At 42.3% G+C, this 72,089-nt stretch overlaps 1 long non-coding RNA gene across 1 annotated transcript; it reads left to right on the forward strand.

Annotated features, from left to right (window-relative positions):
- The first annotated feature begins 25,837 nt into the window (after positions 1 to 25,837).
- On the forward strand, positions 25,838 to 59,455 carry LOC140847033 (uncharacterized). Its single transcript, XR_012126628.1, has 3 exons — positions 25,838 to 26,003; positions 54,674 to 54,935; positions 55,185 to 59,455. It is a non-coding gene; the product is annotated as an uncharacterized lncRNA (long non-coding RNA).
- Positions 59,456 to 72,089: the final 12,634 nt, after the last annotated feature.

The following is a 72,089-nucleotide window of genomic DNA, read 5'->3' on the forward strand; positions in this document are numbered from 1 at the left end:
TGTCTTCTCCCGCATGTAGAAATCTGGCTCCTGTACTACCTTAGGATGGACACTCTCCACCCAGCTGGGGCTCTTTAGAATCAGCTCAAATGCTGAATCTTTCATGCAGCCTTGCTTGATTTCTCTGCCTCACTCCTAGGACTCATTTTTTACCCCAATGGCCTCTTTTTCACACTGTGGCCCTTCTTGCATTGTGTAGGGTACCTGTGCATTGAGCTTTGTCTTAATGGCCCTCTACGACCTCCTGACACAGTATAACCTCTCCATCTTAGGGTCAGGCACTCAGGATAGATTTGGGAAGTTGAGGGATAAGGTATCTTGTGAGTGGTTATTCTCATTTGGGGATGACAGTGAGTGTGAGTTATAAAATTAAATTATTCATTTAATAATTAAATAGTACTCCTATGTGTCTTCAGGAAGAGAAGCAGAGAAGCAAGACACAAAAGATATAGGAACATTTTTTAACCTGATAAATTTTTTTTAAAATTTTGGTATCATTAATCTACAATTACATGAAGAACATTATGTTTACTAGGCTCCCCCCTTCACCAAGTCCCTCCCACATACCCCTTCACAGTCACTGTCCATCTGCGTAGTAAGATGCTGTAAAATCACTACTTGTCTTCTCTGTGTTGCAGAGCCCTCCCCATGCCCCCCACGCACTATACATGCTAATCGTAAGGCCCTCTTTTTTTTCCCCTGCCCTTATCCCTCCCTTCCCACCCATCCTCCCCAGTCCCTTTCCCTTTGGTAACTATTAGTCCATTCTTGCGTTCTGTGATTCTGCTGCTGTTTTAACCTGATAAAATTTTGAGTTCTCTCATTTCATCTTCTGGATTTCATCGTATCTCAGCTGAGACCTACCCCTGGCTTCCCAGTATTATAATTGGTTTGCTCTCTCTAAGTGAAGCATTGCTTTTACTTGACAATTTTCCTTCAGATGAAACTTTGCTGTATCATGTCCTATTCTCTCACAGTTGAACTGAAAACTACAGTAGTCAGAAAGCTCTCTGAAGTAGAGCCCCAGTCAAAGTGCTAATAACTCTGGCGTGATGACCATGCTTGGTAGTAAAAGGGTCTATAGACTGGAATGTTTGTGCTCCCCTCCCAATTCATGTTAGATCTTAATGCTCAATAAGATGTTAGGAGGTGGGGCCTTTGGGAGGTGATTAGGTCATGAGGGCAGAGCCCTCATTAATGGTATTAGTGCCCTTATAGAAGAAAAACCACAGATTCCTTTGCCCCTTCCACCAGGTGAGGACACAGTGAGAAGGCACCCTGTGTGAACAAGGAAGCAGGATTTCGCCAGACACTAAACCTGCTGGTGCCTTGATTCTGGACTTCCCAGCCTCCAAAACTGTGAGGACATAGTTTCTGTTGTTTATAAGCTCCTGAGTCTATGGGATTTTGTCATAGTAGTCCTAATAGACTAAGACAAAGGGGCTGTGGCCTTTCTTCCTTGGTGGGACCTGATGGAAATGGCCTTAAAAGCAGAAACCTCGTGCATACACATAGTGAAAATAACTTGGTTGTGTTTGTAGGGAATTTACAGAGAGACTCAGAGTGAAGTAAGGAATGGTTGCTATAGGAGAGAGGTCACAGGCCTGCTGGCTCTTTGTAAGGGTCCTGCAGGGTACAGGTTGCAGTGTCATTCATCAGACAGCATTTGGAACCCTCCATCTTGACCTTCTGCTTTTCCTATCACTTGGTCTCCAGAGCTCTTGGAAGGGTGCCTTTTATGGGCAAAGCCAGATGAAAATGTTCATAGAACACATTCTGCTGCTCAATACTGAAATGTCTTGCTTCATGAACCTTTCAGAAGGACTGAGCAAAGATTCATTTTGACATGGAATTTAGTAAGCCTTGTGTATAGGGACTATCCTTCTCTCATCCTGGAGGCAGGACGTGGGGTGGGGGCAGCTAGGCAAGTCATCATCTATGATAGATTCAATAACCAGATTGGAAAGAGGACAAAGTTGCTTTTAGCATAATACAGCCAAGGTTGTGTTATCCCAAAGAACTGTCTAGAACCATGAAGGTTCTGAGATTGTTAACTACTTGCAAGCTAACAAGTTTGTTCACCTACCCCAGTTCCATGGATATTGGCAGAGAACCAAAGATATCTGGGTCAGAGACAAAGATACTGTTACTCACAGTTGCTGCTGCTCAAGTATCAGCATTTTCTTGCGCCATTTTCCAGTTTTCCTGAGCCCCAATTCTAATGGAGTGATGTAAAGAAATTTGGGCGACCTCTGCACACTTGGTAGATGTATTATGGGGGAGGAATCATGAGCTTAGAGAATCTGGATCTTCTATAATGGACAGTAGGCAAACCTACTCTTTGCTCCAGAGGGAGATATGCTCTCTGTCTTTCAAAGCTGCTCACTATACAGTCATTCTTTTTAAGATGATTCAGCTCAAAGGCAGTTAGTGACTCTACTTGCAAGATGTGCAGAAGCATGGGAGAGCTAATAAAGATAAGACTCTCTTATGTTGACCCAGTGACGGCTTTTGTAGACTGTCTTTGCCATATAAGATGTGACTCATTTATTTTACTTTATATATAGAGATGACTGCAACACAGACTAGAAGGTCATCCTATGCCTTCTCTACTCAGCAGTGGAAAATGGCAGGGAAAATAAGCCATAAATGGGGCTGAGAACATTCCAAACAGGAAGAAACACAAGTCTGGAATAAAGGGTAGAGGGCCTAGGAAAGGATTAAGGTGGAGAATTCACATGGAGAAAAGTTGAAGGACAATGACCTTGGGTCAGGCAGGAGTGAAAGGAGATGCAGTGTTTGACCAATACCAGATTTTTCACTTAACTCTGCTCATTTTGAATTTTATCACTGGTAGCTTGGTGAGTTGCTGAGTATTCACCAGGATTCTGAGGATGAGGGATCATATGGGGAGGGAAGAGATCACCTCTCCTCACACTCCATCAAAGATTAGCCACAGACACTGTCCATGTGGGCAGTGAGGTGGTGAATCCATTGGGGAGACAATGGTGGTGATCCTCTTAGCATTTATTCCTCTTTTCCTCCAAAAGGAAAACTAAAAAAGTACCTACAAAGAGAAGGGACAGATAAAGTAGCACCTAGATTGAAGGTGACTTTTGTGACTATCATATATGAGACAGCTTGTAAGGACAGGAGCATCTTAGTTGAACAAAAGAGTAGCATTTAGCAAAGCATGAGAGTGGATATGAATGTTACAAAAAAACTTCTCGATGTGATAATTCTGAGGTCATCATAACCAAAACTTCCTCTTCTTTGGGAGTCATTAAGTCCAGAACTGAGCCTGTTGGGAAGGAAGAGGAATGCTCGGAGTTGCTACCCCAAATTCCAGCCTGCATAGCCTCTGCAGCTCCTATTTCTTAGAAAGCATTACTGAGCCCACCTCTGTGACCCAGGCTGGCCCCTTACCATCCTTGTTCTTAGGAGCTGGGCACATTCTTCCATGTGAAACATTAGATAACACTTACCAAAGGCCACTGACTCCAGCTCAAAAGGATGGGAAGGAAACAGTGCACCCCAAGTGGCATCAGAAAAGTAAGGGGAGCCTCTTGTCACACTCAGTCTAGAGCAGGATGGAGAGCGCCCCTTCGCAGCATGTATTCCCATTCTGCCACAAGCAGCGTAGCATGCGCAGCTGAGCTACATGGTGTGTCAAACTGCTTTACAATAATCTTTAATAACAAATGCCAGGGCATTTCAAGTAGTGCCAAAGGGGCTCTGAAGTGGAAACAGGGCGGCTGCTTCTGAGCATGGCAGCTTTGCCACCAGGGCATCGAGGGGATGGTGAACAGATGAACACCATGAATTGCCTTGTCTGTGTGTCAAATGTTGTTAGGGAAAAATAACATTTTTCTAATTGGCACTTTAGACCTGGACTTTGCTTTCAATTGTGATGCAGATGGAAGAAGCACAGAGATGGATAGTAGGGCAAGGCTGGTAGAAGCACAGGCACAGGGCATGTCCTTGGCTGCCAGCTGGATGTAGGGAAAGCCCTGCAGCCAGACAGTGTGTGGAGGCGGGAGGATGAGTCTGTTGACCTTGGTAGTCAGTCTTTTCAGCTTGAGGAATATCTGTTTGTGTACAAAGAACCTTTTACTTACTGTCACAGTGTCTGAGGTGAATGGGTTTTCAAGGTTATTGTGTCTTACCTCCCTCTTTTGGGGATGGAGAAACTGAGGTCCAGATCAATGATTTAATAAAAATAAAAATTCAACTCAGAACCACCTTCCTTTGAGACAATACCTTCTAAATGGATGGGGAATAGAATTTGCTCCAAACAAGCTGCCAAGTTTAGGGACAGAACTGGGACTCAACCATTAATACATGGAAAGTTGATGTCTGCCCAGTTCCTAGGATCAGGGCCTCTCAAGATTAATATGAACATATTTAGGCACCTGCTTTGGGCATGAAGGATATAGTGGGAAATGTGAGTGACACATCCTTGTTCTCACAATTTCTCCAGAAATTACAGGATGGTTTGGTCTGGATGCCAAGGTTCAGCACTGTGAGGCTAGACATCAAGGTGCCTTCTGTGGATGATTCTGCAATGATTCCCTTGAGCACTAAAATATACAGAGACCCCAAACAGCACAAATGTGAGGGGAAGTTTCCCTAGACAAAAGAAATGGGACAGGCAATGAGGAGAATATCCCACCCAGGGACCACATTTGGATATTAGGAAGCAATTTTTCCCACATTATTGATATTAGAAGGTTAATGCTCCTTTTTGTTCTTTCCCGCTTCCTATCAAGATTGCTCTTCTCATCAAGGGTGTATCTCCCTCTTCATCAAGGCAGGAGAAATATATTCAGAAAGATATTTAATTTTATAGTGCAAGGAAACAAATACTATTTATTTATTAGTATAATTAGGACAGGAGACAAAACATTTCTAGGACATGTTTGTACATTTTATTGCTGTAGATATTATCTTTCAAAACATCTTAAAATTAAACCATGAAGCAACATTTACAATCCACCAATTACCACCAGGATGAGTTTCCCTGGGAAGGTGAAGGCTGCTGCTACAACTGGAGCATATGCACTTTATTCATCAGGCTGTAATAAGAATTTTACCGTTTTCCATAAAGGTGCCATTTCAGATTCCACCAACAAATGAGCCAAGGTTCCAACAGGTATGAAATTCTTCATCAACATATGCATGAGGGAACAGAAGCACACCTCAAATATTTAAGATAAAACTCTGTAATAACAACATGAAAGCAAAGCAGGTGTTAAATTACTGCAGAATTTGTGTTATCATCCAGACCCAAATGTGAATGCTCCTGAATAAATGTGACATCCCTGCCACAGAGAACTGGTTGACCTGATCCGGCCAAATCCAGCTGGGTAGCCTCTGAGGCTAAAGTGGTTGAGGAGAAGTAGGCAAGTAGGCAAGAAGGACTGCTTCCAGAGAAATGGAAACTGATACTCAGAGCCCTGGCCTCTGCCTGCATCATCTCGTTATACCAAGAACAGAAGACCATGAACTTCTTCAAAGGTCAAGGATGGTTTCTATCAGACTTGCCTTGATAATCTTTATGGTATCCATGTCCTCTTCTCCTGACCAAAACATTCCTTTTGCCCTCTGGGAAATACTTCTATTCTAGTGTTAAGGCTCACTGGGATCGTCAATCAAAGCATCCTACCACCTTCACCCCATTAGATAAGGGATGGGCATGTGACTAAAGCTAGCCTGTTAGTTTCTCTCTTGGGACTTTGACTTTTGAGTGGCATGAAGCAAGGATGGCTGGAATGGTTAGAATTGATAAACTGTCAATTACCTCTGACTGCCTAGTCCCTGGAGTGGCCATTGTTCTTGTCTCTTTTGTACCTGTTTGTCCAGATGGTCCTTTGATTTGGTGAGCTCTCTAAGATATTCCCTTCAAGTTTGCCTTTTGTTTAAGTTAACCAGAGTTGATTTCTATTGCTTGCAACTAAAGAACCTTGACTGATATGAAAAGAACAACAGCAAGAACAGATGCAGATGTTGTTTATTGAGCATTAAAGGCTTTGCAGATATTACCCCATCTAATGCTCACTATGCCACTCTAAAATAGATATTATTGTTCCTGTCTTATACCATTGGGTAATCAGAGTCATAAGCAGTGTAGGCCAAATGACTTTTCAAGGCCACATTTGTGATTTCAATGAAGCTCTCTTTTGGGGGCTTCTGATTTGTCTTGTATTGTTTTGTTTAGAGGGATTACTGCATGGCTCAAGTCCCCACACTCAGGGTGAAAACTTGAAAATTGTCTCCACTAATGGCAAGTGATAGTCCTAGAAACTTGGGAAGAAGAACTGCCTCATTCAAAACCCCCTTAAGAGAGAAGTATTTGTCTTCCTTCTGAATCAGTTGTTTATGTGAATCAAGAAATCTCCAATGGGGAGAAATGAATTTTCAAAGGAGCAGCCAGAGATTTGGCTTCAGAGGGCCATAGACCTGCCATTGGAGAATGAGCAGAAACAGAGCCCAAGATGGGAGGAAACACAGAGGTGGGATGCCTCTGGACTGAAGAACTTGTGAAACAGGTCTATGCAGTGATGGAACTGTGGTCCCCCAGAATGTTCTTCAGGGCTGGCTGCAGACCTCATGTGCATGAAACCACTTAGATTCCCAAAGCACATTGTGGGGTTGGCCAAGTTCAGAGGTTGCAACTCAAATATCAATAGGGTCCAAGTATAAGAGGCAACATGCAGAGTGAAGTGGATCAGATGCAACACAAACGGGACGGTGAGTTCTATGGCTTAGTGGGGAGTGATTATCAATCTCATGGGTGGTATGCTGGACCAACTGCTGGAATTTTAACACCTTGAATTGTTGGGGATAGAATTTATTTGGAAGCAAGGAACCATTCCAGTAAAATTAACATTTTATTTACCAGATTTTCTATGAAACATTTGGAAGAATGTCTTTGACACATGCTTGTTAGGAGAACTGTCCCATCTTTCTTCTATCCTTCTAACTAATTGCATTGGTAGCTTGAAGTTACAAATTGGAATTTCTTCTAAAAGTCTGGATTCTTGACTTCTCTAAAATTCTGGGGTTCTTCTTTTTTTTGCATATATCATCATGTTAGTTCTATTTAGCCATTAGGCAGATGAGAGCCAGGCCCCATGAGGCTTGTACCAGTAGTTTTGGGGCACTTGAGGAGGAATGAGCACACACGCAAGCAATGACTTCATTATTTTGTTGTGCACTTGCACGTCACACAGCAAGTCCCTGGCTTAGGATGGAATGTCATGGGCAGTGATCAATTAAGGGACACCAGTAATTCTGGCTCCTCAGGTGAGCCTTGGTGGGGTGTGTTTCTCTCAATGGGCAAGACACATTGGAAGCAAAAGCTTGCCAGATTACCTTGTTTGTAATCTCAGAGCTGGCTTGTACCCTCAAAAGATGACATTCACTTTTTTAACTTCATAGGCATCAATGGTGTGTCATCATCCTTGCCCAAAAGATCCAAATAGTGCCAATTATTCTGGGCAGGCTGTATTAAACAAGAGATTCTGATCTAATAGTTGGTTTATGTAAATTGCTCTAGGAGTCATTTCATTTGAATAATATTTACATTCAAATTTAATTTCTTGACTATCTCAAGGAGAAATAATAAAAGACACAGACTGGGCTCTCCTTATACTCCTTGCAGCTATCACTTCCTCCCACTCAGGCTGTGTGACCTAAGGAAGGGCAGTGAATGAGATTTTCATGGTGGTAGTAGATTGGGTGGTTGGCGTGTCCCTTCCTATACCTGACTGCTCAGTAATGGGCAGGCAAGCACATGCTTCTGGAAGCCTATCCTTTGAAACTTCCACCATGTTGCTAAGGCTCCGGTGGAGAAGAGAAAAGGGAAGAAAAAGCAATTTTTCTTCCTTGTTTCCTCACTTGGGTGTGTGCAGGGCGTGGGGAAGGGAACTATTGCAATGTTTCCCAAAGCCAGATGACATCAACTGGGCCTGACACACACCAGAGCAGGTGGAGGTAAATGGGGAGCACACACTTTGTTTAAAAGAGACAGCAGATGATAACAAGCCCAATGTCAAATCCTCTTAATATTTTCAAGCACACTTGCACCTTGATTTTTCTATGGAATTTCCAAGTTTTTAAAATATTGATAAAAACTCAACTTTTAAACACACTCTAGTGACACTGCTGGCTGGATTTTTAACTTGGACTATGCATGTCTAATCTGGGCCAGCTCATAGGGCTCAGGGGCTGTTCTTTGTACCATCTTCATTGCCAGCAGAATGGAATCTGTGGTGTGGGTCCAAGATGGATGAGCTTTGAAAAGATGGTTTGAAGGCAAACAAGAATTTCATTGTGTTTATGCTAAATACCATCCATTCCAATTCCAGAGATACTTTACTGGTGGTGATGATGGGGTCCACCAGAGTCTTTGAAGTTTAGGAAACTTCTGTTTAGATCCTGGGACCATTAAGTCATGGAATACTTTGATCAATTTCTGAGATATAATTTGATGCTTTTGGCATTCAGAAATAGTCCTGTTTCTCACAAGAAAATCATCCTGAATGACTGTGCCTGGCCTGCTCCTGAGTGTTGTGCCAAAGAAGTATTGCTTCCTGAAGCTCTTGGGACTCCTAGGAAGGAAAAGTAGCCCATTAGTTAACATGCACTTTAGGAAGCTATATATGGAAGAGTTTGTCATATACTGTTGGGCACATTTTATAGCTCTGCAAATGGCAAGACTTTCTTGAACTTTTATGGAGGCTATGGGCAGACCATAACTTTGAGTTCCTAAAGCAGAGTTGCAAATGATAAGGGCTGTAAACAGAGAGAAGAAACCAGCACATATTTGCCCTACTAATGGCTGCGACCTAATGCTGTGGAGCCGTGTTTATGCAGAGTGCTGAGGGTGAAATTGACAGTGTAATGTAAGGGCAGGGAGCTTCCCTATGGAATTTCTGTGGAGGCCCATTTACCCACGGTAAAGACAAGGCAGGTGATGTTTCAATGATCTTGTGATGTCTCCAGTGAACCAAAAGGGAGGCTTTAAACAGAACATTTTTTTCTCCAATTACAAAAGCAATTCAATGTACAGAAAATTATAGGAAAGAACAAAATGGGAGCAACAAACAAGTCATCTTTAATTTCATGACCTAAAGATCATCATTTTTCACTGTCAACAAAGTTAGTCAAAGTGGCAAGAATAGATTTTAATCTGCAATATACTATTACAATATGGAAAAAGTCCAGCATGAACTGAATTTATGTTTAATTTGCAGAGGTACATAGGTATTTTAAAGGGAGTATAAGGGAATGGCGAGAGGGTGAATAGGGCTTGATAGAGTCAGGGAAGTGAAAAATTACAAAATGCAGCAATGGGAACTGGTCAATGTGATTAGCCCACCTGGATTTGCTAACTGGTGCTTATGGAAGTCAGTCTCCTACCTGCCCCCTGAGACTGGGAAAGAGGTGTTGGTAATTCTTTCAGCAGCCTTGAAAGGAAGGCTAGGGTTAACCAAGAAAGGCAGATTTGAACTGTTAGAAAGTATACTGGTGTTTGTTCAAGTCTTTAGAGTTCAACATTAAGGATTAGTTGAGAAGAGAGCTCAGAGAGGCTGGCAATGTTTGATCAAGGAGGTTCCTTGTCAAAACATTTCAGAGTGGGACCTTCTATTGTGTTTAGATGTGAGCACGCCTATAAAACTGATATTCTTCTGAACATTTCTGCAGCTGGCTTATTCCTGTCAGCGATTTAGCATGGACATCTGTGTACATCAGTCATTCCATGCCATTACTATATTCATGGAATCATTGTAGAGTGTTCCATGCTTTAGAACAAAACTGGACTTTAACCTTGTTGGACACTTTGGCTCTTTTTCATAACCATAACTAACTCTGCCATGATTATCCTTAAGCATACTTTGCATATTTCTGCTTTCTTTGGAATAAATTTCTAGATGTGGAATTGCTTGGGCAAAAGGCATGCAGCTCTGTTTAATACCAGTTACTGCTCTGCCCACTTTCTGCAGACTGTCTCCTCCATTCTCACTGCCTCAAATGTCCTTGCTGTGCTGACAACATCCAAGTGACCTGTAGCTTCAGGCCCAGGAGCCAACAGTCCCCATCAGACATCATGTGTCAGCCACTTTAGAGTGGAGATGCTGAAAACAGGACTCACAGTCTCCTTGCCAACCCCATCCTGGATAATTCCTCTTTGCAGAATGTGGGCTCACCATCTGCCAGACGGTCAAGACTGAAATCCAGGAGTCCCACGTCTTCCCCCTGCTCATCCTGACATCCAGCAAATCACCAAGTTCTGGGAATTCTTCCCACTAAAGGTCTCTAAAGGTCTTGAATCTGTCCAGATGCTTTCATTTCGTCTGATACTACCCAAGCCCAATCCATTAGCTTGTGTTAACACATTCCCTCAAGAGATTCCTGAAGCTTGAACACTCTTGTCAGAGATAATCAACCTGATAAACACATTCAAACCAATGTGACAGGGGCATAAAGACTGTGTATCCTGGGGAGACAGACCTTAAAAGAGGATTCAGAATAGGCCTAACCTGAAGAACAGTGAGCTATTGGACATTAGGTCTTTAGAGATTTTTGAAATAAGGAGCCTCTTGTTTTCCTCAGATTGGATCACTGCTTCCTTTACATTCCAGGCTGGCTTTGTGCCTCATTTCCCTCTTTAAGATAGCACCCAGATCTGAGTGATCTACATGGGGTCCTTGGCAGCAGCAAGGCCAGGCTGTGCCCCTGTGCCTGATGCCTACCACCCATGAGCTACTCTTCTGCCAGCCAGGAGCCTCCCAGACACAGGCTACATTCCACTCCTTCCATGTCCCCAGGCCTGGCTGAAGCCCTGGACAAACTGAGTGCTCAGGAGGTATTTGAAGGAATTAAGGACACATTTGTACCCACACTGTGCTAGAGACCTGGCCAAGGTGAGAAGTGGGACCAGAATCTCTGGCCTCCAGACTTGAGTAACATGAGCAACTGCTCATGTAAGGAAGCCTGGGCTACAGACAGAGAGACAGCTGTAGCTTCAGGCAAATGCTGCCAGCACAGCCACCTGTATGATTTCTCCCATCTCTATTACCTTCTGAGCACCATTCAGCCGTCAGCTAGGGACTCAACATGTGTATTCAAGCCATATGCTGCTTGGTGAATGTGTTTATAAATGACTTGCTGTTCCCAAACCAGGGGACATAAATCCAGGTATGTATTAGTTATCTACTGCTACACAACAGATTGCTACAAACTTGGCAGCTTAAAACAAAACACATTTATTATCTCCCAGTTTTGTGGGTCAGGAGTCTAGGGAAGCCCTACCTGGATCCTCTACTGCAGCGTCTCTAACAAAGCTACAGTTAAGGTGTCAGCTGGAGTCTCATTTGAAGGCTTGACTGGAGATTGGCAGAACTCAGCTCCCCAAGAGTCCTTGACCTGAAGGTCTCAGTTCCTGACTGGCTGTTGGTGAGAGGTCACACTCATTTCCTTGTGGCATGGACCTCTCCGTCAAAGCATGTGAGCCAAGAAGGAAATAGGGAGAGTCTAACAGCAAGACAGAAGTGACATCCCTCCATCTTTACCTTTGCTGTGTTCTCTGGGTTGGAAGCAGATCCCAGGTCCCACCCAGCCCCAAAGCAAGATAATTACACACTAAGGTGTGACCACTAGTAGGAGGGGATCACTGTTGGACCCCTCAGAGACTATCTGCCACAGTCTCATGGGCTCCAGTGGAGCAGCTCTACCCCTGGAGTTTGATGCTCCACCACAGGCCCTTGCACTTCTCAGCTAGTTCATGAGTCCTCTGAGGGCAAGATCTATGCCTATCATGCTCTGTGATTATCCCTAGGATAAAGTCTACTGACTCTTGGGTACTAACTACACACTGATGTATGAACTGAGATCAAAACAGAGCCATGGCCCCTGCGTGCCTACATGGCCCACTCAGCTGGAACAGGAGCTGATGGCGCTGGGGACAGACCAGGCTGGGCTGTACTGTTTTTTTAGATGTTTCTGCAAAGCCCATATCCTCCAGGAAACCTGGCTCTATTAGCCTAACTCTCATTTCTAATCTTTTCTAAACCACTTCCCATTTCCCCCTCCTAAGGTTGACAATATTTTCAGACTTTGATTTCCAACTTGGGACCAGCATCAGGGAGGTCCCCTCTCCTTTCATGCCTGTCCCTGCTGCCTTCCTCATACACACACAGTTGCCCACAGAAGAATGCCTCAGTGCCTCAGTCCCTGACAATGCCATCATGCAGTTGTCCCACTGTTCAGTGTTTCAATTTTTCAAGGAAACTTGGAAATATGGATTTTTATGTGCAGTTTCCCCATTTAAAAAATGTGTGCAGGTGAAACAAATGCATCTGCAGGCTGGAGTTAGCCTGCAGGGCACCAATGTGTAACTCTCAGTTATACTGTGTGTTCACACAATGACAGCACTTTACTCTTTGAAATTGGACCAGGTACCTGCCACAGCATGTGTTCCCTAAGTACCTATACACAGTGGGTATTGATCTAATGGCCACCATGTTTGTGTGCTCTTTGGACAGACACCCTCTGAACTCTGCCAGGAAAATTGGTGTTGCTTTGATTGCTGCTATTTGGGATAGGCCTGCGTGGAAGTGCCCCTCTGCTAGCAAGGTATGGTTGGGTGGTCCTCAGCCCCATCGTGGTAACTTCTGGACCTGCTCAGCTTTCAGTAAAGTGAATGAAGCAATAGTGCCAGGGAACAACACAGCCAGCATAGAAAGTCCATTAGCAGCAGATCCACATTAATGACGTCTAGTGAGTTTGGTTGCTGACAGGGGACATTGGAGGTTGGGGTCCGCCAGATGCCATCATCATACGGTCTCTCCACACTAGCTTGGCCTCAGAACCATGGACAGATGTCTATGTCTCAGCCATTTCTGAGGTTACACAGCACTCACTTTCAACCCAAGTTAGGAGGTTTCTCTTAGCATGTCTGAGCTTATGTGGGGCTAGAGAAGTTTGGAACTAGAGAGGTGGGGACCATTCTGCTTTGCTTACTAGCCTCAGGTGAAATGAAAGACTTTTTCAGTATAAAGAGAAAACAATGAATGAAAACCAAACTCTGGGATGAGGAAGAGCTTGGTTTTAGAAATAGAAGCTGATAGGGGTATCCCATGACCATTTCTTCCCAACCCAGTAGCAGCAAAAGACCAGGTTTTTATTTCCCATTAGTCAAGGACCAATATTTTTTCAAAATGTAATAAAAATTGAGTTATGAGAAAAATGAAAATTAAAAAGCCATACAAAATACAGGCCCCAATTTTATTATTATTAGATTGAACAGTCATATTTTGTTAGTCCTTCAAATTGCTGTTGAGCTTTCTGAACACTCCCAATTTCAGTATTTCATCACAGTCACACTCAGGCAGGAAAGAAGTCTCCCCTCATCTGGGCTGGCCCACTCTGTGTCCTTGCTTGACTGATCCCCCTGCTGGAAACTATCCTTCTTAATCCTGTCTCTCACCATGTAGAGTAAGTGTTCATGACCTCTCAGCCCAGAACTGTGCCCCCGAGTGTCTACACTGGCAGCACTCTGCTCACTTGCAAGGCTTCTACAGATGGGACCTGGACCCACCTTGCTTCTCCTGTCTCCCTTGGTTTCAAGTTCCTGTCATACCCTCCTAGCTTCCCTCCACAAGGCTGCCAAAGAGTTCAACATCTTAAAATCCACATCTGATTGCGTCACTTGCTGGCTAAAATCCTTTAACAGCTTGCAGGCAACTACAGGGTGAACCCCAAGTGCCCAGTTGATGGCCAAGGTCTTCATACCCAACCATCTATTTCCTGGCCCCACCCCAGCAGCCCCCAGTGGACCTCAGCAGCCCCAGCATGCCTGTGCAGCTCCTGTACCTCTTGCTATGCCTAAGAAGGTTCTGTCGCCTCCCATCTTGAGCCCACCTTCTCCTCTTTCTCCTCTTTCTCTGTATGATTTCAGAACTAGGCCAGGTGCCCTCCTCTCTGAAGGGCCTCTTCTGCTTCCTCAATCCCCAGATCCTGGTGATCCCACGGAACATTCCTCACACCTTCTTTAAAGTCTATCCATGATTCAGGATATGTGTGCTTCTTGAAGAAAAATCTCTTGAGTGTGGCATCTGCCTCTCCAGCCCACATGCTGAATCTGCCCTCAGATGCTTCTCTATAGCGGTGAGTGTCAGCAAGACCGTCAAAGGCAGAGGTCAGGGATGTCAACAATGACACAATAACATCAAGCCCTGGAGATCTTCAGGGAACAGTTGGGGTGGGGTTCAGGTGATGTCACCTTCACCTGCAATGGAGAGACAGGTGACCCACCAGCACAGACATCAGAGGTGGAGGTAGATAAAGACTGGCTTCCTAGCTTCTCAAGAGGGACAGCTCCAAGGCATGTCCAGAGCATCTCTTGGAGATGCAGCTCCAGGCCATGGCAGTAACCTGTTCATCCTTCCCTGCTTTGAGTCCCCACTTCTCTTCATCTATGCATCACCTCCCTCATGAACAACCTGCTGTCAAGCTTTTGTCTCCTGCTGTTGCTGGAGATCCAGACCTAAGACAGAGAACTGCAGGGTTGCTGTCCTTCAGCCACAGTCTAGCTCCAGAGGTGGGAAAGTGAATCATTGCAAGTTCTAACAGAGATTCAGGAAAACAGATGAGGGCCGGATAAAGTCCTGCACTGTGCAGGTCAGAGAAGACCTGTTGTACCAAGTGACATTTACAAAGTCTCAATTCCTTGCAACAAAATGTCAGAGAGGCAGTGTGTGTGGCTCAGAGGAGAGGAGCCAATCTTATTTGGGGGTCAGGAAAAGTTTACAAGAGGTGGAGATTGAGCTCAGTTAGTGCCAGTGTGCATGGCTAAAAAAAACAGAAAATGCCTGCGTTGGTGGGCTGACACGTGGGCACAGTGGAGCATGCCTGTGTGCCAGGCCTTGGGCTACATGTGTTACATGCATCACCTCACCAAAGTCCCCATCCCCAGTTTACAGAAGAGGAAACTGAGGCTCAATGCCTAACCAAGGTGGGGGTAGGGTGTGAAACCACAGCAGAGAGACATGGGATGGATCACAGTGATTGCTCTTAGTGATTGATTTTAGATTTCCTGCCCCTGAAAGTTCTTAGTGAGCCTAACCTTCCCCCAGACCTGTGTTGGGCTGTTCATCCCTGGTGTTGTATCCCAGCTGGTTCCTTGTAGATTAACCATTAATATTAATATTTGTCTTATGCAAATATAATTTTGTTGGGCAAAATGTGAATAATTAATGTGGCTATGAAGTTGCCATCCCGGGTGTTGGGGTCAGAGAGCTGCTCAACCCCTTGCCCTTCGAGTCTGTGCCACTGTGGCCAGAGAGCCCCCAACACATTCTGAGCTGGAAAAGGCTGCCACCTGCTGTCAAGGGGCAAAGATGAATGAGAGGCAGGAGGGTGGGTGGAAGGCACAAGGAGTGAGTGCTGGGGGGCTTGAGCCTCACACAAGCAGAACTAGCACCTCCACCCTGCAGTGAACTGTCCCCAGTCCCATCTCTTCTCTCCTGAGAGGCCAGCCTTCTTCTCCAGGGTCACACACCTTCCCAGTCCTCTGGGAAGCTCCTGGACCTCAGCTTACACTGATGGTTCTCTGCCTTTCTGTCTCTATGTTTCTGTCGTTCTTTGTTTCCATCTCTTTCTCTGTCTCTGTTTTTCTATGTCTCTCTTTTTGTCTAATTCTGTCTCTTTTTTTTCCTGTCTGTCTTTGTCTCTCTGTGGCCCCTAACCATGTCCCCATTCAGTTGCCTACACACTACTCTCACAGGCAGCCAGATTCACTGTTATTGGTTCAAGTCTAACAGAACCTCCTTTCTTCAGATGTGTCCCAGATTCCTGTCTCAGTGTGGGTTTCCCTGAAAGCAGGCTAAAGACAAGGCTTTGGGAGGTACAGCCAGGAAGCAGGAACAGGGAGCAGGCCAGTGGGACAGGGAAGAGAGAAAATGCAACCAAGAGTGCATTCTGGGGCTTGGTCACACTGTGAACAATGGGCACTCAATCCCATGGAGGCTTCCCGGAAAGCCCTTAGGCTATATGCCTTTGTGAAGGACAGGGGCCTGGGCATATGTGCCTCCTAGAACTGGGAACTTTACTGTACTCTGAGGGAACACTGCAGATTTGGGGAAAGGCCAGGGACAGAAAAGTTCAGAAATTCAGCAGGTACTTGAGGTAGTGTGGCCGTGTGCAGGAAAGCTGCTCCCTGTAGATGCAGCTGAACTATGATCTGGGCTCAGGCAAGGATAACACCTGGTACAACTCCTGGCTGCCAGCAAAATGACATCCAACCATTTGTGGCATTCAAGGCCCTCATGGCTTTGCTGTAGTTAACCAGTTGATTCTTAACTACTACTCTTTCCCTGGCTATAGCCAAAGTGGCCTACTCCCTTGGCCATGATAGCTGCTCACACTCACCATCTCACAGCCTGTGCTTCACCATTTCCACTTGCTGGGGTATCCCCATGCTCTGTTCCCTTCCTTCTGCCTCCATCCAATGCCCATAGAACTTTCAAGCCCCACCTCCACCAAGACACCTTTGGGAGCCTCTCTAACCCAATGTGAGCTCTTGGCTCTGCCCTCAGTGTCTAAACTGCCAATTTGTTATTCATTAAATCTACCTTTGATATTTTTCTTTCATTTACTCTTCTTCAATTAAATTTTTTTATATTACTAACCATCAACTTGCTAGGCATGGTGCCAGGGACCAAGGTGAGAGAGATGCATGCCTGACTTGGCAGTACACCATGGCATCTGTGCACAGGCAGAGGGTGAGCTCTTTAAGGTGAGAATTGTCTTGCTTGTCTTGTCATGCCCATGATATTCTAGAACTCGGGAAGGTGCTGGCCTACTGAAGGTGCCATTGTTTTAACTCTGAATGTATAGTTTCTCCTCTTCCCCATTTAGTCTAAATTCCTCAGATGAAATGGCACCTGCTTTGCCAAACCTTCCTCAGCCTTGTAGCCTTAAGGACTGATGGAGTTTCCAGGTCCTCCTGCAAAAATCCTCCAGCAGCCTGGGTGCCTAAGTGGCCTTCTAGAAGAGATCACAGTGGAGGCAAAGTGACCTGCCGGAGGGAGAGAACCAATTACTCAGGGCCAGCAGCTCTGTCCAACCTGCCCTGAGGGATAACGGCATTCTCTTCACCAATGGCAAACACTTTCTCCTCCGGTGCTGAGAATCCTCCCATGCTGACTCCTTTAGAGCCCTGACATTGGACAGACCCATCGGGAGGCTGTAGGGACACTGAACCTCATTCCAACATAAACATCGTTGTCCCCTGGCCAGATAAGCCAAGACAGGTGCTGGCCTTGGCCACTACAGAGAGTGTGTACTGACCCCAGAGAAGACCTGGCATTTTTGTCTTTCTGGCAATCCCCAAGGGCAAGCCAAAGTGAACTTCAAAAAAAGTTCAATAGACTGAAAGTTTGAGCCCATTATTTGGGAGGTTCTGATTTGTTAAAGTTTTAAAATTGTAAGATACATTCTATCTTGAAGTGTATATAAACTATATTACAATATAAAATAATACAATGAAGAGTCTTGTGTCCATTATACAGTTTAAGAAATAGAACAACACTTCTGTGGTGCCCCCCAACTGCATGCATCCCCTCCCACCTCACCCCAGAGGTAATGACTGCCCTGAAGTCTGTGTCTACTATTCCTTACTTTTCTCTATAGCTTTATTATATAACATGCATTCCTAAATAAAATTTTAGTTTTGCCCATTTTCAAATTTAAATGTTTCTACCATATCTGTGTATTTTGCAATTTTCTGTTTTTGTTCCATATTTTTTAAAAATTCACCCACACTGATGGATATAGCTGTAGTTCCTTTATTTCTACCATTTTATAGTATCCCACAACATGCATTTATCTAGTTTGCTGTTAAGGGAGATTTTGGTTGTTTTCCATTTTTTGCTTTTATGAGTCATGTTTCCATGAACCCTTTTGTCCATGGCTTTTGTCATTGACATGCAAGTGTCTTTTTTAAGGTGGTGGTTCTCAATACCAGTGATTCCTTTTAAGACAGATATTTTGTGGTGTTCTTTTTACTATCTTGGGATGAATTTCTCAGATTCTATACTACAACATACTTACCCATAGAATCTCAAGAAATAAATTTAATGCTCTAATCATAATATAAAAGAGAAATAAAACAAAACTTAAAATAAATGATGGTTGTACCAATATGTGAAACATTACACCAGGAGTGACAATAACAATGTCAGATGGCTGCACCTATATGCTGAAACACTATGATTTTCCAGGTACAAATGTAAACAGATATAGGTGTTTTGAATTGGTGGCTCAAACATCATGTGCAAGATTCACAATAGTTATGATTTTCTTACATTTTGACCGATCTTGGCCAAGTTCCAAACAATGACCACAGAAACCACGTCTTCCTTTATTTTAGAAGGTTGTTAGTTGCATTCGTAGGAAATTCAGTATGTTGAAAGTCATGAACAACTAGTTTTTTATATGTTAAACTAAGAGTAAGATTTCAGGATCAGATAAGTATGAACAGAGGCTCACCTGCATAAATTATGTAGCCTTGTGGGGTACAGGCTGATTAATCTTTGGGACTGCCCCAGAAATGTGAGACACCTTGTATTGATTGTCCCACCTACTCAATGCCAGTGCTCCCTACTCTTTTTGACATCCACAGCTTTCCAAAACTCCTCCTAGAGTGTGGTAATGACCCCTTTGGCTACTACTTTACTAGTGTATTTACTTAAGAGTAAAAATGCTAGGTTGAGAGTAAATGCATATTTCATTGATTAGGTGATAACAAATGGTTTTCCCAGATGGTTAAATCAGTGCAGTGTTCCACCATCCATATGTGAGAATTTCTGTTGCTCTGCTTCCTTACCTGTACTTGAGATTGTCAAACTCCTACATTTTTGCCTGACTGGTAGGATTAAAATTGTCTTTTATTGTATTTTCTTAGCTTCACATATGGCCAAACACTTTTTATATGTTTATGGACCATTCATGCTTTTCTTTTATGAATATGACTTTTCATGTCATTTGCTTTTCTTCCTTGTTTTTAACAGTTCTTTATTTTTATTGGATACTAATCCTTCGTCAATTATATGTTGCAAATACCTTCTAGTTGGTGACTATGTATTTTTGCCTGTTTTATGGTCTTTGATGAGAAGTTTGTAATTTGAATTTTATACATAAACATCTATGAAATTATCTAGTCTTATAACTTTCCTTTGGGAAAGGATCATCCAGTGGGCTCACTGCATTGACTATTAGTCCATAATTTTCTTAGTAAAACATTTACCACCTCATCCGCACATACGCGGTTTGCACTTTTTAGCTCTATGAGGCAGATGTCCATGACATCCTTTAAAATAACTGTTGGTGTGGCAGGATCCTGCTGTCTTTACCATCCTGAGCATTGATTCACCCTTGGTGAATACACAATAGAAGTGCTTAAAAGCAGAGCTGCTTATGATTCCCGACACCCTGTGGGAGGATTCCAGGATTAACTGAACCCTCCAAATTTTTTTTTGAGGGTTTTGAGGGAAGCTATCTATTTCCCACTGTCTCCAGATGTACAAATAGGAAAGATAACAGATTGAGAAAGACTTTGCCTCTTGGCCCCACCTTCTAGTCCCAGTGGCCCCATCTCCACAATGACATTACCCCCTGACAGAAACTGGGTGGATTGATCAACTCTGGTGGGAGTAGAGAACCTCAGAAAGCCAACCCAGTAAAGCTGGTGTAAAGGCAGGTCAAGCCCATTTTTTCCCTCTAAAACTTTATTACCTTCTGGTAGTTAAAAATGTGAAGAAAATTAACCAATCAGGAGATAGACCTGATTCCCATGTGAGCAGTTAGTTCTAGTCTCTTCCAGAGGTCGTGGAACGCTTCACAAGGTGACTTTTCTCAAGCTTACCTGGCCACCCTCCAGAGCTGGCTACAGCAGGTTTTATTGTCAGAACCCTCTGACCCCAGCCCTCTTGGTGAGAGGTCTGACCAAGCCTTTAGACCAGAGATAATTAGATGGATTTGTGCTTAATGCATTTTCCAATCAACGCAACACTTGAAAGCTAATTTATGAAAATTGAATATGGTGACAAAATGCTACTTTAAAACCCTATTTATCTTTATGGATTAAAAATTAGTGTTGGGGGTAGCTTTACAGCTGGCTTGGGGATCCCACAAGACAATAGAGGGTTCTCCTCTTTCCTCTTCTTGATGGACTGATAATGGGCGGGAGGGGCTGGGAAACTGAAGCTTCTTTGTCAGGAAGCATTTGCACCCACGTCCTATATCAGGTTAGTAGGGTGTGGGGGTGGTATAGCTCTTCCAGCTTGTTCCAACACATTGCTGCTGCTTTTCTACTCCACTGACATAACTTAGACTCGTTGGTTGACTAAATCCCAACCCCCTGTCCAGTAATGAGATTTGAGAACATGTTTTAATATCAGAGCTAAATTCCAAGTGAACCAATTCTCTAAAGCAGGCCCACTTTCAAGTGACCAGTGGTTTCCACATTCTCATGTTTCTTCCTTGCATCTGAGCACCTACCCCTGCACTCTGATGGGGGGAAGATGGGTCCAGGAGATCTGTGTTACTGCTCTCTAAAATGCTTTAAATACAAGCTAACAACCTCCCACTCCAGAAAAACAAAACAAAACAAAAAACACAGAAAACCTCAAAGCCCTTTGGAGAGCTGCTTATCAAAGTAAAGGGGGAGGAGAGAAGCGCTTGTCTCATTGCATTTTGTTACTGCAGGGACAGAGAGATCGTAAAGGAAGAAAGCCCAAGAGTCTTTGTCGTTGGTATGAAAGGCAGCATCTGGCAGAGGAAGTGCTCCCTGATAGGACATGGGTGCAAATGTTTCTTGACAATTCTAATCAAGGAGTGTTCTCGTTAGCATTCAAGATGGCTGAGATGATAAATTATATGAATAATTTTGGTTCTTTGTCAGGACTTGGATAATATCTTTCCACAACACATCTGTAGCTATGCATACTTAATTACTAACTAAGGAGCAGACAGGAGACATGAAGCGCAGGCACATCGTTATGCTACAGAACTGACACATGCATCCGAGGGGCTGTGCATTAGAGAAACAAATGAGACGGCAAGCTTCTCAGCCAGAGCCCCTGGGACCCTTGGATGAACAGAGGATCTGGCCTGTCACTTTTAATCTGGAAATAAGAAGCAGGCTTTGATCTGAGCAGGGTTAATTTTGGGGCTGGGGCTGGGCCACTGCAGTAGCTGAAATCCTATACCATGCTTCCTTCATATTAATTTTGCATTCCTGAACTCAGACAAATAATACATGAGGACTATGCCAAGTTTAAACACTTAAAATATGCCAAGCATTATGTGAGTCCTTCATAAATGTCACTAGTAAGGGCAGCTTCATCAACTTCACATACAAATATAAAAGCAGCGTTAGAGTATGTAGATAGCTAGGCATAAACAGGGAGAGGGAAGGTGACTGGTTGGACAGCTGCTTACATTCTACATATTCTGTGCAAGTTGTTACAGCTTGTAGAGTGAGAACACAGATAACAGGCCAAAACTGGCTTATAGTTACCAGCATAAAGGAGAAGTTAACCCAAACTTCACCCCTAAATACATTAACAAAGTAAAAATCATGCCCCTTTGTCATTACATAGTAAAAATCACGCTTCCCTGAGCCATGACAGTTTCAATGGGGAGCAAATATAATCAAAAGTCCCTCCACCTGATGTGAGGGTGGAGCCAACCAAATTCCAAAAAACTCCACCTGTTGCCTTTGAAACTTAGGCACATGTAGTGAATATTCATCTCCTTTTATATAAAAAAAGTTCTTTATTGTTTCCTTGGTGCGAATCCCTCTAGGTGTGTACTCGACTTTTTCTATAATCTTGTTTTCCACAGCTTGGGGAAGTTGAGGTTCCTAGGGCCAGGATCCTCACTGAACTTAACCCCTTGATGATGTAATTGGCCTGTTGCTAGGCCACTGCTTCCACACCCGGAGGCACTAAGCTATTACTGCACCATATAGAGAGTCAGCCCAGTTGCTCTGGACGGAGGTAGAGGCGCTAGCGCTGGATCTACCGTCGGGAGAACGAGCCGGGTAAAAAACCCTTTCACCCCAAAGAAACGTTTCACTGTCATTTCTTTGGTCACACTGAATCCATAGTAAATTTGCCAGGGACTGAAACCCATTGGCAAAACACACATAAACCCTGACCCTTACAAAATTATTCACCACTGAACATTTTCTTTTTCTGACACTAATCTACCTTCATCTTGTCTGTGTGTCAGTGTTTTTCTCCACTTGGTTTCCTTTTTCTTGTTGGCTGCTGTAAACCTCTGACCACGAAATGCAACAGTTCAAAGGAAAATAACAGATCTTTGGAATGGAGCAAAATTTCATAAAGTTAATGAAATGATGTGGAAGAACTGTCCATCCCATGCAAATCCATTGTCAGCGAGGATCTGACTGAGGTAGACTAATCATGGAAGAGAAAACTAACAGGACGATAATAGAAAGGCACTTTAAAAAGGAATATTTTGAAAATCAAAGAATAAGAGGAATTTAGAAAAATTGAATGAAATTTTTCCAAAAGTCATCTTTTTATAACAGTGCTTAGAAAATAAAACAAAGAATAATATGTTTCACCGTCACACTTCTTACTAGCTTAGTGGTTCCTTAAGTACAGCCACTGGTGGAGGGATGGGATCTGGAGGGGCTTTCAGCATCCACTTGCAAGCTATGCTGATCTCTATCTCCTCCTGCAAGCCCCCTCCCGCTACATAATTTATTTTCAAGAGCCCTTTGGAGAAAGTGACGGTTCCTATGGCCAGGATTCTCACCTGGCCCTGGCTGGCTTGCTCACTGCACATGTGTGGGCAATACGTTGTTATTGACTCTATATAAAGAGCTCTGCCCAGTGCTCTGGGCTGCTGCACAGCTGTAGGGTTGCAGGAGGGCAGAGACTGGAGTGATCACAGCACTAAGAGAGACTGAAGTCTGTGGGGGCGAAGAGGCCCAGAGACAGAGACTGGCATGCTCTCTGAGTGGATGGGATGCTAGTGATTAACCTGCCACTGTGGGAATAGAGTTGGGTATAACCCTTTCACCCCAAGAACATTCCACAGCCCCATTTTCAGTCCCACTGAATCCATAGTGAACTTGTCCAGGGCTGAAACCTATTGGCAAGGCAGGCCCTATCGCCCTTCCTCAACCTGAGCCTTGGATGTGCTTGCTTGGCCTCCAGCCACGTTTGAACCTTGGAGAATGGGGCGGTCAGATGGAGCATGTAACTTGCCTAGGTCAGTGAAACGTGAGTTGAAAGGACACGTGCCACTTCCAGGAAGAAACTTCACGAGTCCCTGTGTGAGTTGCACCATTGCTTTTCCCACGTTGTAATATTCATGGGAACATGTCTCAGAAAACTGAACAAAGATATTTTTCCCCAAGGATGGGGATGGGCACTGCTCTTCTATTCTTATATACTGACTGCATTTCTGTGTGTGAAAATTTTCAGCTGTTATGGGTCTCCATTACTGAAATATTTCATTAATACTATTTTAAAGTAACATTATGAGAAAGCTTAATATTTTATTATCTGATTATATTATCTAATCTCTACAATAAGTGATGGGACAGCTTTTTTTAGCTCCATACTTATTAAAGATGAGGAAACTGAAGCTTACAGAAATTGATCATCTCGTCAGTGGTCACACAGCAAAGCCGGGCTTTAATCACCAGTTTCTCTAACATCAACGCATGCATGTTCATTGAGCCTTCATGACTTACCAAGTTTCTGACAAGGCCCACCCCATTGCCTCACGTGCAGAAAGCCACCTTTCCTTACACGCACTTGAGTCTCTTCCTGGCAAGCTGTGCATGGCCAAGTGCCCTTAGCTGTTCACCTGATAGGTTGCTGAGAGTGTGCAGGTTTGAAAATACCTAGGGTGTGTGTCCGTGACCACCCACTTGTCTCCTCGAATATTCTGGGCATTGATGATACATCATCTACATGCATCAGCATGGCAGGAGGCAGCCCATGGCATGCAAGGGCAGGTACGTGGGTGTGGGTGTGGGTGTGGGGTCATGTGGTTTTATACTGTGCCAGGCAGAAGCATTGGCTTGGGGGCCCCAGCAGAGCAGCTGAGTATGTTGCTTGATTGATGACTTCTATGCCTGTTTCTCCAGAAAAGGGAAAGGACCAGGCCTTTACGTACTACCCCACTGGGTGAGAGAAACCTGAACCTATGTATCCTGACAAGGGCTGACATTCTGGAGGCCATTGGTGTCAGCACCTTTCCACAAGCTCTGACTGTGAGTAAGGCCCTCCTGCACTGTGTGTGTGTGTGTGTGTGTGTGTGTATGAGGGATTGTGGGGAGAAGAACATCAAGGAATGCCCCTCCCATGCAGTTCACTCTGTAATGCTTGAAAATAGCTCAGTATGGGTCAATAGGGATTGACATGGAAAACTTTCTAATAGATACTATGTGGAAATTAAAACTGCAGAACTGAATGTGGAGTGTATGTTCATTTCTGGAAAAAACTGATTTAAGTAAAATTTGATTCAAGCACTATCCCATGAACAGTAGGTCCTATGGAATGGCGGGGGGGAGTTGACCTGCGTTTTTCCCACTTGCCTCTGGATCTGGGTGCTGGGTTCTGGTGGAATTGTGGAGTGCACATACCCCTCACTTCCTGTGACTTCTCTCCTCCCAACCTTTCACCCTCCCTGAAAGGAACTCAGACATTTCCTTAATTCCCCACACTTGCCAGTGCAAGACAGAGGCTGGCAAAGCCTTCAGAGGGGTAGATGCTTCCCATGGTCTCAAAGGTGTGAGGACCCTGCTCCAGGGAGACTGCCTCAGCTGCAAAAACCAGCCCAGGTGGTGAGACACTGAGTTATGCAAGGTAACCTGTTCTAGAGAAACCAGTAGGCAGGCAGAGGCTCTGTGTGAGCAGGAGCTGAGAGGTGGGGGTTTGAACATGGTATGAAACAGCCCCATTTTGGAGTGCTTTCCAGGACAAGGGGCAGACAGGCTGCTAAGGCACCAGGACTAAGATCCTGCCCAGTCCTCAGATGTCCAGCTTGGCAGATTGTACCACTGAAGAGTCACTGACAGCTCCGGAGCTGATGGTCCATGTGACCAGCCCAGAGCATTGCTGAGACCAGGCTCTCTGGAAGAGCGTGCAGAAAAGGGGACTGGTCAGGAACCCATTTCCATAGTCAGGTGGGAGAAGAGGGCATGAACTAAAGTTGTGGAAGAGAGGGTGGAAGAGGGGGTGCAGGCTGGAGAGTCTGCTGCAAGTGTAGGCAAGGGACCGGGTGGAGAAAGGCACAGAGCATAGGACCCTGGGTATTTCAGATTGAGAGAATAGTTGGATGGGTGGGATGAGATCCAGGAAAGGTTCAAGGTTGTCTGCTGCTGGGAGAGGCTGAGGTCAGACCCTTGGGGTGCGCTGTTGATGCTGGGTGCAGGCAGTAGCACACACAGAAAGAATTCCAGCCTCGAGAGGAGAGAAAACCATCACCAGAGCTGGACAGTGGTCATTGCTGGGTAGGACACACATCTAAGGAGGACTAGGGGCCCAGAGGGGAAGCCATCTGTCAGAGAAGGAGATGGTGTGCACTGAGGAGAGGGAGTTGCAGCTGGTTCCTGGGATTAAGGAGTTTTACTGGCTAGGGAGAGGTGGGGTCACAGGGGCAGGGGGCATTGTGAGCAGAGGGGACCACTGAGGGAGCAGATGCACCCAGGCTTCTCTCAGGGGTTACAGCTCTGTTTCAAATGCTCACTATGTTGTGGCTGGTTTTCTTCTAGATAGTGAGGGGAACTAAATCAGACCTCTTGTGTCCTTCCCCCAGAACCACAGCTTTCTATCAGACATATGGGCTCCTGTCTATGAATTTCTCTTTTGCAACCCAGGTCAAGCAGGGGCAAGTTCTGTCTTGCAAGGATGGCTGAGAGAAGGACATAATACAGTGTGACATGCACAGTAAGTTTGTTTCTATTGTCATAATTATTATTTCATCAACAGCTCTCCAAAAGAAAAATAAAACAGAGAAAAGAGTGTTCTGTGCATGTAACTCCTTAAATGTCCTGGGAGTTCATGGAAACCATGACACATGAACCCTGAAGGCGTGTGGTGGAGGGATCACAGTGTTCTGAACACAGTTTCTTAGCTTCTCTCTAATTGTTCCTGACTTATCAAGGACACGGATGCATGTGAATGCCTTGGGTCAACTAAGGGGGGCGTGTGAATGCTGCTGTCCCCTGCTTGTGGACAGAAAGGTTATCTGTTGATTTAATAAGGTTCAAGGAACTCTTAATTCTTGTGCAGTGTGTTGGAAGGAGGAGGTAATATCACAAAGCACTGCAGTAAAGCATAAGATTTGGAGTTGGGCTATTTGAGTTAAAAAGCCAGCACTGCTAAGATTTTGCCCATCTGCCTGTGTGATCTCAGACAGGTTGCTTTACCTTTCTGAGCCTCAGTTTCTCTCATTTGTAAAATGGTTCCTTATGTGGATTAAAATAGGTAACGTGCATTTGTAAAGTGGTTGGCACAAAAAGTCTGTTAATTAAATGTTACATATTTAGTACACACATAAGTAGATAGTTTGCTTCCACAAGGTCATATATTTAGTCTTTTTTCCATCTTATATTAATATAAATTGAAATTTAGCAACAAATGGGACCAGCTTAAAATATAAAGATTGCCTGGTGAGCCAACTCTATAATATAGTATTTGAAGGAAGAATCTGCCTTCTGAGACTGCCTCTGGCTTATCCACAAATATTCCCCTGATGTTTTCATCCAGAGTTTTTGCATGTTTCTCAAACCTTTTCTTCTATTTCACTTGCAACCTGAATGTAAATGGACAAATTCAGGGAAATTCAAGTGGGTGCTCAACAGGATCTTAATGATATGATACTGTACATAAAAAACCCAAAAGACTCCACTCCAAAACTACTAGAACTAATATCTGAATTCAGCAAAGTTGCAGGATATAAAATTAATACACAGAAATCTGTTGCACTCCTTTGCACTAACAATGAACTAGCATAAAGAGAAATCAGGAAACAATTCCATTCACAATGGCATCAAAAAGAATAAAATACCTAGGAATAAACCTAACCAAGGAAGTGAAAGACCTATACCCTGAAAACTACAAGACACTCTTAAGAGAAATTAAAGAGAACACTAACAAATGGAAACTCATCCCATGCTCTCGGCTAGGAAGAATTAATATCATCAAAATGGCTATCCTGCCTAAAGCAATCTATAGATTCAATGCAATCCCTATCAATATACCAACAGCATTCTTCAATGAACTGGAACAAATAGTTCTAAAATTTATATGGAAACACCAAAGACCCCGAATAGCCAAAGCAATCCTGGGAAGGAAAAATAAAGTAGGGGGAATCTCATTTTCCAACTTCAAGCTCTACTACAAAGCCACAGTAATCAAGACAATTAGGTACTGGCACAAGAACAGATCCACAGACCAGTGGAACAGAATAGAGAGTACAGATATTAACCCAAACATATTAATATACGATAAAGGCGCCATGGACATACAATGGGGAAATGACAGCCTCTTCAACAGCTGGTGTTGGCAAAACTGGACAGCTACATGTGAGAGAATGAAACTGGATCACTGTCTAACCCCATACACAAGACTAAATTCGAAATGCATCAAAGACCTGAATGTAAGTCATGAAACCATAAAACTCTTAGAAAAAAACATAGGCAAAAATCTCTTGGACATAAACATGAGCAACTTCTTCATGAACATATCTCTCCGGGCAAGGGAAACAAAAGCAAAAATGAACAAGTGGGACTATATCAAGCTGAAAAGCTTCTGTACAGCAAAGGACACCACCAATAGAACAAAAAGGCATCCTACAGTATGGGAGAATATATTCATAAATGACATATCTGATAAAGGGTTGACATCCAAAATATATAAAGAGCTTATGCACTTCAGCAAACAAAAAGCAAATAATCCAGTTAAAAAATGGGCAGAGGAGCTGAACACACAGTTCTCCAAAGAAGAAATTCAGATGACCAACAGACACATGAAAAGATGCTCCACATTGCTAGTCATCAGAGAAATGCAAATTAAAACCACAATGAGATATCACCTCACACGGATAAGGATCACCACCATCCAAAAGACAAGCAACAACAAATGTTGGCAAGGTTGTGGAGAAAGGGGAACCTTCCTACACTGCTGGTGGGAATGTAAAATAATTTAACCATTGTGGAAAGCAATATGGAGGTTCCTCAAAAAACTCAAAATGGAAATACCATTTGATCCAGGAATTTCACTCCTAGGAACCCTAAGAATGCAGGAGCCCAGTTTGAAGAAGACAAATGCACCCCTATGTTTATCACAGCACTGTTTACAATAGCCAAGAAATGGAAGCAACCTAAGTGTCCATCAGTAGATGAATGCGTAAAGAAGATGTGGTATATATCCACAATGGAATATTACTCAGCCATAAGAAGAAAACAAATATTACTATTTGCAACAACATGGATGGAGCTAGAGGGTATTATGCTCAGCGAAATAAGCCAGGCAGAGAAAGTTAAGTATCAAATGATTTCACTCATCTGTGGAGTATAAGAACAAAGAAAAAAACTGAACTTACAAAATGGCAGCAGATTCACAGAACCCAAGAATGGACAACAGTTACCAAAGGGAAAGGGACTGGGGAGGATGGGTGGAAAGGGAGGGCTATGGGGGTGGGGAAGAAAGGGGGCATTATGATTAGCATGTATAATGTGCGGGGGGGAGTGGGGAGGGCTGTACAACACAGAAGACAAGTAGTGATTCTACAGCATCTTACTACGCTGATGGAGAGGGATTGCAATGGGGTATGTGGGGGAACTTGGTGATGGTGGGAAGTCTGGCAAACATAATGTTCCTCATGAATTGTAGATTAATGATACCAAAAAAAATTGTCATTGCCATAACTAAAATCATCTATTTTCTCCCATGTTATTTTAAATTTAGATCTATGGCCCAGTTTTTTGAAGGGTGTAATTCTGTTTCTAGATTGATTTTTTTACATGTGGATGTCTGGTCATTCCGCCACCATTTGTTGAAAAGACTATCATTGTTCCACTATTTTGCCTTTACTCTTTTGTCAAAGATCAATTGACTATATTTATGTGGGCCTATTTCTGGGTTATCTATTCTGTTACATTGATCTATTAGTCTATACTTTTGCCAATTCCATGCTGTCTTGATTACTGTAACTTTACAGGAAGTCTTGGGTCTGGGTAATATCAATCCTTCAACTTTGTGTTTCTCCTGCAATATTGCACTCTCCCTTTTGGTCTTTGCTTCTCCATATGAACTTAAGAGTCAGTTTGTTGACATCTACAAAATAATTTTCTGGTTTTAATTGGAATTATTTTGAGTAACCAATATTTTGACAATATTGAGTTTTCCTATCCATGAACATGGGATACCTCTCCATTTAATTAATTCTTCTTTTATTTTTTAATCAGAGTTTTGTGGTTTTCCTCATGTAGATCTTATACATATTTTGTTAGATTTATACCTGTGCTTCTTTTGGGAGAATGATAATGTAATGTTATTATGTTTTTAACTTTAAATTTCACTTATTCAGTGATAGTATGTAGGGAAGCAAATGACTTTTGTATATATTAACTTATATCTTGCAACTGTGATATAATTATTAGTTCTATATTTTTCATTGATTCTTTCAGATTTTCTACATAATCATGTCATCTGCAAAAAAGACAGTTTTATTTGTTCCTTAGCAGTCTCTATATATTTTATTTTATTTTCTTGTCTTATTGCAGTAACTAGGTTTCCAGTTTGATGCTGGAAAACAGGGTGAGAGAGTACATTTTTGCCTTATTCTTGATCTTAGCAGGAAAGCTTCTAATTTCTCACAATTAAGTATAATAGCTATAAGGTTTTTGCAAATGCTCTTTTTCAAATTGAAAACATTCCTCTCTATAGTTTGCTGAAAGGTTTTTGTTTTTATTATGAATGGGTATTGGATTTTGTCAAATGCTTTTTCTTCATCTATTAACATGCTCATGTAATTTTCTTCTTTGCTGTTGATGTGATGGATTATATTAATTGATTTTCAAATATTGAACTATCTGCATTCCTGGGACAAACCCACTTGGTTGGGGCATATAATTCTTTTTATATATTGTTGGAGTCAATTTGCTAATATTTTCCTAAGAATTTTTGCATTTTTGTTTATGAGACATATAAATCTGCAGTTTTCTTTTGATGTCTTTGTCTGGCTTTAGTATTAGGGTAATGCTGACTTCATAGAAGGAGATAGGAAGTATTCTTCTGTTTCATATTCTAGAAGAGATTGTAGAGAATTGGTATAATTTCTTTCTTTAATGTTTGGTAGAATCCACCAGTGAACCCATCTGGAACTAGTACTTTCTCTTTGCGGAAGATCATTATTTTTGGATTTAATTTCTTTAATAAATACAGAGCTTTTTAAATTGTCTATTTCTTTTTGTATAAATCTTGGGAAATTTTTCTTTCAAGTAATTGGTCTACTACATTTAGGTTACCATATTTGTGCATACAGATTGTTCATAACATTCATTATTATCCATTTAATATCCATTGGGTCTGTAATGATATTCCTTCTTTTATTTCTGAATTAGTTATTTGTTTCTACTATGTTTTACTTTGTTAGGCCAGCTAGAGACTTATTGGTTTTATTGATCTTTCAAAGTTCTGACTTTTGGTTTTGTTGATTTTCTATTGATTTCATCTTTCCAATTTCACTGATTTCTATCCTAATGTCTAGTATTTCTTTTGGTCTGCTTACTTGGATTTAACTTGTTCTTTGTTTTCTAGTTTCCAAAGATGTAATCTTACATGATTGATATAAGGTAATTCTCCTTTTCTAACATACGCATTCATTGTTACTTATTTTTTTTGTGTGTAGCACTGTTATCATTGCATCTCACACATTTTATAAGTAGTTTTTATCTTAATTTCATTCAAAATATTTTAAAATTGAGATTTTTTGTCTTTGACCCATGTGTCAGAAATGTGTTAATTTTTCATATATTTTGGGATTTTCCAGCTATATTTCTATTAGTCATTTCTAGTTTAATTCTACTGTGTTTAAGAACAGACATTTATGATTTTTATTCTTTTAACTGTGTTGGGGTATGTTTTACATCTAGAATATAGTCCATCTTGGTAAATGTAGGTGTGAGATGCAAGTGTGAGAATAATGTGTATTTTGTAGCTGTTGAATGAAGTTGTCTATAGATGTAAATTATATCCAGTTGATTGATGATGTTCTTGATTTCAACTATGTCCTTACAGATTTTCTACCTGTAGGATCTGTCCATTTCTGATAGAAGGGTGTTGAAACTTCCAAGTGTGATTGTGAACGCATCTATTTCCCCTTATAGTTCTATCAGTTTATGTCTCACATATTTTGATGCTCTATTATTAGGCAAATACACTGAAGGATTATTAAGTCTTTTCAATGAATTGGCCCCTTTATCATTAAATAATGCTTATATTTATGCCTGGTAACTTTCCTTAATCTGAGTGTGCTCTATCTGAAATTAATATGGCTATTCTCACTTTCTTTTGATTAGTGTTACAATGGTATATCTTTATCCATCCATTTACTTTTTTTTTGTTCTAATAAATTTTCTTTTATTGGTCAACACTATATAGTTTGACATACTTTATTGAAAGAAGATTATATCCTCATAAGAAACTCCTAAATCAATTTTAGTGCATAAATTGATAAATTATAATTTGATTTTAAATAAGTGCAAGATATGACAGTGTATCTGTAAATGAATGATCATGTTCTTTTTATCTGTAGCCATTCTAGCAAATTTTCCAGAGAAATCACATCTTTCTCCACACATCAAACCTGAACTTATTTACTTTCCTTGGCATCATCATTTTTTCCTGTAGATCAGGGTTTCCAACTGGTACAGTTCCCCTTGAATCTGAAAAATTTCTTCCACATTTTTGTATGGATTTATTCTCTTGGCTTTGTATATCTGAAAAAGTCTATCTGTGTTTATTTTTGAAGGACAATTTTGGATATAGAATTCTTGGTCAACATTTAATGTATTTTTCCTTCAAAATTTAAGGATGTATTCTTACTTTCATTTTTTATTACTTTAATTACTTCTGAGCCATAATTATTATCATTACCCCTCATAGGTAACATGACTATTTTCAGTAAATAATTTATATTTGGTTGTCAGCAATTTGAAAACGATAAGCTTAGGTGGGATCCTCTTTGCCTTTACCTTTCTTGGGTTTCATGGAGCTTCTTGAGTATGTGGAGCTTCTTGAGTATGAGGTATTTCATCAAATTTGGGGGGAAATGGCCATTATTTTTTCAAGTACTTTTTATTCCCCACTCTATCTCTAATCCTTCTAGAACCCTCCTTGCATGTATTTTATGTCATTTGATATTTTTGTACTGGTTACAGATGCTTTACTTAGCTTCTTTCTTCTTTGAGTATTTTTCTCTCTGTGCCACTATTTATTTGGATTATTTGGGTTTATCTGCTTTAAGTTCAACAATCCTGTCTCCTTGCTATGTCTCATGTGCTTTTAAATCTGCTGAGTAAATTTGTTTAACTCTTAAGACAACATTATTGTGCTATAATTTACATACAATAAAATGCTTCAGTTTTAAAGATCTAATTTGATGAGATCTTTTAGATATGTATCCCTGTATAACTACTACTTAAGTCAAAAGATATCTTTCTCATCAGTCCAGAAAACTCCTTTGGTCCTTTACAAAGTCAACCCTTTGACCAACACAACCATTTTATTGATTAATGTAAGTCTTGGAGTCAGGTAGTAAAAATCTTCCAACTTTGTTTTTATGTTTTTTTCCAAAATAGTTTTTGTATTTCCAGAGTCTTTTGCATCTCCATATAAATATTAAAATAAAATCCTTAATTTCTGATAAAAATTTATAATGGTATTTTCATTAGGATTAGGTTGCATCTATTTCTTTTTGTACAAAAGCTGACATCTTAGCAATATTGGTTCTTGTTTTCTATGAGTGTGGTATATCAGTATATATCTCTAGGACTTCTTTAATTTTTGAAATCCTGTTTTGTAGTTTTTGAAAATAAATTTTCCATACATTCAATACATTTAACCCTAAATATTTCATGTTTTTAAATGCTATTGAAATTTTTACATATCTTATTATATCTTAAGACCAGCTTTATTGAGATATCATACAATTTAACTAAAGTGTACAATTCAATGATTTTTTAGTATATTCTTAGTTATAAAACCATCACCACAATCAATTTTAGAACATTTCATGACTCCCCAAAGAAAACCTGTATCATTTGCTTTCCCCATTTTCTGCTTTCCCTTTCCCCCTATCCCTAGGCAACTACTTGCCTATTCTGGAAATTCCATATTAAATGAATCATACAACATGTGGTCTTTTCTGCTTGCTTTCATGTAGCATAATGTTTTCAGGGTTTTCCATGTTCTAGCATACATCAGTGCTCCATCTCTTTTTATTGCTGAATTATATTCTATTGTATGACTATATCATATTTTGTTTATACATTCAACATCTGATTGACATTTGGGTTGTATCAATGAATAATGCTGCTATGAACTTTATGTGTATTTTTTGTGAACATATGTTTTTATTTCTGTTACATTCTTAGGTGTGGATTGCTGGGTCATGTGGTAACTCTATGTTTAACTTTTTAAGAACTGCCAGATTGGTTTCCAAATTTACATTCACATCAGTTGAGTATGGAAGTTCCAATTTTTTATATCTTCATCAACACTTGTCCTTATATGACCTCTTGTTATTATAGCTATTCTAGTGTATGTAAAGTGGTATCTCATTGTGTTTTATTTCTCACCTCTTATTGTTTTTCATTTCCTTAATGGCTAATGATATTAAGCTCCTTCTCATGTTTATTGGCCATTTGTGTATCTTCTTTGGAGAAATGTGTATTCAGATTCTTTACTAATTTTTAAATCAAGTTATTTGTATTTTTTGTTATTGAATATTAAGTTATTTATATGTTCTAGATACAAGCCATTTGTTAGATATATAATTTGCAAATACTTTCTCCCATTCTATGGGTTGTCTTTTCACTTTCTTGATGGTGTCTTTTGAGATGGTGACTTTCTGATGAAGTCAAATTTCTTGGTTCTCTTTTGTTGTTTTTGCTTTTCATGTCATATCAAGGAAACCATTGTTTAATTCAAGGTCATGGAGATTTATGAGTATATTTTCTCCTAAAAGTTTTATAGTTTTAGCTCTTATGTTTAGGTTTTTTATCCATTTTAAGTAAATGTATGTGGTATTAGGTAGGAGTATAACTTCTTTATTTTATATCTAGATAACCAGTTGTCCCAGCATCATTTGTTTAAGAAACTATTTTTTCACCAATAAGTTGCCTCAACACCTTTGTGAAATATCAATTGACAGTAACTATGAGGTACTGTTGCTTTCCAAATTTCCACAATTTAATTTCCAAATACTTGTTGCTAGGATATATAAATTCTCTTTTAAATATGGATTTTATATTCTTTGACTTGCAAAACTCACTTATTAATTCTGGTGACTTTTTTGTGAGTATTCAGATTTCTTAGGATTTTTACTTTAGATGATCCTGCCGTCTCCTAATAATGTTAGTTTTACTTCTATCTTTCCAAACATAATGCTTTCAATTTCTTTGTCTTATTTTATTCCATTGGCAGATATTTCCAGTATAATGTTGACCAAAAGTTTATTTTTTATTCAAGTTTAGTTAATATACAATATTATATCACTCTCAGATGTGCAACACAACGATTTGATAATTATATACATTACCAAATGCTCACCATGATAGGTGCAGTTACCATCTATCACCATGCAAAGTTTTTATGATGATATTAACTATATAATGTATGCTGTACTTTTTGTCCTATAACTTAATTTTTTTTATCCCCACTGGGTTTTAGAGGGACTGTGAAGGTTACAAATTCCAGATGCTGGAGGCAGAACTGAGACTGTGATAACGTTGATTATTTGTTCCTTATGCAAAACCTGCAGGGTCTCTATCAGATTATTTTTTTTTCAAAGCCAATAAAACAGAGTAATTTATATTGAAGGCCTTTGAATGATCTTATTTTTCAGATTCATGGGTAGTTCACATCTTGGGTTGTGATAGTTGGTTGCCTAATCAGTTGGCTTTTGTTTTCAGTTTACTATGTGTGTATTTGGATTCCCTACAAGAATTCTGGTACAGCCAGTGGGGGAACTGTCTCTTCTGAGCATTTGGATACTCTGATTCTGCTGCGTACTGACTGTATAACTTCTGTCAAGGCACTTAACCTTTTTTAGTTGTTGTTATCATTAATCTACAATTACATGAAGAACATTATGTTTACTAGGCTCTCCCCTTCACCAAGTCTCCCCCACAAACCCCATTACAGTCACTGTCCATCAGCATAGTAAGATGCTATAGAATCACTACTTGTCTTCTCTGTGTTGCACAGCCCTTCCCGTGCTCCCTTCCCATTATACATGCTAATCATAAAGCCCCCCTTTTTTTACCCCTTATCACTTCCTTCCTCCCCACCCTCCCCAGTACCTTTCCCTTTGGTAATTGTTAGTCCATTCTTGGGTTCTGTGAGTCTGCTGCTGTTTTGTTCCTTCAGTTTTTGCTTTGTTCTTATACTCCACAGATGAGTGAAATCATTTGATACTTGTCTTCTCCACCTGGCTTATTTCACTGAGCATAATTCCCTCTAGTTTCATCCATGTTGTTGCAAATGGCAGGATTGTTTTTTTCTTATAGCTGAATAACATTCCATTGTGTATATGTACCACCTATTCTTTATCCATTCATCTACTGATGGACATTTAGGTTACTTCCATTTCTTGGCTAGTGTAAATAGTCCTGCAACAAACATGGGGGTGCATCTGTCTTTTTCAAACTGGGCTGGTACATTCTTAGGATAAATTCCCAGAAGTAGAATTCCTGGGTCAAATGGTATTTTTATTTTGAGCTTTTGGAGGAACCTCCATACTGCTTTCCACAATGGTTGAACTAATTTACATTCCCACCAGTAGTATAGGAGGGTTCCCCTTTCTCCACAACGTCACCAACATTTGTTGTTGCTTGTCTTTTGGATAGTGGTGATCCTTATTGGTGTGAGGTGATATCTCATTGTGGTTTTAATTTGCATTTCTCTGATGACTAGCAATGTGGAGCATCTTTTCATGTGTCTGTTGGTCATCTGAATTTTTTCTTTGGAGAACTGTGTGTTCAGCTCCTCTGCCCATTTTTTAACTGGATTATTTGCTTTTTGTTTGCTGAGGTGCATAAGCTCTTTATATATTTTGGATGTCAACCCTTTATCAGATATGTCATTTATGAATATATTCTCCCATACTGTAGGATGCCTTTTTGTTCTATTGGTGGTGTCCTTTGCTGTACAGAAGCTTTTCAGCTTGATATAGTCCCACTTGTTCATTTTTGCTTTTGTTTCCCTTGCCCGGAGAGATATGTTCATGAAGAAGTTGCTCATGTTTATGTCCAAGAGATTTTTGCCTATGTTTTTTTCTAAGAGTTTTATGGTTTCATGACTTACATTCAGGTCTTTGATCCATTTCAAATTTAGTCTTGTGTATGGGGTTAGACAGTGATCCAGTTTCATTCTCTTACATGTAGCTGTCCAGTTTTGCCAGCACCATCTGTTGAAGTGACTGTCATTTCCCCATTGTATGTCCATGGCTCCTTTATTGTATATTAATTGACCATGTATGTTTGGGTTAATGTCTGGAGTCTATATTCGGTTCCACCGGTCTGTGGCTCTGCTCTTGTGCCAGTACCAAATTGTCTTGATTACTGTGGATTTGTAGTAGAGCTTGAAGTTGGGGAGTGAGATTCCCCCCTACTTTACTTTTCTTCTGAGGATTGCTTTGGCTATTTGGAGTCTTTGGTGTTTCCATATGAACTTTTGAACTATTTGTTCAAGTTCATTGAAGAATGTTGTTGGTAATTTGATAGGGATTCCATCAAATCTGTATATTGCTTTGGGCAGGATGGCCATTTTGACGATATTAATTCTTCCTAGCCGAGAGCATGAGATGAGTTTCCATTTCCTAGTGTCCTCTTTAATTTCTCCTAAGAGTGTCTTGTAGTTTTCAGGGTATAGGTCTTTCACTTCCTTGGTTAGGTTTATTCCTAGGTATTTTATTCTTTTTGATTCAGTTGTGAATGGAATTGTTTTCCTGATTTCTCTATTAGTTCAGTGTTATTGTATAGGAAAGCCATAGATTTCTGCATGTTAGTTTTGTATCATGCAACTTTACTCTATTCTGATATTAGTTCTAGTAGTTTTTGGAGTGGAGTCTTTAGGGTTTTTTATGTACAATATCATGTCATGTGCAAATAGTGACAGTTTGACTTCTTCTTTACCAATTCAAATTCCTTGTAGTTCTTTGTTTTGTCTAATTGCCTTGGCTAGGACCTCCAGTACTAAGTTGAATATCAGTGGGGAGAGTGGGCATCCCTGTCTTGTTCCCAATCTCAGAGGAAAAGCTTTCAGCTTCTCGCTGTTCAGTATGATGTTGGGGTTATCATATATGGCCTTTATTATGTTGAGGTACTTGCCCTCTATACCCATTTTGTTGAGTTTTTATCATGAATGGATATTGAATTTTGTTGAATGCTTTTTCAGCATCTGTGGAGATGTTCAGGTGGTTTTTGTCTTTCTTTTTGCTTATGTGGTGAGTGATGTTGATGGATTTTCAAATGTACCATCCTTGCATCCCTGGGATGAACCCACTTGGTCATGGTGTATGATCCTTTTGATGTATTTTTTAATTCAGTTTGCTAATATTTTGTTGAGTATTTTTACATCTACATTCATCAGGGATATTGGTTTGTAATTTTATTTTTTGGTGGGGTCTTTGCCTGGTTTTGGTATTAGGGTGATGTTGGCTTCATAGAATGAGTTTGGGAGTATTCCCTCCTCTTCTAGTTTTTGGAAAACTTTAAGGAGAATGGGTATTATGTCTTCTCTGTATGTTTGATAAAATTCTGAGGTAAATCCATCTGGCCCAGGGGTTTTGTTCCTGTGTAGTTTTTTGATTACAACTTTGATTTCTTTGCTGGTAATTGGTTTGTTTAGATTTTGTGTTTCTTCCTTGGTCAGTCTTGGAAGGCTGTATTTTTTTTTAGGAATTTGTCCATTTCTTCTAGGTTTTCCAGTTTCTTAGCATATAGGTTTTCATACTAGTCTCTAATAATTCTTTGTATTTCTGTTGTCTCCGTCGTGATGTTTCCTTTTTCATTTCTGATTCTGCTGATGTGTGTTGATTCTCTTTTTTTCTTAATAAGTCTGGCTAGAGGCTTATCAATTTTGTTTATTTTCTCGAAGAACCAGCTCTCTGTTTCATTGATTTTTTTTCTATTGTTTTATTCTTCTCAATTTTATTTATTTCTTCTCTGATCTTTATTATATACATCCTTCTGCCAACCTTAGGCCTCATTTGTTCTTTTTCCAATTTTGATAATTGTGACATTAGACTATTCATTTGGGATTGTTCTTCCTTCTTTAAATATGCCTGGATTGCTATATACTATCCTTGTAAGACTGCTTTCGCTGCGTCCCACAGAAGTTGGGGCTTCGTGTTGTTATTGTCATTTGTTTCCATATGTCACTTATTTTAATTTGTTCATTGATCCATTAATTATTTAGGAGCATGTTGTTAAGCCTCCATGTGTTTGTGAGCCTTTTTGCTTTCTTTGTACAATTTATTTCTAGTTTTATTCCTTTGTGGTCTGAAAATTTGGTTGGTAGGATTTCAATCTTTTTGGATTTACTGAGGCTCTTTTTGTGGCCTAGTATGTGGTCTATTCTGGAGAATGTTCCATGTGCACTTGAGAAGAATGTGTATCCTGTTGCTTTTGGATGTAGAGTTCTATAGATGTCTATTAGGTCCATCTGTTCTAGTATGTTGTTCAGTGCCTCTGTGACCTTAATTATTTTCTGTCTGGTGGATCTATCCTTTGGAGTGAGTGGTGTGTTGAAGTCTCCTAAAATGAATGCATTGCATTCTATTTCGTCCTTTAGTTCTGTTAGTATTTGTTTCACATATGCTGGTGCTCCTGTGTTGCGTGCATATATATTTATAATGGTTATATCCTCTTGTTGGACTGGCCCCTTTATCATTATATGTCTCTTGTTACTTTCATTGTTTTGAAGTCTATTTTGTTTGACACTAGTACTGCAACACCTGATTTTTTCTCCCTGTTGTTTGCATGGAATATCTTTTTCCATCCCTTAACTTTTAGTCTGTGCGTCTCTTTGGGTTTGAGGTGTTTCTCTTGTAAGCAGCATATAGATGTCTCTTACTTTTTTATCCATTCTATTACTCTGTGTCTTTTTATTGGTGCATTCAGTCCATTTAAGTTTAGGGTGATTATTGAAAGAACTGTATTTATTGCCATTGCAGACTTTAGATTTGTGATTACCAAAGGTTCAAGGTTAGCTTCTTTAGTAACTTACTGCCTAACTTAACTGCTTATTGAGCTATTATAGACACTGTCTGGTATAATTTCTCTCCCTTCTTATTCCTCCTCCTCCATTCTTTACATGTTAGGTGTTTTATTCTGTGCTCTTTTGTGTTTCCTTTAACTGCTTTTGTGGGTAGTTGATTTTATTTTTTGCCTTTAGTTGTATTTGGATGGTCTGCTTTCTTTGCTGTGATTTTGTTTTTTCTGGTGACATCTGTTTAGCCTTAGGAGTGCTCCCATCTAGAGCAGTTCCTCTAAATTACCCTGTAGAGGTGGTTTGTGGGAGTCAAATTCCCTCAACTTTTACTTGTCTGGGAATTGTTTAATCTCTCCTTCATATTTAAAGGATAATCGTGCTGGATACAGTATCCTTGGTTCAAGGCCCTTCTGTTTCATCTCATTAAATATATCATGCCATTCTCTTCTTGCCTGTAAGGTTTCTGTTGAGAAGTCTGATGACAGCCTGATGGGTTTTCCTTTGTAGGTGACCTTTTTCCTCTCTCTAGCTGCCTTTAAAACTCTGTCCTTGTCTTTGATCTTTGCCATTTTAATTATTATGTGTCTTGGTGTTGTCCTCCTTGGGTCCCTTCTGTTGGGAATTTCTGTGTACTTCTGTGGTCTGAGTGATTATTTCCTCTCCCAGTTTGGGGAAGTTTTAAGCAATTATTTCTTCAAATACACTTTCTATCCCTTTTTCTCTCTCTTCTTCTGGTACCCCTTTAATGAGGACATTGTTCCTGTTGGATTGGTCACACATTTCTCTTAATATTGTTTCATTCCTTAAGAGACTTTTATCTCTGTGTCAGCTTCTATGTGTTCCTGTTCTCTGGTGTCTATTCCATCAATGGCCTCTTGCATCTCATCCATTCTGTTTATAAATCCTTTCATAGATTCTTTTATTTCTGTAGTCTCCCTCTTTATTTTGTCCATAGCTCTTGTATTTTTCTCTGCAGTTCCATCAGCATGGTTATGTCCTTTATTTTGAATTCTTTTTTAGGAAGATTGGTTAGGTCTATCTCTCCATGTTCCTTCTCAGAGGTTGTCTCTGTTATTTTGGTCTGGATCAAATTCTTCTGCTGTTTTGATATGGTAGTTATGGCGATAGAGGTAGTTGTGGGGAGGTGGCATGTGTGTCCGCTGGGAGAACATCCTTTCTTGCTGGTTTGTGGCCTTCCTCTCCTGGAAGAATGGCGATCCCAACAGCTTGTGCTGGGCAGCTATGTGTAGACGGGGTCTCTGATTCTTGCCCGGCCACTGTGAAAGAACTTTGCCCTGCTGCTGTGGTTGTGGCCCAGCCTCAGGCTGCTGCTCCATGATGGGATAGCCATGAGGGGCCTCTGAGCTGCACTGCCACCCAGTGGGTTAGGGCTTCCAGAGTTCCCCAGGATTCCCAGAAGCTGGGCAGTGTCCCGGGATGCTTCCCTCCAGCTTTGGGGTCCCTGTCCCTTTAAGACTTTTAAAAAGCACTCGCTTTTCTTTGTCCCAGGGGCACCGGCTGTGGGGACCCACTCACAGGTTTTATGGTCCCATTTCCCTAGTATCCAGCACCCCATGCACTGTGTGTCTGTGCTCCCAGTGCAGATGGCTAGGGCTGGGTATTTAGCAGTCCTGGGCTTCCTCTCCCTCCTGACTCCGACTCCTCTCCTCCCACTGGGGAGCTGGGGTGAGGGATGCTCGGGTCCCGCTGAGCCACGGCTTGTATCTTACCCGCTTCATGAGGTGCTGGGTTCTTGCAAGTGTAGATGTAGCCTGGATTTTGTCCTGTATCTTCTGGTCTCTCTTTTAGGGATAATTGTATTTGTTTTATTTTCAAAAATATATATGGTTTTGGGAGGAGGTTTCCACAGCTCTACTCACGCCGCCATCTTGGCTCCTCCTCTCTATCAGATTCTTATATGAACAACTGATGATATCAGGTTTGGTGTTTATATTTTAATTAAAAGATATAAAATTTGAAAGCACTAAGTTGATCCTAAAGTCCTATCTGAGCTAGTCAGAGGGCCTCTGTTCTTCCTGCCAAGGTTGCTGGCGTCCCAGGCAGGAGCCTTAACTGCAGGGAGGCGCCAGAGAGCAGCTCCTTCCCTCCCGTCATTGGTGGGTGGGTGGGAGGGGACCTTAATTTTTTATAATTGGAATTTTGTGCCTCACTATCCCCTTCACCCATTTTGCCCATCCCCCCTTGAAAACCACCAGCTGTCTGTATTTATGAGTTTATTTCTGTTTTTTTTAATTTTTTTTGTAGTTTCCACATATAAATGAAATCATATGGTATTTGCCTTTCCCTGTCTTACTTATTTCACTTAGCATAATGCCCTCTAGCTCCATCTATGTTGTTGCAAATGCAAGATTTCATTTTTTTTAAGTTTTATTGATATCTTTTAAATGGCTGAATAATACTCCATTATATGTATATACATCACATCTTCTTTATCTGTTCATCTATTGATGAACACTTAGGTTATTTCCATATCACAGCTATTGTAAATAATGCTGCAATAAGTATAGGGTTCATGTATCTTTTTGAATTGGCTTTTTTTTTCTTCAGGTAAATGTTCAGAAGTAGAATTACTGGATAGTTTGGTATTTCCATTTTTAATTTTCTGAGGAACTGCCATACTGTTTTCCATAATGGCTGTACCAGTTTACATTTCCACCAACAATGCACAAGGGTTCCCTTTTCTCCATAGTCTCACCAGTCCACACTTTTAATTTCTTGTATTTTAATATTAGATATTCTGACTGATGTGAGAATTTGTTTTTGTTTTGATTTGCATTTCCCTGATAATTAATGATGTTGAACATATTTGATGTGTCTATTAGACATCTGTATGTCTTCTTTGAAAAACATCTCTTCATGTCCTCTACCCATTTTTTAATTGAATTATTTGTATTTTTGGTGTTGAATTGTATGAATTTTTTATGTATTTCAAATATTCATTCCTTGTCAGATATATTATTTTCAAATATTTCTCCCACATGGTTGGTTGCCTTTTCATTTTGTTGATGGTTTTCTCTGCTGTGCAGAAGCTTTTTAGTTTAATGTAGTCTCACTTGTTTATTTTTACTTTTGTTTTCCTTGCCTGGGAAGGCATACCCAGAAAAAAGTTGCTTATGTCAATGTCCAAGAGTTTATTGTCTATGTTTTGTTTTAAGAGTTTTATGGTTTCAGGTCTTACATTTAAGTTGTTGATTAATTTTTGTGTATGTTAGACAGTGGTCCAGTTTCATCCTTTTGCATGTAGCTGTTTAATTTTCCCAGCACCATTTATTGAAAAGAGTATCTTTTCCCCATTCTTGCCTACTTCATCACAGATTAGTCAACTGTATAAGTATGGGTTTATTTATGGGATCTCTATTCTGTTCCATTTAGCTATGTGTCTATTTTTGTGCCACTACTATACTGTTTTGATTACTATAGACTTATAGTATAGTTTGAAATCATGGGTGTAATGCCTCTGGCTTTGTTCTTGTTTCTCAAGATTGTTTTGACTGTTCAGGGTCTTTTGTAGTTCCATACAATTTTTAGGATTATTTATTCTAGTTCTATGAAAAATGCCTCTGTTGCTTTGAGAGGGATTGTGTTAAATCTGTAGATTGCTTTAGGTAATATGGACATTTTAAGAATATTAATTCTTTTTCTATCCATGAGCATGGAATATCTTTTTTTCCTTTATTGTTGCTGTCTTCAATTTATTTCATTAATATATTTTAGTTTTCAATATACAGATCTTTCACTTCCTTAGTTAAATTTATTCTTAGTTTTTATTATTTTTGATACAATTGTAAATTGGATTGTTTTCTTAATTTCTCTTTCTTTTAGTTTGTTATTACTATACAGAAATGCATCAGATTTCTGTATATTTACTTTGTATATTTTACTGCGAGTTTATTGAATCAATTTATTAGTTCTAATAGTTTTTTGGTGGAGTTCTTATAGTTTTCTATATAGAGTATCATCTAATCTTCAAATAGTGACAATTCTACTTCTTCCCTACAAATTTGGATAATTTTTTATTTCTTCTTCTTGTATGATTGCTATGGCTATGACTTCCAGGACTATGTTGAATAAAAGTGGTAAGAGTGAACAACCTTGCCTTTTTTCTGGTCTTAGAGGAAAAGCTTTCAACTTTTTGCCATTTGAGTATGATGTGGGTTTGTCATATATTCCCTTCATTATGTTGAGATATATTCCTTCTAAACCCACTTTATTGAGAATTTTGACATGAATGAATGTTGAATTTTGTCAAATTATTTTTCTGATCTTTTAAGATGAAAATATAACTTTTTAAGATTCCTTCATTTTATTAATGTGGTGTATCATGATTGGTTTATAGATTTTGGACCATCCTTGCATCGCTGAGATAAATACCACTAGATTATGATATATCATACTTTAAAGTATTATTGAATTTGATTTTTCAATATTTTATTGAGAATTTTTGCATATGTGATATTGGCCTGCAATTTTCTTTCTTTCTTTTCTTTTTCTTTTTACTTTCCTTTGTGTGTGTGTGTGTGTGTGTGTGTGATGTGTTAGTTTTTGGTATCAGGGTCATGCAGTCTTCTTAATTTAAAAATCTGAAAACTTTTTTTCCCTTTTCTATTTGTTGCAATAATTTGAGAAGGATAGGTACTAACTCTTCTTTAAAATGTTTGGTAGATTTCACCTGTGAAGCCATCTGATCCTACACTTTTATTTGTTGGGAGTTTTTTATTACTGATTCAACTTTGGTACTTGTAATCAGTCTGTTCAGATTTTCTATTTCTTCCTAGTTGAGTTCTAGCTAGAAGATTGTTGTTTCTAGGAATGTATCCATTTCTTCTAGGTTGTCCAATTTATTGGTATATAATGTTTCATGGTAATGTCTTATAATACTTTGTATTTCTGTAGTATCATTTTGAGTTACAAAATTAAATCCCTATTGATCATGTTTTATTATATTTTAAAATATATTTCTAGATTCAATTTTTAAAATTTTGTTAATGATGTTTGTACCTATGCTAATGAGATGTATTGATCTGTAAGTTGTTTTTTTTTTCTTCAGCATATCCTTTTCTAACTCAGGTATCAGGCAAATAATGGCCTCTTAAAGTTCACCAGAAAGTTCTCCCTTCTATCCTTTGTTTTTAAAGTGCTTTGTAGAATTGATATGAATTCATTCTTAAATGCTGGGTAGAGTTCATCAGTGAAGCAATCAAGGACTGCAGCTTTCTTTGTAGAAAGAATCTAAATTATTAACTTAATTTCAGTTTAGTTTCAGGTTATCTATTTATTTCTAATGAGCTTGGGTAATCATAGTAGTTTGGTAGTTCTGTCTCTTAGAAATTCATGTATTTCTTGCACATGAATTTTTTGTATAACTTTTAAAAATATTTTCTGTCTTTTGTGAGAAAAAGTTCTAACCACAGACCCTTTCCAGATCTAAGAGGCTACTGAGAAGAAGGGGACAACTCTCTTCTCTGTGGCTACAAAATGCAGAACTCTTGAGGACTATCTATAGGAAGATCCTTTGTTCCAATAGTAAAGAGCTATGTTTCTGAGTTTTATATGGTTTAACAATAGAAGAGACAGGAATATGTGGTGTATCCTTCCTCACTGGAATAATCAAATAGTACAAAGGGGCACTTGTAAGAGTGTTGTATTCCTGAATGAATATCATCCTTTTGTGGGACAATGGGGCCTGGGTGGATGAGGTAATGTTTGCAGACATTTCCAACCAGGGGAATATATGATAGTGGGAGCAAAACAACAACATTTAATGGAAGCATAGATCATGATGTTGAGAGACTATTTATATTTCTGAATATTTATTATGTGTTGTGTACCTCATATATATTAGTTTTTATTCTCAGAATAATGCTATGAGGTAGATATCATCCAATTTTATGGATGATGACACTTAAGTTCTGAGAGTAAATTGTGCTGCTTGTTTTCTGGTCCCACCCCTTCCCTACATACATTAATTCCCCATTATGCTATGACTTCAGGACGCTGACTCCTGTGACCTGTGAGTGGGAGCCAATGTGAGGGGATTGAAATGTTTGAAGGGAGAGAGGTCAGGGTGTTAATTTTCTGTTTCCTGATGTCTCTGCACCTTGTCTCTAACTGACTGGCCCATGCTTCCAACCCTTGCTGAGCCCATTAACACATTCCTCCCCTCATCCCTTCAGGTCTAAGGTAGGTTATGTTTCCTTATGATTACCAGGTCATGGCTACCTCTATCAAGGAGGTGACAAATCTCTCATCTCTGCAAACAATCACTACATTGAAATCTTATCAGTTGCATCATCTGAGTGACAGATCCCTAACTGTTATTATAAGTCAAGTGTCCAGAATTAGTTAATCTAATTGTGGTTGATCAACTTGGTTCCTAATAGCTAGTTTGGGTAAACAAACGAGTCCAAAGACACGGGAGAGAGAGTGTCTTATTCTCTCATTCAGCCAATAGTGAGATGAAGTTGGTTTCAGCAACATCAGGATGTGTCCCAGATCTAGAAGGAAGAGATTGGCGTTTTCCTATGTCTTGGGGTTTCAAGGAGAACCTAATAAGGAAATTATTTTAAAGAGCACAAAGTGGAACAAGTATATAAAGGAGGTTGTTTTCATGGTTATCCATAGTGGAGGCTGCAGGCTGTGGGGTTAACTATTATTCTGTGCATTTCAATCCTGAGCTTGAGATAAGATGAGAAAAATTATGGGAGCTCTCTGTCTTTTGCTCCTTCAGGGCTACCCACTTCTCTGCCATGCTGGGTTTTTGGGAGGAAGAAGAATCAGCCTGATAATGGCCTCACATGGTCCTGATTTAAGGTTGTTTGGGTCATGCTGGACAGGGAGGGGATTTCTAACTTTTAAGAAGAGAATGAATTAAATATGCAGCAGCAATGAACTTACCTTGGCATTTTTCATGATTTTCTGCACTGTTGAAAACTTTTGCCAATGTTTGCATTTAATAGGTTCTGCATTGGTGAAATTATCAAGGTTCCCAACTGTGATTTCAATGGTTCTAAAAGGGGTAAAGCATTTGTTCATTGCTGCCAGAAATTAATAGCATCCTATGAAAGAGAAAAATAATGAATATAAATCAGTGAATGAAGATTTAAGTGAGTAGAGAGCTAGATAGATATGTAAGTATATGTACTTTTTACTCTGATGGTTTTGCTTATTTGATATAGCAGGAGAACATGATATAAAAACTAATCATCTTGTTTTCTACTATGGTGATTATTTCATTAAAAAAATGAGAGGAGTCCCTGCTTCACAACAGTGCCTCCATGCCCCACCCCATACACTTCCAGGAACTCACCCAATACCTCTCCAGAAGCTTGTTGGGCCTTTGTGCTTTGTATAACACCAAAGAGGTTGAGAATCAAATGCCCACAACTTAAATCAAGGGCTCTCAGACTTCTGATTGGAGTCAGAAATCCAAACTTTAAGGTAAAATCTTCCATTTTAAAGTTAGAAACATTTATTGTTCTAGTTAAAAGCACACACTATGCAGATCCAGTCAAAAATATTGGGTGAACCTATAAAATTACCATCTTGTAGGGCCATACATTGGCTATTTGCCACCGCTGGTTTAAGCTAATGAATTTTTTCTTGGCAGGGGAGCAATTTTCTAAACTTAGCTATACCACACACAGTAATGTGTATCTAGCACACTACATGTGCAGCTCCTTGAGTCTCACATTTGTACAGACCTGAGTCTGTGTGACCACCATCTAGATGGAGATGTAGAACATTTCAGTACCCAAGAGTTTCCTCTGTATCCTTTCTCCCTGACAATACTCACTCCCATAAAAGGGATCTTAAAAGGCAGGAAATGGCCTAATTGCAGTGGAAGGCAGGGATCCTCCCTGTGGGTAAGAAGGGAAGAGGGTATTTGGGAGGTTCATGATGGTGGATGGAGACCTGTGTCACCATACACATACCCTGGGATATTGCAGAGGGGCAGCTCTGTGGACTTCCTAGGGATGCTTCCCAAATATTGGGTATCCTGAGTGTAAAAGGCTAAGGATCTGGGCCAGGTGTGATGTGGAAAGACTGGAAGCACAGCTTTGGAACTGACCTCATAGACCAGGGGTAAGCAGGAGCCTGGAAGTGACAACCCCCATGGACTGAAGATATTTGAAGGTCTGTAGGTTCCTGATACTGAGGGCAGAGAGAGGCCCCTTAAAGCAGTATGGGCCACTAGAGTCCACCAACAAAGTTGGGAAAAGGAGCACAATGAATGAGCCAGCTTCATTTATTTAGGATAAAAAGACATGTAGTGCTTCTATTTCTTGCACTGTATGTCAAGGAGCAAAATCATTTGTGCTAAATTAATTTTGTTTGAATTTTAATTGGCAGAGCCCAGCCTGCCAGACTGTGTTGCCAGACTATATTGGCTGAAGTTCTGGTCCAGCCTGGTGTCCAGCCTGGGAGAGATTGCACAAATAAAGCAAAATTTCTGCTCCTTCTCAGCCGTTTGGCGAATTGGCTTACAGATTTTATTTTGTTCTAGACACAAAGGTAAGGCTTTGGGAAGGGAAGGCCTGGCAGGGGATTCAAGGCCATAAGTGAAGAGTTACTGAAGATTAAGACTTTTTTTTCTAATCCTGGAGGAAACTGGAACCCCTCTGTGGTGAGCAAAGATGCAAATGCATTTTCCCCTGTGAAGTCAGCAGAGGCAGAAATGGCCTAGTCTTCCCTGGTGACTGCCAACACTGTGTCTATGATTGTTTGGAGCTGCCTTCTGAATTTCTGGTTACACATTGGCCCTTGTGAGCCACTCAGATGAAGATCGGCTTTGTTTAGTGCTAATGGCTTCTACTGTAACTTTGGCTAATTTCCTCTCTCCTCTACCTCAAGGAGCAGACATGGAGTCCTGTCCCTTCTTTCCAAGTGACTGAGTAGGCAGTGTGTTTCTTCAGCCTCCAGGGATGCATCAGTAGCTCTCCTGGCTTGGCCAATGTAGACAAGACCCTCTCAGGACAGTTCCCCCAACTCTCACTTCTCTCACTCCTTGTGAGTATGGAGGCTTCCTTGTTCAAGTGAGGATGGGAGCTGAGAACCCCAGCCCCGGATCCAGTAGCCATAGACCTCCTTATACCCCTGGTTTTGAATGTCAGGTTCTGTCTTTGGTGGGTGTGGTAGAAGCAGACCTCTTTACAGAATTGGAAATCATATTAAAATGGTCATGATTATTGTGAGAATATGGGAACACAGTAGTGACCATGCCCTTTAATTACCAGACCATATCAAACCCTTACAACTCTGCAAGGGAAGTGGTGTATTTATTATCACTCTGGATTAGATTAGAGTGATGCTCAATAACCTGCCCCATGACTCAGGGCTCAGATTTTGAATCCAAGTTCTTCTATGTGGGTAAAATTGCAACATTTCCGGAGTATCTCGCCTGGCTTTAGTGCACTTGCATATCCTCAGGGGTGGAGGGAAGTTCATCTCCATGTCAATGGCTAATTACCTGGGCAACTGAGGGCATGTCTGAACCTGAGAGTTTAAAGGAAGGGGCTTGCTTGCTTGCTTGCTTCTTCAGGAGCAGAGGAGAGACATGGTCTTGGACTGCAGTTTGTAAGCAATAAGTGGGTTTTAAACTTCATTTCTTCCTTTGACTGATTTTGTTTTTTAGAGTATTTTGCCCCAGGATTTCCTCTCCCCAGACTTACATCTGGCGGCAGTCAGCAGGGTGCCTCTGAACCCAAAATCTGTCATAATGGGTGCAACCTTTGGGAGGGCTGTTCCTGTGGGAGGTGGGGAGGCCCCAGTGGATTCAGCGGCAGAGGGTGCCGCTTCACCTGTTATTATCCCCCCAGCTGTGGAGCTTCCAAGTTGGGAACTCCTATTATTAGGGAATTGGTCTGGGGTAAAGTATCTATTAGAGGGGTGGGGCCTTCCCCAGAAGTGGGGAAGGGTGAAAACACCAGAAGCTGCAGAATTAGCCCTCTGTGAGTTGGAAGACTGCTTGGAGACCTTAGGGGGCCATGTAGTGGCTGGCATTGTAGGGTCTCTTTTCATCGAGATAGTGGAAAATGTTATACAGGAGAAAGAGAGGATTATGGAGGAACTTAGGTGGAAGAGAGACACACTTCAGCATCACTTGGAGCTGCTGGTTGATAACCTATGGGATGAGAGACAGTTACTGAAAAGGCAGGTCACACTCCTAGAAGATTTTTTAGCAGCAGCAGTGAGAGGGTAGATGGCAGGAAAAGCCACATTGCCCGGAGGCCATGGGGGAGGGGGAGGAAAGAGTAGTCCTTTCAGCACCAGAAATGGTGGAGGGGGAGCCGTTGGTGGAGGAGCCCGAGGGAGAAGAGGAGGAGGCAGGGCAATTGATGGATCTGCGCCGCAGCCAGAGATATCTTCTCCTGTTTTAAAGGCCTGTCCAGCTGTAATTAAGAAAATAAAAAGGAAACAATCGTGGGCTCCTCAGGGGTAGGAGCCACCCCCCTCCAGGTTGTGGAGCACCCCATGCTCCACCCCTATACCCAGGATGAGCTGGTGGACATGAGCGTCTGGTATAGGCAGAAGCCACCAGAATCTCTGCCTACATGGCTTTTATGTCTCTGGGATATGGGGGTGGAAAACACTGTCATGTCAGGTACTGAGATGAGTAGAATGGCTTCCCTGATGACTCATCCTTCCCTCCAGCAGTGGTTGCAAAATGCCCATCATGCCTCAGGGAATCAGACACTCCTGGAATGGCTAACAGCTGCCATCAGGGTAGTTTGGCCTAATCAGGGTGATTTACCATATTTTCCCAGTAGTTGGAAAACATGTGCAGAGCTCCAACAGGTACTGTGGAAATTGGGTATGAAAAGCATCATCTATAATATGGACCCTCAAGGCCCTGATGAAGAGGTGTTCCCTATAGGAATGAGAAACCTGGTGCTGCATGCAGCTCCCACTGTTAGGGTCTAGGACTCTGGGGTTTCCCAGAGAACAAGACACATGGACACGGAGATGAAAATCCAAGCAAAGTCTTTATTCAGCCAGCAAGCTGGGGTCGACAGCACCTCCCCTGACACACAGGCCGAGTCCGAGCTGCCGACCCCGAAGCAACTTTGGGTATTGATTATATAGGATCTTCACAGCAGTTACACCAAAGCCTGCGCAGTTCTACAACTAATAGGTTTATAACACACTCTATATTGTAACCAATGGGAAACCTTGTAACCTTTTTAGGGAACGCGCCAGTTGCCTGCCTGCTTCAATTGTTATCTCTTGCTTACCCAAGCATGTCTATGTGACTTATCACGGGTTACATCCCCAGGCGTTCCCAGGCTGTTGCCCACTTCTAGTTATCTAACTTAGGGTAGGCGCATTTCTCAGAAGCCTCGGGTAATTTACACAAGAAAAGACCGGGTGGCTCTCACTCTAGGCAGTCAGGTTAAGTGTCATTAGTTCTTTTTCCTGACTTGATGCTCTCTGCACTCCGTTACACCACATCTCTCTTTGAGTCCCTAGTGAATACTCTTGCCCCGCCACCTAGGGCAACCCATAAGGGAGGCTAGTCGTACTTTAGCAGATCTGGAGGAGGTTGAAACAATAAAGGCATGGAGGGAAGGAGAAGTGCAAAGGTCCCCATGAAGGTCTCAAGGACCCATATGTGGGTTGATTTGATAAAGGCCAGGGTAGTGAAAGAAAAACTCTATGGGCAGCTCAATAGAATACTGTTAGAACTATGACACCAATTAAAGCCAGAGCAGCAGTTCCATCTGCTCAAGTCCAGGACACAGAAACTATAGTCAAGGCCTCAATCCCGGCCTGTGTCCCTGCAAAACTTCATGGGAGACAGTACTCAGGATTCTCCTGATCCCTCACCCCCACAGGAGGCTGATTGGGCATCATGGTTCAATTGGGGAAAGGTCAAATTTCCCACCTTGGGGGACATAGTGGGGACCAGAGGCCATATGTAGAATTAGCAATTCATTGGTCCCCTGTGAATGTACAATGTGTCCTGGCACCGGTGGACACAGGAGCTGAGTGTTCTCTGATTCATGGAAACCCTGAGCATTTTCCCGGGACCCCTGCTGTGATAGATGGCTATGGGGGTAAGGAAATTAGAGTGAAGAAAGCCCAAATCTCATTGTGGATAGGGCGTTTTCCCCCAAAGGAGTATACTGTGTACATTTCTCCCATCCTTGAATATATTTTGGGGGTGGATACCCTGCAGGGCCTGTGGTTACAGACCACTGCAGGTGAGTTCAGACTGAGGGTATGTGTGGTAAAGGCAGTTCTGAGGGGACATGCTAAGCACCCACCTGCAGCTCTGCCTGTACCTTGGCAGGTGACAAATACTAAGCAGTATAAATTGCCTGGGGTCACAAGGAAATTGGAGAAACTCTACAGGAGTTAGAGAGGGTGGGCATAATAAAGCCCGTTCACAGTCCCTTTAATTACCCAGTGTGGCCAGTGAGAAAGCCAGAGGACTCCTGGCATATGACTGGACTACAGGGAATTGAGTAAATTCACACCCCCTTTGCATGCTGCTGTCCCCTCTATAGCAGACATTCTGGACACCCTTAGTCATGAAATGGGAACGTATCATTATGTAGTAGACCTCCTAATGCTTTCTTCTCTATTGGCATAGCACAGGAAAGCCAGGAACAGTTTGCCTTCATGTGGGAAGGCCAGCAGTGGACATTCACTGTCCTTCTACAGGAATATCTCCATAGTCCCACCATCTATCATGGACTTGTAGCCAAGGACTTGGCCACATGGAAGAAACTGCAAACAGTGCAGTTGTATCACTACATTGATGATATTATGCTCACATCTGATTCTCTCTCAGATTTAGAAGGGGCAGCTCCTAGACTGCTGCAACATCTACAGAAAAAAGGACGGGCTGTGAACAGCACCAAGGTTCAGGGACCTGGTTTGTCTGTGAAATTCTTGAGGGTTGTCTGCTCAGGTAAAACTAAAGTTGTTCCTGAAGCAGTTATAGACAAGGTCCAGGCTTTCCCCACCCCTACCACTGTGGCAGTATTACAAGAGTTTTGCATCTTTTGGGCTACTGGGGAGTGTTTATCTGGCACTTGGCACAAATTCTTAAGCCCTTATACCAGTTGGTATGAAAGGACATCAGGTGGGACTGGGATGAGACATGTGCAGCTGCTTTTACTGCTATCAAGTGGGCAGTCAAGGCCATACAGGCCTTGAATGTAATGGACTCATTAAGGCCCGGTGAACTAGATGTTCATGTAACTGAAGATGGTTATGATGGGGTCTTTGGCAGCAGCTTGAATGGACACACCAACCTATTGGATTCTGGTCACAACTATGGAAAGGAGCAGAGGTATGGTACACCTTGATAGAGAAGCAACTGGCTGCTGTGTACCATGCCTTGCTGGCTACAGAGCCCGTTGCCAGAACAGCTCTGATCAAGGTAATAACCACCTATCCCATTGCAGAGTGGGTGCAAGACTGGACCCAAAGGCCACGGAGTGACATGGCACAGACACCTACACTGGCCAAATGGGGCACATATTTACAGCAGCGCAGTGCCCTCTCTACTAACCCCTTAAGTGGAGAACTCCAACAGTTATTGGTGAAAGGGCAAGCTCCCAGATTCTATTTCAGTCAATTGGGACCCAGATCCTACCTCAGCCAATCAGGACCTGGATCCTATTTCACCCAATCGGAGCTTGGTCTCTCTCCTCTCCAGTCAGCGAAGAGCTCACCCACCACCCTTAGACCCTGCCAATCATCCAGAGCCATGACCATCACCCCACCAACTGCCCTAGAACCCCATAAAACCTTTGTGGTATTGAAACTCACTGTCTTTCTCTGGAATCTTGCCACTGCATTGGTGTAGATGAGAGATTGAGCTCGAGCTAGCTAGAAGAAAGGCTCTTTGCTTTTGCATCGGTGTTGGCTCCTTGGTGGTCTTCTGGGATTTGCGACTTTGGGCACAACAATTGGCTCCAGTGACCTATACCAGTGGAAAGCAGGAAGACCTTGCTTTTCAGCCCTTGGTAGCTGAGACTTCTTATCAGGGGAGAAAAGCCTCTATACCTGAAGATGCTTGGTACACAGATGGCTCCAGCTATGGCCAGCCCCTGAAGTGGAGGGCTGTGGCTTTCCATCCTAAGACTGAGACAATATATTGATGGAGGATGGAGAGGGGAAGAGCAGTAAATGGGCTGAGTTACTGGCAATATGGCTCATGATCACCAGGAGCCTTTGACCATAGTTGTGTGCACTGACAGCTGGGTCATCTATCGGGGCTACCGACATGGTATCATGCCAACTAGATGGTTGGTCACTGGTCCCTTTGGGGGCAAGATTTATGGCAAAACCTATGGGCCTCTGGTCAGACTAAGAATGTTACTGTATATCATGTGCCTGGCCACTTGCCTTTGGCATCCCCAGAGAATGATGAAACATACACTGGCTCAGGTGGGCTGACTAGAAGGAAAGCCTCCCTCTGATGTGGTCCAATGGCTACACCACTGTTTGTTGCATGTGGGGCAAGAAATAATGGGGGCTCTAGCCCATAGGTGGGGCTTACGATTGACCTTTGAAGAAGTCAACAGAGCCTGGAAGGAGTGCCTTGTGTGCTCTAAGAGGGACTTACACCGAGTCCCACAGCATCATGGGACAATAGTAAGGGAGCCAATACCCCTTGTCAGGTGGCAAATAGACTATATTGGGCCTCTGCCCATATCAGAAGGATATTGGTATGCCATGACTTGTGTGGACATGGTACTGGACTATTGGTTGCTTTTCCTGCACATCGTACAGATCAGCAAATCACCAAGAGGGGCCTGGAGCATCTCTTTGTAGCCTATGGCTGGCCACAGGTGATTGAGAGCTATCAAGGCACCCACTTTCCTGGACACGTGTTACAACAATGGGTGCAGCAATTAAGAATAAAGTGGAAATTTCATGTACCATTTAATCCTACCAGGGCAGGCATGATAGAGAGGTTCAAAAGTTTGTTGAAATCTGGCCTGAAGTCAGACACCAATAGTCTACAGGGTTGGTCAGTTCACCTATAGATGGTGCCATGGCATTTGCATGAGAAGCCACATAAAGGAGCTTTGAGCCCTGTGAATATGCTCACAGACCTTGCTGCCTCTCCTATACAGTTGTACATCCAAACCAAAGAAAAGCTACTGAAGCCAGGATATGGCCAGTAGAGCAACATCCTGCTGCCAGGCCCTACTGCATTAAGCCCTGGAGACACTGTTGAATGGACCTGGCCCTGGACATTTCAACACATGGACCAGTGACAGCTGACCCTTCTGGCACCTTGAGGGAAAGGCCTGGAAGCCGGCTTCACGTGTATTCCTGGAGTCACAGCTGAATGGCCACCAAAGGTCATGGTAGTGTACCCAAAATGTCCAGGAGGTAAGAGCATCTTGCGGGGAAGTTTTGTTTTATCTTTATGGCCAGTGCGTGTACCTCCCGTAGCCCTATTTATTGACCCATCTGTAACTCCCACAGGGAGAGGGGTGAAAGTCTGGTATACTAGACCAGGAGGAGATCCCATTCCTGCCACTGTTTTATCACAAGACCACTCTCTTGCATGCATCCTACCTGGTGGACAAGATTTGCCTATGCTGGTGTCATTAAAACATGTATCTTATTGCCCTTAAGGTTATTTCTCCTACAGTCCTTGTGACCTGGATGCACCCCATGGCTGCAGCTGCCGCATGATGATTGCTCTGAACCCTCAGCAACTGCCTGCCTATGGAATGGACATGCTATGTGCTATGGACTTAATGTGAATAAGACTTTGAACTTCGCTGAATCCTCTGGCTTGAGGATTGTCATGATTTTATTGCTGTTCCTGTTGTTATGTCATTAGACTGGTACAGTGCTCCAGTTTTCTCACCCAGGGACCATTGTGGAAGAGGGGGAACGAGTAGATTGTAAGGTGAGATTTCTGGAGGGGTGGCCTGTGGGTAAAATTGTAACATTTCCAGAGTATCTCGCCTGGCTTTAGTATTGAATATCCTCAGGGGTGGAGAGAGGTTCACCTCTGTGTCAATGGGTAAGTACCTAAGCAACCGAGGACGTGTCTGAACCTGAGAGTTTAAAGGAGGGGCTGGATGGCTTGCTTGCTTGCTTGCTTCCTCAGGAGCAGAGGAGAAAGATGGCCCTGGACTGCAGTTTGTAAGCAATGAATGGGTTTTAAACTTTATTTCTCCCTTTGACTGATTTTGGTTTTTAGAGTATTTTGCCCCAGGATTTCTTCTCCCCAGACTTACACTCTGGTTCCTGCTCCCATGTGTTTTCCAGCTCATAGGAGCCATAGGTACAAATGCACACAGACATGGAGGCCATGTCTGACTGCACAATTTGTGGAGCCTAGTACAAAAACCGCCCTCAGATATGACTTAGAGGAGAATCACCAATGCTATGTCTGAGGGCTGCTCACTGTCTCTCCCAGGAATGAACTCTGTGTGTCTTTGTATGCATATGTGTGTCTACCTTCCAGGGATTTATGCTCTGTTTGTCCTTTCAGTTAGCGTCGCCATTTGGCAGGTGTTCTCTGCTGGGGCACCAGTCATATGTAAGGAGCTCTGTTAAGCATTAGACAGTGATTTAACAGAAGCTGTCCCTAGAAGAATCCAGGAGGGAAGAGGGAAGTTGGGCTGGGAAGGGAAGGATGCAGTATCAAGCCAAGTCCCACAGAAGAGAACCCTGGAAACAGCATGCTTCAGATCTCAGAGCTGCCCCAACTCAGGGCCTTGATGCCCATTTGTACCCTCACACTTCCAGGCTGGCAGGGGTAGATATAAGGGAGGTGTACATTATCCAGGTGCTTTTGGCTCTTCTTCCTTGATAGTAGGTGAAGTAGTTTTCAGTAGCCTGAGGGGAACCTTCACACAGACAGAAGTTCTGACTTGAGGCCAGAGATGGGATGGGCCAATAGTAAAGTGATCCTAGGGAATAGGGAAGAGCCTAATAGCATTTGCTATAATCTGTTATTTAATCCTGACAAAATTCAACCCAATCCAATTAAAAATACTCAAGTCTAATGCTTATTATTCCCATTCTATGTATGGGGAAACTGAGGTTTTGAAAGGTAAGTACCAAGATCATGCAACTGGTAAGTAGAATAGCTGAAATTTGGACCCAGGCTCTCTAACTCCTGACTCTCTGTGTGGGTGGCTACCTGAGACCCAGAAGAGGAGTGATCCCCTGAAGCTGACCTTGTCTGAATGGAGTGTGAAATGATGAAGATCATGTTTTCTCACAAGGAGCACAAGGGTTGCTTCAGTAGACAGCTTTTAGATGCGTAAACTGAGGTTGGGCCTCATTGCTCTTCCTAGGCTGGTCCCTGAAGGTGAGGCTAGGGGCAGGTAGAGGATTTGGCCCTTGTGAAGAAAGCTTGGCCTCAGTGCTTAGAGTCTTAGGGGTCTCTCTACTGGATGGGGAAGTCCAGCACTCAGGGCACACTCCTAAGGGACTTGTCCACAGGATCCCAGATGGAGCGCTCTGCCACCACCTCTAGGAAATACCTTAATACAAATGGGAAACAGGCACAGGACAGTAATGGACTTTGGTCAAGGTCACATGGTTACTAGGACTCCAGATAACAACTCCATACTCTTTATACCATATCACACATCTCAAGGATAAACAATTTCCTAATAGTTGGTTTTCATCAGACAAGGGACATTTTATCAGGGATATTAGTTAGGGGTGGGTCATTTGGTTGTAAGTGACTGAAACGTATTTCTAGCTGCCTTAAGCAGTCCCTGCCAGCTGAGTTGGCTCACACAACTGAAAAGTCCAGAGACTGACTCGGGCCTCACATGCTGTTGTCAGATGTCTTTCACACACTCTTACTTGGTTTCTCCTGAGACTGCCTCAATTCTGGGCAGAATTTTTCTATTTGGAGGCAGATGACATTCAGTAAACCTTCAGCTTTTTTCTTGCCATATTAGCCATCTCAGTTAAGAGAGCACAACAACATTTTCCCAAGAATTCTAGCAAAACTCCCAGGGCTGAGGTTCACTGGCTAAGCTCAGATCACATCTCATCAGTTGACGATGATACTCCAGGCCTGGGTCAATGGGCCCCCTTGGGCCATGCAAGTGTGTACATGTACTACGCTCAGACTTTATAGACTGAGAGGAGGGGAAGTTTAAATATCCAGGGGATAATCAGAGTACTGGTACTAGTAAAAGGAATCATTAATTCCGACCTGGTGGGAACTGCAGGAACCCATTGCTACAGATACTGTCCCATAGAGTGGAAGCAAGAGACTTTCTGGATGAGGGCAAGCTTGTGGTCATCAAAGCCAATGTAACTCTTAGAACTGTGGGGTGTCCTAGGTAGGGTTTTTGGAGGGAGTGCCTGTGATGAGGATTCCTATGCAGGCAGTGCTCCCAGGAGGCAGGTTAGGGAAAGAGAGAGAGAGAGAGGGAGGAAGCAGGAGAAGGAAGCGGGGGAAAGCTGCGATGTGGTGTTGGTGCCTGCTCAATTTTCCTTCCGTGAGCTGGGAAATGGATCCCTCAGCAGCTCTGAGTGGGCTGCTAATGACTCCCAGATCCCTGGAGAATTCCTCTAGGGTGGCATCGTATACGCCTCCTGGGGGCTGGCCCACAGCTAGGGACTAACTTGGGGATATAAAAATCTGGCTCTCTTGCCTCAAGGGAGGACCCTGTATGATCAGGTGGAGGCCGCTTCAGCTGAACTCACGCCTTTGCCTGCTCCTTTCCATCCTTCCTGCTTCCTCCTGATATACTCTGCTTGATCAAACTGCATTCAGGCTCCTATGTGCCCTCTCTTCAAAGAGGCCTCATCCTTTGGCCTTGTGTTTGACCTGCCTAGTCCACTTGTAGCAAGAATCCTGCTCCCCCGTCTTTGATATCTGATCAAATCCCTCATCTCCCACCCTTGATATCTGATCACTCTGGCCTGCCTTCAGCAAGAATCCTTTCAGTTTAGTAAGAATCTCTGTGCTCTTAATGTCTTTTTTTTGTGATTTTCCATCCATGGATCTCCTCTCTCTGTTTATTGGCTATAAATCCCCACTTGTCCTTGTTGCACTCAGTGTTGAGCCCATGTCTCACCCCTCTGGGGATAGTCTCAACACAGAATAACTTTTCTGTTAACACCCATACAGTTTCCCCTGAGAGTACTTCCTCTATAAAAGATTTGCATAAGAGTCTTCCTTCTAGGCTCTCCTTCAAGGGAACCTGACCTCACATAAAAGCAAGCATGGCTATGATCGCTGGTAAAGTCTTGTTCTAAACCCCTATCATGGGAAGTTTTGGAGCATAAATTACACCCCAGAGTTTGTTCCACCTAAAGGCAAAGGGCACTCATACCAGTCATTGGCTATAGATACCAGATGTGGGGTGGGGAGCACACCTTCCCAGGCACCCCTGGCTGGCTGTGTGGGTGAGGTGGTTCGAGAGCCCTCAGACAAAGTGTCTGAAGATCATTGCAGGTGGGAGCTGTTAGTAAAATCCACAAAATAGGAGATGGGCACACTGAGACAGAAAAAAGGGATTCAGTGGGATTGAGTGGGTTACCAATACTGTTTACCTCATAGGGCAAATAAATGAGGCTGCAGAGAATGCTGAAGAACAACAATCTAAACTGATACCAGCTTAGCTATCTGAAGCCATAGGGGTATTCTAATGAGCAGACAACAGGTTGCTGTTTATTAATTTGTTGTTACTTATGTCACAAGAAGTACAGAATACAGTACTTATAAATCCTTGTAATGAAATATTTTTCCTTTATTGAGACAGTGTTTATATAGATGCACATTAGTTTAAACTTTTTGACCTCATTTGCATTCTAAAATTATAGCACCATAATTTTCTTTCCCCAAATGCATTCACTCTTAATTAATCTTAACCACTCTTGAGCTTTTCTGATTTCTATTATCACTATTTAAAGTTGAGAAGACTTTTAATGGATCTAAATCACATATTCAAATTAGTTTCTTTTTCTAGTTATAATGAATTGAAATTTTATTTTATTTGGGCCCAAAGTATTACCTGTAAAGTAATTTGATTGTTTTACAATTTAAATCATCTGTGTGGGATAAAATTCATTAACCTTATTTACATGTGTGTAAAAATTATGACACTCTAACAATTAACATTTTAAAAATTGTACAGCATTTTATATCACAAAGTCTTACGAGAGCTCGGTCATCTACATCTCTCATCTAGTGCCAGAAACCTAGGATAGATGTTGATTTCCAACTTTGGCTAAAATGATTAATTTAGTTGTCTGTCCAGATAATGCTTTATGTTGAAACCATGTCTTCTCCAGGGACTAAGGGAGCACTGGTGTGCTAAGGCCCACTTTAGCCTAATATTCCCAGGACAGTAAGGGAAAGCTAATCCCCACAGGGCATGGTCTGGAGGCCCTGGGTGGGGGAATGTCAAATCTTGGCTGTAGACTTTTCTTTCAGAGCCCACTCTGGAAAGGGACAGACTTGCAATTCCCCCGATAGCCCTTCCTAGGTATAGTGCTGGAGAGCCTTTCTTAACAAGCCTCAAGAAATGGACCTGGCAGTTCATGGAGTGGAGAGAACTTGGTACCCATGGGGCCCAGCACAGTACACTAGCTCAGGCTTGGGTCTGAGTCCAGGCTTTGCCACTTGCTAACTATGTGGTACTGGACTATTGACACACTGTCCTCACAAGTCCCCTGCCCTCATACTGAAGTGTTTCCTTCACTTTATAGTCAAGATGATTATTGTGAAGAACAAGGCTTATTGTGTCACCTTCTTAACAAGTTTTCCATGGTTTCCTATTGCTACCTCTACAGAAAGAAATACTTACCTTAACCAAGAAGGCCCACCTCCATCCACCCTGTCCTGTAGCCACACTGCCCTTACTGGTCTTCATATTTACCATTCTTCCTTGTGCTCCCAGGTTTTTGCATGTGCTGTTCCTCTGGATGGAGTGTCCTTCCCTCCCCTCTTTGCCAGTCATCTTTCACTCATCATTGTGGTCTCAACTCGAGGGACACTTCAACTTCTTTGATTGGGTTGAAGACCCTCCTGCAGGCTCACATGAAGCTGTTATAGAGAAAATTGCTGATCTTCCTTGAAGGCCCACATCACAATCACAGCTTTCCATTTACTACTGTGACTATATCACCTCTCCTTTAATTGAAGGCTCCGTGAAGACGGGAGCCAGTTGGTTTTGCTTTCTCACTATCAACAAGAGTGACATTTGGCTGGTACCTCCAGGAAGCTCATGAGCATACTGGGGAAAATTTCTGCAGGACAGAGAACCCTGGGGACTGTTACCCAGTCTAGGTACCTCACAGAGCTGGGAATGTCATACTTTCTTTCAAAGAGGAAACATTAGCCTGAGTATTCTCAGCTCCACAGAAGCTGTGGACCCCAGCCTTGGTTCTGCTGATGTCCCACTCAATGATGCTGGCCTGTTACCTCCTCTCTCCCAGCCTTGGGTTTTCCTCTTTAAAAATGAACATGCTCATGTTGGGTTAGATATACTCTGAAATCTCTTAGTCAACTCATTCTTCAATATCTCCTGACCCTGACCATTTCCGCAGTAGTCCAGAAATTTCTGGGCCTTTGAAGTTCCCCCAACCTACTGCTAGATGGTGTGGGTGGCAGCTGAAAGCTTTTCATTCACTGCCCTGATGCGTGATGGCTTTATTTCTGCTACCCCCCAAACTCCCTGCTCTCTTCTGTCAATGGACCCAGGGCAGCCCTGTTTCCAATGAGGCCACTGTCCCTGCTCACTGCTGGGCTGGGGAGGAGAGGAGGTAAGCTCAGTACTGTTCCACACCGTGCCCAGTACATGTGAAGTCACACTGGCTCATTGAGAATGATATTCAACAGCAACTCTTTTAGATTTCTGTGCCATTAACTCTGCTAATGCCTGGAGGCTCTGCTCCTTTGATCTTTGTTTGATGACTTCGTGTGACTGAGCAGAAATTATGACTGAGATCTCACTGGCATTTCCAGGTCTTCATTAGTCCTGAAAGCATTCCTGCCTTACAACTCAGTGCAATAGGAGCATGAGTTTCTCCAAGCCTCATGGCTCATGAGTTAGAGTGGGGTCACAAAACAATAACTCAGACTTCACTGGCCATGTGAAGGACCTCAATTCTCTGAAAAGTTTGTTCACCCCTTAATTTGGAAAATATGTGCAGTGTAATTACAGTGAATTAGAAATAGTCATCCATGTTGGTAGAGTTGAATAGTGTCCCCCAAAACCCATGTCCACACAAAACTCAGAATGTGACCTAATTTGGAAATAGAGTCTTTGCAAATAAAATTAAGAGGGCATCCTACTGAATGAGGGTAACCTCTAAAACCAGTGACTTCTGTTCTCATGAGAAGAAGGAAGACACACAGAGAGGTAAAGACAGAAGATATGAAGACAGAGACAGAGATTGGAGTGGTGCTGCCATGAGCCAAGGAATACCTGGGGCCACAGAATATGGAAAAGGCAGGGAAGATTCTTCCTCAGAGTTTGTAGAAAGAAGGTGGCACTGCTGGCACCTGTAGATTTTGGATTTCTTACCTACAGAACTGTGAGAAAATAACTTTGTGTTATTAAAAACCACCCAGTTTCTGGTAATTTGTTGTGGTATCCCGAGTATGCTAGTAAAATGTCCTTATGCATGGTGTTCACCTTGCACAGATCCACTTGAGGGTGGGGACTCCTGATACCACGTTGTTGCCATCCTCTATAGCAGCCTTACTTCCATGTTCTGTTAGGACATGGTTAAACAAAAAAGGTAAGAGGATGGTTGTCCTATGATACAAGTTGTTGGATGGTGGTTGTCAAACTCACCCTGGGAGCTGCCTCCCTGGACCAGGTTATGCCATGCTTCCTATGGGCCAGGCAGCCTTTGGTATTCAGCAAATGCAAGGAACAGATTCTCCCCTACAACATCCAAAAGGAACTAGGTTCTGCCTTGATTTTAGCCCAGCAAGACCCATTTTGGACTTCTAACCTCCAAAATGGTAAAATAATAAATCTGTATTGTTTTACCCACTAAGTCTGTGCTACATTGTTATTGTAGCAATTGGAAATTGATACAGCCCTGGAATCATGCTGCCCTTGCTCTCTGGGCTTCATAGAGGGCCTAGAAAAATGGTTCTTTCATCCTCTTCCAGAAAGCCTGGAAGCCCAGTCCATGACAAAAGATTGGGAGTAATCCACAGGCCTGGGCTAGGGAACAGGGACATGCTATCCTCCCCATCACCCATTTCTCCATTTTCTCATTCCCATTATTCCCTTTCCCCCATCCTCCCTTCCCTGTATCTCCCCATTCTCTCCATTCCCCTACCATCCCATCTTTCCCATCCCCCATCCTCCCTATCCTCTCCAAACCCCTACCCTAGGCTCCCACTCAGACAGCCTCTGCCTTGCTGAAACCCGGGGAGTTTATTCTGCACAGGGCTGCTCAGTCAGGCCTGTTTCTCTCCTGAGGCCCCCCTGGGGACCTGTGTTACAGCACTTCTCACATGCGGGAGTCTGCTCCCCTTTACTCTAAACTTCACAGTAAAGGCTTCTCATCTATGTGACTCCCCCAGCAGAGAGGTACCTGTGACCAGAAGGCCACTGGGCTCCATCCAACAGGACTTGGGTCTCCTATAAAGAGTGGTGTCAGGGAGGAAAAGAGCTGCTGTCCAGCTAGACAGGGGCCTGAACACAGCAGACCAAGTGGAGAATGCCGGTGAGGGCAGCAGGAAAGATCCCTTCTCTGCCCCTCCCATCACTGCTCATGCCCCCACCTCTGATGAGTAAGAGTCTTAATTCAGTAGCTGTGGCTCAGAGTATGAAAATAGCAATAAACTTCTTATCTCTTCAGATAGAGCTTTTGTAATTTGGAGGTGAAACAGGGGTTACTGGCAGGGAAGCAATGTGGGAATGGCTTTCTCAGGCCCTGCTGGTAACTCCTCTGGGCTGAGGCCTAAGGAACAGGGCTTTCCTGGTGAGAAGAGGCTGGTGCTCACCCTCATGCCTCAGATAAGGGTGAATCCCTTGGGGCGCCCAGCTCCGCAGCACCTGTGTCTGGGAAGCCACATGGTCAGCTGCTGTGCCTTTCCTAACTCTCTCACAGGCCCCTGGGCTCTCCTCTCTAAACTTGAGCTTCATTCTCTCTCTGCCAAGTGGACTCCTCTTATGCCTTACCACCTGTTCCTGGCCCAAGGTGGAGGCTGACATGAGGTCCTTTCTATGTCGTCACTGTTCTGCTGCAGGTCCTTCACTGGCCCATGCGGACTGGGGCAAAGAGATTAGACTGACCCAGCTCACACTCCTGGGAAGCTAGTGCTCACCACCCATCTAGCTGCTCATTGCTAGTCACATACCCTGCGGGCCAGTAGGTGGGGGCAGATTTTATGAGAATGGGCTGTGCTCAATGTTGATAACCTCATGTATGTCTAATACAAAGTTTGTCCACCAAGCATTACCTAGAAAGAATGTGAAATGTCCAGAAAATGGACAGTTCTCACCCAGGCTGACCTGGAGTGTCGGGTCTCTTCTCTGTCTCTGACCCGCAGATGAGGGAAGAGATGCGATTGTTCATCGAAGATCTTAAGGACCAGCCAGGGTACTCAAGGCGTGACAGCACAAGAGTGGTGCCGAGAAGGCATCTCTCATATTTATTGATAAAATGGTTGTTAACAACAATATTGGGGTTTCTATGCACAATCATTAATTAAGTTCAGCTCTCAACAGTTTCACTTTCTGAAGGATAACGAACAAATCCTCATGGTGAAAGAACACAGAAACTCTTTCTGTCTTGGCTACTGTTTCTGTCTTGACTACAATCATGAACCATAAACAAACCATCAAGGCAAACGTGCTTATACATATGATTTTCATACTTTATATATAATTCCATATAATTCCCACACTGGAGATTAGGGAATTATCTGTCTCACTTAGGTGTATTAAAAGGAAACCAAAATGAAAAATAAATATATAAAAGCCACCCAGGCAGAACAATGCTTACCCTTAGAATATCAATCATGCTTTCCTCAGCCTGTGAGCTCTTCTCCCTCTTCTTTCCTCAAAATTCCACCCTTCCGTCAAGTATAGTTTATCATATATGTTGCATTTTGTCTGCTCCTTTCCAGAGACCTCTCAGAAAGAGTGATCAGGCACCAGAAGGGCCGGCTGCCCAGGTACTGCTGACAGAGAAGGAGGTGTGTGAGAAATGCAGTGGAGGCTCACATGAGGTCCTTTCTGTGTCATAACTGTTCTGCTGCAGGTCCTTCCCTGGCCCATGCCGACTGCAGCAAAGAGATTCAACAGCACGAATGTCCAGGGAAAATGGTGGTGGAGGTCTGGCCAGTGTGCTTCATATAGAGTGCTGATGAGCAGGGCTTTACCCTCTCCCAGGCAATGGCATCTGGCCAAAATGTTGGCTTTCCAGACGAATCGCCCAGCTCTTTGAGGTGGGCAAGTAGAAAACCTCATAGTGAGACCGCTCAGAGGGTGGCTCTTGAAGGACCCCAGGAGTGAGGGTTGTTCTGGTGAAAGAGTCCTAGCCTCTCTACACCACTGATCACAAAGAGTTAAACTTCTTCCTGCTTGCCCACTGCTCCCTTCCACTCCCTTCACAAAACACAAGAAAGAGAAGTGGCAAAGGCCCAGGAAGGATTCTCCATTCATGCTGCATGATTTGCAGAATCAAGATAAGGGCCATCAAGGGCCTTTGTTATTTTTATGTGACACCTATAAACCATTTTGAACTCCTTTCTGTCACCCCCAAGCTCACAGCCACTCATCTTTTTGCACAAGAAGCAACTTTCTGGAGTTTTATTCTTTTACTATAAACAGAAGCATTAAAACTGCTCCCAGGTGGTTTTGGTCTTTAAATAACAGTCTTTGGTTCTCCATTTCTTTCTGCAGCATCCTCTCCCTCTTTTATGTGTTTAGTAGGGCCATCAAGGGACATTACACTGGAAATGAAACTTAACTGACTGCTTTTCTAAGGATTTTCAACTTAATAATTCCCAAAACATAAAAGGTCTGAGTGCTTATGAGACTAGAAATATATGTGCCTATAGTTCTTGGACCCTTAGCCCTCACTGGGATTTAAAGATCGGTTTCCTCAAAGGCTGAAGTTTTGGTGAAAAATAGCACCCTCCATGTGCTGCTGGCCTTGGGAACACAGCTACCATTCTCCTTCTGACCTGGGCCTTTGTCTTGGGAAGTGCATTAGTCTGGGCTGTTCAGAGGGACAGAATCAATTGTGTGTGTGTGTGTGTGCGCACACACACACAAATTACTGTAAGGAATTTGCCCATGTGATCATGGAGGCTGAGAAGTTCAAGACCAGCTGGAGACCCAAGAGAGGTGATATTATTTCCAGTCTGAGGCTGAAGGCCTAAGAACCAGGAGAATGGATGTATAAGTTCTAGTTGGGATCCAAGTCTGCAGGCAGGAGAAGACTGATGTCCCAGCATGAAGACAGTCAGAAGAAAACAAGAATTCTCTCTAATTCAGCCTTTTATCCTACTTGGGCCTTCAAAAACTTGGATGAGAACCACCCATACTGGGGAGGGCAATCTGTTTTACTCAGGTGACTGATTCAGATGTTAATCTCATACAGAGACAACTTCACAGATACACACAGAACAAAGTTTAACCAGCTATCTGGGCATCCCAGTCAATTTTCCCCATAAAATTAACTGCCACACGAAGCAAGAGCTGATTTTAAGATGTATGACTTAAAGAAACCCCCACATCTGCAAGTCCCTTGGCTAGATGGGGACTAGAGAAGCAAAGAGCTCCTTGTGTGAGGAAGAGGCAGGCCTTGGGCTGTAAGTGAGCCAGCAAGACTGGTGAGTATCTCCTGGTGCTTTCCGTCTTTGGTGAACTGGAGGGCCATCCATGTGCACCACTTCCCCATGCTTGAGCCTTCCTCTTCCTTCAGGCCCTGCTGGCCCGCCAGCTTCTCTGGCCAAGCATCCCTTGCCATATCCTGGTGTTGACCCATGACCCACAGCTAGGTGGGGATTTTCACATTTGCTGTGTTCACCCTGACCATAAAGAAGACATGGCAACAGGGGACTTCCTCTTAGGGTCTTATAGAGAAGTTGGAGATCAAGATTTTCATTTGGGAGAAAGCCATCTAATAAAAAAGGCAGGTATAGATGGATTCTTTGTTTATCAGTTAGGAATTCTGATAAGCTCTGAATAGTTCAGACTTGACAAGTATATAGCTCAAATAACACAAAAGAACAAAAACAAAAGAGAAATAAATTTTTCTTTTAGCTAATAAGAGGTGTAAGCTTCTTCCATCTCATAACTGTGCTGATCTCTAGAGAAGGGTCCTCATATTCACTACTTCAGGATTGCAGCCACTTGTCTGTGTGGCAGACAGAAGGAAGAGAGTGTGGGTGTGTCTGGGAAGTGGGTGGGTATAAAATCGTAACATTTCCAGAATATCTCTCCTGGCTTTAGTGCATTTGCATATCCTTGGTGGGGGGGAGAAGTTCATCTCCATGTCAGTGGGTAAATACCTGGGCAACCGAGGGCATGTCTGAACCTCAGAGTTTAAAGGGAGGGGCTGGCTTGCTTGCTTTTTCAGGGGCAGAGGAGAGAGACGGCACTGGACTGCAATTTGTAAGCAATAAATGAGTTTTAAACTTTATTTCTCCCTTTGACTGATTTCAGTTTTTAGAGGTATTTTGCCCCAGGATATCCTCTCCCTGGACTTACAGTGGGTGTAGGGCACATGGAGACAGTCACCTCAATTAGCACCCCCTCTCTTTAAAGAATTTCTCAGAAACTCTACTTTATGACTTTAGCTTATATCTCATTGACTATCCATATCTGTAAGGAAGCTGGACACTGTAAAAACATGATCGTGCATATCAGTATCCTGGCCACCTCCTAGCTGGTACCCATGTTCACTGGGGTCACCTGACCTTCCTTACCCACTCAGCCTTTTTCCTTAGCAAAAATTTTAGTATGATGTAAGACCCTTTGTTCTATCCCTGGCTTGCTCAGAGCATATCTGTGCTTTAGTTGTAAAGGACAGAAATCTAACATAATACTTTAAGCCAGAAAGGAAATCTGTTGGTTTAAGCAATCATATTTATATTGTGGAAGAACAGAGATAGAGTTATCCTTAGTAATTTCTGGAACCACAGATTCAGAACCCATGTAATTTCTCTCTTTCTTCTTCCCTAATCCATATAGACTTTGGGTATCTTCTGTCCTACTAAAATCACTTTCTTCACATCACTTGTCAAGGACAAGAGGTGCATACAGCTCTATGACCAGAGGAGAGAGGACCATTCCCCACCAGCTTCAGTATGAAAAATCCTGGCAAAGACTCTGATTGGACCAGCTTGGTCAGATGGCCTTCCCTTGCCCAATTATGATTGGCAGGGAATGAGCTATGTAATAGGCTCTATTACACCTCTTCATATCCCATGGCTAGGTCAGTGATAGGGAAGGGAGGTCAAGAGGGAGTATGATTAAGAGATCTCAAAGAATGCAGGTGAGACAGGATCATGGGCTTAGACAGAGTAGGGTGAGGGCCTCCAGAAAAAGCAAGGCAAGATATTTACAGTCAAAGCAATGTAACAATGTAAAGTCCCTGTTGAAACTCTGTTCAGCATTATGCAAAGTCAAGGTCACACTAATTCTCTAGGGTAAGGATACTAGACTAGGAATATTGACATCTTCAGTGAGATCAGTTAAAGGTCAAAAGGCCAGGAGCAACTTGGCCTGGAATGTTTGAGTGTTCCGCAAGGGTATCTCAGTATAACCGGTGACTTCACTGTAAATAGCCCTAGCAAACAGACAACAACCCAGCCCATCTTGAGGGCAGGGCAGGTGGTACAAGTCCACACCCTAAGCCCTCAATTCTCAAAAATCCTCAACCGCCTATAAATCCCCTAGACAACACACCACCCCAGGGCTCTCTTGTCTCCTCCTGGCATAAGCCAGGAGGTCTGTTTGTCTTCTCACTGTATCTCTCAGTAAAAGTCACCCTGGCTCTCTTACCTTGACTGTTTGCTAAGTTCATTCTTCGACTCTGCAAACATCACAGGGATGGCACAGGCATAGCTGTTGAAGGAAGGAATTGTATTTAGTTAGGGAGCTACCTCAAGTCCTGGGTGCTACCACCTTTCTGTGTCAGCCCTGTATTTGTTTCACCATTGATTCCTATTTTGCCCTTCCTCTGCTCTGCTGTATACTATAAGAGATCTGACTCCTACAGGCTGCTTTCTCCAGAGGTCCATCTTCGTTTCCAACGGGACTCAGCCAGGGGTGTAGATTAGTGTGCAGTAGATGCAGCGTCTTCTTTCGCCTTCCTCTCTGCACTTGGCAGTTTCCCTGGCAGCAGAGTTTTCTCTGTAGCTCCAGCTACACCAGGTGTTGCTCCCATGGTTTGAGTGTCACAGGGTGAACTTGGTCCCTGGACGTCATGGAGTCTGTCTCATCCCTTAGTCCCATTAGCCTAGGGGAAGCAGTGACTTTCTGCTCTTGCTAATTTCTGGGTTTCCATCACATAAGCAACCACTTGGTTGCACTAAATTTCTCCTCTTGTAAAAGCATAAAGGGAGTTGTTTTCCTGGTGAGAGCTGATTTATATACTTCATTCTCACATACTCCTCCTCCTCCTTAAATGGACATTTGCAAAGCTAAACTTTCCGCTAAGCTGGGAATAAAAGGTTGTGTCTCTTGTATGAACTTTAAACTTCCTCAAATAGCTGTAGGAAGAATATTCTGACGGGTAGGGTGGCTGTGAGTACCCCACCCCCACCAGGCAGTCACCCATTCAAGTGTTTGGGTAAATGGATCCAGTTCTCAATTAATTGTGAGTGGATGTGCCTGGAGAATCTTTACAGAGACCTTCTTTCCTACTTGTCCCCCTCTGGCTGTCAGCAGGGATGAAGACTTTAATGTGAGCAGAAACAAAGCCAAGGGAGAAAGTAAGGTGGTAACAAACAGCCAGAACTTAAGGGATCACAGCGCAATGGCTCAGGGCTTTGTGTGTGACCTGCACTCTCTGCTTATATAACCAATTGAGAGTTGACACGATAATGGGATTTTTACATTTGATTGCATACACCTAGGATGTCAATCCAGGTAAAGGTCATATTCCTGTTAAGCTAGCTGGAGGAATAGTACTAGACTGCTTTTTCTGGCAGTAGGTTTGGAGGACAGGATATGATACTTATGCTGTTTTTCCTTTTGGAATATCACTGCATGTGAACCTATTTATTGACCCCAAACTACTTTATATCATGCCCTGCATCACCTTCTTCCCTTTTATTTTAATTAAGGAAGGATTTCTGTAGCAGTCAGAATAATCTGTTTTCTGCTGTGGTAACATCCTAAATTCATACAGGCTTGTAACAACAAAGACACTTTTTGCTCACAAGACATTCCCACTGAATGTTGGGGCATTGTCCTGGGACCCAGGCTAATAGGGCAGGCAGCTCTCTGGAGTATTGCTTATTGCTGTGCCATAGGGAAATGACACACACTGCTCTCACCACATTTCAAGGTCATAGAAAGTCACATGGTGAAACCCAACCTCTTAGAACTATTCCTACCTTTCAAAAGTTGTAGTTTCAGCTTTCTATCTTTGTCTCAATGAGATCTCTGCTTTGTTGTAGAAATCTCAAATGTTATGTCAACAAAACGGGATTCTTATTTTTCTCTGCCTGTAATTACACCCCCATCTCAGTAAATGTCACCACTTTCTACACAGTTGCCTAAATCACAAATCTAGGCATCATCCCTGATTTCACTCTTTCTTTCCATTGCCACATTCAACCCACCTGTGAGAAGTCTTTTTGATTCAACCTTCAAAGTGGTTTTAGAATCTGCCTACCTATCTTTATATCCACTGTATCCTTTTGTCTTGGTTTAGGTATTCTCCAGAAGCAGACACTGATACAAGGATTAAAATGCAAGTCATTTTTCCAACAGGTGTCTGAAATGGTGCTAGAGGAGTCAGAAAGTGAAATGGATTAAATGGTTAAAAAAAAAAGGGGGGGAGGGGTTCATTATTTTATTGAGGCAAATGCAAATGCATTCAACTAGAGTTTAATCTTGTAGGGAACCTCTGAGAAACATATGTCTTAGTGTTATTCCACTGGAATGGGTGGGGGTGGGGGGCATATCACCAGTGAAGAGCTGCTGGGAGATACTAACTTTTTAGATTTCCAGGCTGTGCTGTGAGCAGACAGACAGACTTCACATGGCTCTGCAGAAAGGCTTCCAGAAAAAGATACAGATATTGGCAATTTGAAGTCAGCTGCCTCACTGCTGTGATAAGACCAGAGGAGGGATAGAGGTAGGGTGCCAACCTTATATCCTTGTCATGCCATAATTCTGAAGTTACCCTTTTGCAGCTATTAAAAACAAAGATTCATCAAGAGCTGCCACCCAAGTAAATTCCTTGACTTCCAGACCAACTCCTTTTGACTACCATGATATAGTAGCCACTCTATCACTCAGGATAAGCAGGGCCAATTACTCCACCAGGTTAGTAATTCCTTTCTTTGCCTGTATGTATTCTGGTATAAGGAGTTCCAAGTGACAAGGCAGCAGTTTTGCTTTAGATTTAGTGGAACACATACTGTTTTCTCTGGTAGAAGTCTCCTCTCTAGGATTTTTAGTACAATAAATACTGAAATTATGGGGCAGGGGCCACAAAATTCCCAACTCCACCATTGGGCTTCATAGACAAAGGGTCCACTCCTTGGTTCCCAGAAAAGTATACCCTTCCTGTGGTGACACAGCATCATATATGGCCTTTGGTTCACAACATGTATTGCATCTTGAGAAACAACACCCCTAAACCCATGAATGGTAGTCCCCAATCTGGTGCCTGACCTGCTCCTTGAAGTGGTTTTTCCAGTATTCCAGGTAGCCGGTGGTACCTCTGGGTGATATAGTATGGAAAAACCTAAGGTTCCTATGGCCAGGATTCTCACCTGGCTTTGGCTGGCTTGCTCACTACACACGTGTGTGAAATACCTCATTATTGACTCTATATAAAGAACTCTGCTCAGTGCTCTGGGTTTCATGGTGGCATTGCTGCAGAACTGCAAGGCTGCAGGAGAGTAGAGATGAGACTGGAGTAGTGGCAGCACCAAAGACAGAGACTGGGACAGCTGCAGGGATAGAGAGGCCCAGAGACAGAGACCTGCTTGCTGCATGCAGACTCACTCTGAGTGGACAGGATTCTAGTGATTGGCCTGCCACCATGAGAATAAAGTTGAGTATAAACACTTTCACCCCAAGAACGTTCCATTATCATTCTTTGTTCTCATTGAATCTGTAGTGAACTTGCCCAGGGCTGAAAATCACTGGCAAGAAATATAGCATATTAGCATCACTTGATTCAGTGATGTGTTGTTAAGTTAGCATAGGTATGTGGAAGGGATCTCTGATTTGCCCTGTTTGCCTGAATTTTGTTATGTAAACACTTTCAGTATGGCCAGTTTCAATCTAAAAATGTTTTAATAACTTCCTGTTAAAATTTCTGTATACTTAATCAGCTCTCCTGATTCCAGACTAACGGCTGTGACGAACATAACACTGA

Source organism: Manis javanica, chromosome 17, assembly GCF_040802235.1.
Source record: "Manis javanica isolate MJ-LG chromosome 17, MJ_LKY, whole genome shotgun sequence".
Classification (NCBI taxonomy): Eukaryota; Metazoa; Chordata; class Mammalia; order Pholidota; family Manidae; genus Manis; species Manis javanica.